The sequence below is a fragment of the Anomaloglossus baeobatrachus genome, chromosome 1 (genome assembly GCF_048569485.1).
Source record: "Anomaloglossus baeobatrachus isolate aAnoBae1 chromosome 1, aAnoBae1.hap1, whole genome shotgun sequence".
In the NCBI taxonomy this organism is placed as follows: domain Eukaryota; kingdom Metazoa; phylum Chordata; class Amphibia; order Anura; family Aromobatidae; genus Anomaloglossus; species Anomaloglossus baeobatrachus.
The window spans coordinates 34,465,841-34,537,929 of NC_134353.1; the positions used below are offsets into that span (position 1 = coordinate 34,465,841).

A 72,089-nucleotide genomic window follows, 5' to 3' on the forward strand; every position below is an offset into this window, starting at 1 on the left:
GATCCTTCCCATAGACAGGTAGGAGCCCTGTCTGCGAGCCAGATACGGCCATCAAAAGAGCCATATCTGGCTCGTGAGCCATAGGTTCCCGACCCCTGCCTTAGGGGTACCACATTCCCCCTCAGCAAATGGCAGCACTCCCGGGCTGCAAAGAAACAAAGTTGGTAACACCGCAATTTTTGTATGCAATAACAAGTTAACAATTGGCCCTTTATGGGAGGCAGCATCAAACATTCAAAACAGTTACCGTTTAGCAGTATCATCAATGCAATGCAACGTCAACATTTGCATATGAAAACAATTATTCTTGCTTGGCTGCTGATGGTGGTGGTGCCCCTAGCTCTGGGCACTCAAAGGACATCCTCAGGCAAAATGTCCAACCTTGTCGCAGCGTCGGCATATCGGCTGCTCATCAACATGATAACGATCAGGAACCTGGGGCAGCGGAGTCCTCCCACATTGCCGCCAGGGGAGGTCATCAGCACTAGTAGCCAGTTCAATGGTTGCAGGTTGCTGAGTCCCTTGCTTGGATTGCACCACTTTGGTCAAAGTAGCCATACCTTTAATCAGTTCCAGGATGTGGAGCCGCAGTCCATTGATGGGGTCTTCACCCACACTCTGTTCTTAGCTGGCACCATCCCCGGCTGCTGAAGTATTTCACTGCAAGGATCCGGTCTTTGAATTCTGCAACGCTAAAGTCAGGGTTTTGCATGGATACAATGCGCATCTGTGTACGATGGGACAGAAGCCCCTCGATGAACTGATCAGTCAGCAGGCAGTTCTCGTCTTTCACTTCCTCCGGTTCCACCTGCTAAACAGCTCTCAATTGCCTCCTGTAGGTTTAAAGCATAGTGCCGAATACTATCGTGCACCTTTTGCTTGCATCTATAAAATCGCATCTTCATCTCAGCTGTTGCACGGGTATCAAAGGTTTCCTTGAGTTTAGTCAAAATGTCCTTTACCGCTCTTTTATCAGTCTCCGGCCAGGACTTGACTTCTCGACAGGCTGCCCCGTCAGTTGACCGTTAAGGACGCTGGCTTTCTGGTCCTCTGTCATAGGGTAAACCCGGAATAAACTGTAACATTTTTCCTTGAAGTCAGCAAGGGTATATGCCTCCCCGGAATACTGGGGTAGCCACATTGCTCCTGGGAGATATGGCATGGTGAACAGCAATATGGGAGCTGGGGGTCACTGCTGCAGCTCCAGCAACAGGGACGGTTTGGTCTCTTTCCTCCCTGGACACGTCTCTGCAGGCACAGGGTTTCCTGCTGGTTTCCGGCAGCGGGGCTCTCCTTTCGCGTGCTTTTCAGGCTCGGCCCATGAAGGCACGCCCCCTCGTTTCTTGCTCTTTGCAAGTAATGGCAACTGTCCTTTTTTGGGAACAAAGTTTAACACAGTTCTGTAAGACGCACAATACCCATTTGTCAAGGGCACGTTATCCTGTTAGTGACACCAAATGTAGCACCATAAGGGGTCGGAGGCAAATACTCGTCACCGAGCCAGTGAGGATCAGGGGGATGTCACGGGTGCCCCTGCCTGGCTTCGTGACCCCGAGGTGTACACGGAGGGAGAGGGGGAATAAGGAAGATGGAGGATGGTGGAGGTTGATTTCGTGACACCACCTGCCAGGGAATTAGCCGCCACTGCTGTCGCTCTCCTCCGAGGGGCGGATGGTAATAGCAGCTTAGATGTTTCTGCTCCCCACAGGTGGAGAGGGCCCCGGGGAGGATGATGAGGGGAGTAGTAATGGCGGGTGCTGAGGCGCGGGGCGGCGGCACCAGGAATGACAAAATTGAAATGGTGCTCCTGCCATTCAGAGCAATACCGTTTGACCAAACAGAGGTTTTTGGCTACATGTGCAGTATCCCTGTGCTCATAAGAAATTGGATAACCAACTGTGGGGTCCACTTTTTGGTGTTTCTTCTTGAAAAAGTGAGAAATTTTGTGGTAAAGCAACATTTTTCTGAAAAAAAAATGAACATTTTCATTATGATGACTTAAGGTTATCAAATTCTGTGAAGTACCTGAGGGTTTAAAATGCTCATTATACCCCTGAATAAAATCCTTGAAGGGTCTAGTTTCCACAATGGGGTCAGTTATGGGGGAGCTCCACTGTTTAGGCACCTCAGGAGCTCTCCAAACGCGACATGGCGTCCGCTAATGATTCCAGCCAATTTTGCAGTCAAATGGCAATCCTTCCCTTCCGAGCCCTGCCATGCTCCCAAACAGTTGATTTTCACCACATATGAGGTATTGGCGAACTCAGGAGAAATTGCACAATAAATTTGGTGCATTTTTTCCTGTTACCCTTGTGAAAAAGAAAACTACCTGGTAGAAGTAACAATTTTGTGGTAAAAATTTTTTTTTTTCATTTTCAATGTTATAAAATTCTGTGAAGCCCCCAAGGGTTCAAAGTTCTCACTGAAAATCTAGATAAAATCTGTGAGGGGTCTAATTTACTAAATGGGGTCACTTGTGAGGGGGGGGTTCTGCTGTTTAGGTACCTTAGGGGCCCTACAAATGCGACATGGTACCCGCAATCTTTTTCAGCCAAATTTGCTTTCCAAAATTAACACTAGAACTACTGAGGTAGTCTTTTTAACTACTTTGCACTATGTATTTCTATATAGGTGTCACGAGTCCAGTAGTTCTAGTGTCAAAAAAATGCTCCCTCCGTTCCGAGCCCTCCCATTTGTCCAATTAGAGGTTTCTGATTACATGTGGGGTATCTCATAAGAAAGAGGGTAACAAACTCTGGGGGTTTACTTTTTGGCGTTACCTCTTGAGAAAGTGAGAAATTTGGTGCTAAAGCAACATTTTTGTGAAATAAAAAATGAAATTTTTCAATATGATGGCCTAATGCAGGGGTGGGGAACCTCCGGCCCGCGGGCCGTATGCGGCCCGCGATGACATTTACTGCAGTCCCCGGGCACATGCCAGGCTACCCCAGTGCTCGAGCTGCACTCGCGCTTTTGCCAGCCACCGGCCCTTTAAAATCCCAGTGCGTTATGGGTAGATGCTAGAATGTACGGGCTATTTCCTGATCCTGATTGTAGCCCGTACTAGAATGTACGGGCTCTTTTCGGGACCTGACTACAGCCCGTACATTCTAGACTGAACCTGGGACTGTACTTGAGTGCTGAGGGTTTACCTTGAGGGCGGGGTAAGCAGCGCGCTGTGCTCCAGTCACAGCAGAAGAGGTGCAGCAGATGCCTCCCTGCTGTACATGCCTCCCGGACCTGTGCTGTGTGACTCTTCCTCCCCTTGTACTGTGAGTATGCAACCCATCGCTGCCCCCCCATCCAGTGCTGTGTACCCCCTAGTATTGTGTGTACCCCCAAGTGCTGTGTACCCCCTCAGTGCTGTGTACCCCCTAGTACTGTGTGTAACCCCTCAATGCTGTGTAATCTGTGCAGCCTCCTAGTGCTGTCAATGCTGCCACTTAGTGCTCTTTGTGCTGCCACTTAGTGCTCTTTGTGCTGCCACCTAGAGCTCTGTGCTGCCACCTAGTGCTCTGTGCTGCCACCTAGTGCTCTGTGCTGCCACCTAGAGCTCCCTGTGCTGCCACCTAGTGCTGCCACCTAGTGCTCTCTGTGCTGCCACCTAGTGCTCTCTGTACTGCCACCTAGTGCTCTCTGTGCTGCCACCTAGTGCTCTCTGTGCTGCCACCTAGTGCTCTCTGTGCTGCCACCTAGTGCTCCCTGTGCTGCCACCTAGTGCTACCTGTGCTGCCACCTAGTGCTCTGTGCTGCCACCTAGAGCTCCCTGTGCTGCCACCTAGTACTGCCACCTAGTGCTCTCTGTGCTGCCACCTAGTGCTCTCTGTGCTGCCACCTAGTGCTCTCTGTGCTGCCACCTAGTGCTCTCTGTGCTGCCACCTAGTGCTCTCTGTGCTGCCACCTAGTGCTCTCTGTGCTGCCACCTAGTGCTCCCTGTGCTGCCACCTAGTGCTCCCTGTGCTGCCACCTAGTGCTCCCACCTAGTTCTCCCTGTGTTTCCACCTAGTGCTCCCTGTGTTTCCACCTAGTGCTCCCTGTGTTTCCACCTAGTGCTCCCTGTGTTTCCACCTAGTTCTCCCTGTGTTTCCACCTAGTGCTCCCTGTGTTTCCACCTAGTGCTCCCTGTGTTTCCACCTAGTGCTCCCTGTGTTTTCCACCTAGTGCTCCCTGTGTTTCCACCTAGTGCTCCCTGTGTTTTCCACCTAGTGCTCCCTGTGTTTCCACCTAGTGCTCCCTGTGTTTCCACCTAGTGCTCCCTGTGTTTCCACCTAGTGCTCCCTGTGTTTCCACCTAGTGCTCCCTGTGTTTCCACCTAGTGCTCCCTGTGTTTCCACCTAGTTCTCCCTGTGTTTCCACCTAGTGCTCCCTGTGTTTCCACCTAGTGCTCCCTGTGTTTCCACCTAGTGCTCCCTGTGTTTTCCACCTAGTGCTCCCTGTGTTTCCACCTAGTGCTCCCTGTGTTTCCACCTAGTGCTCCCTGTGTTTCCACCTAGTGCTCCCTGTGTTTCCACCTAGTGCTCCCTGTGTTTCCACCTAGTGCTCCCTGTGTTTCCACCTAGTGCTCCCTGTGTTTCCACCTAGTGCTCCCTGTGTTTCCACCTAGTGCTCCCTGTGTTTCCACCTAGTGCTCCCTGTGTTTCCACCTAGTGCTCCCTGTGTTTCCACCTAGTGCTCCCTGTGTTTCCACCTAGTGCTCCCTGTGTTTCCACCTAGTGCTCCCTGTGTTTCCACCTAGTGCTCCCTGTGTTTCCACCTAGTGCTCCCTGTGTTTCCACCTAGTGCTCCCTGTGTTTCCACCTAGTGCTCCCTGTGTTTCCACCTAGTGCTCCCTGTGTTTCCACCTAGTGCTCCCTGTGTTTCCACCTAGTGCTCCCTGTGTTTCCACCTAGTGCTCCCTGTGTTTCCACCTAGTGCTCCCTGTGTTTCCACCTAGTGCTCCCTGTGTTTCCACCTAGTGCTCCCTGTGTTTCCACCTAGTGCTCCCTGTGTTTCCACCTAGTGCTCCCTGTGTTTCCACCTAGTGCTCCCTGTGTTGCCACCTAGTGCTCCCTGTGCTGCCACCTAGTACTCTCTGCTGCCACCTAGTGCTCTCTGCTGCCACTTAGTGCTCTCTGCGCAGCCACCTAGTGCTCGCTGTGCTGCCACCTAGTGATCTCTGTGCTGCCAACTGGCGATCTCTGCGCTGCCAACTGGTGATCTCTGTGCTACCAGCTAGTGCGCTCTGTGCTGCCAGCTAGTGCTGTCCGTTGTGCCGCCTAGTGCTGTTCGTGCTGCCACCTAGTGAGTGCTGTCTGTGCCCGCCACTAGTGCTGTCCATGCTCAGCATCTCTTGTGATGTATACACCCCTCCTGTGATGTATACGCCTCAGTGTCTCCTGTGATGTATACGCCTCAGTGTCTCCTGTGATGTATAAGCCCCAGCCTCTCCTGTGATGTATAAGCCCCAGCCTCTCCTGTGATGTATAAGCCCCAGCCTCTCCTGTGATGTATAAGCCCCAGCCTCTCCTGTGATGTATAAGCCCCAGCCTCTCCTGTGATGTATATGCCTCAGACTCTCCTGTGATGTATATGCCTCAGTGTCTCCTGTGATGTATACGCCCCAGCCTCTCCTGTGATGTATATGCCTCAGCCTCTCCTGTGATGTATATGCCTCAGCCTCTCCTGTGATGTATATGCCTCAGCCTCTTCTGTGATGTATATGCCTCAGTGTCTCTTGTGATGTATATGCCTCAGTGTCTCTTGTGATGTATATGCCTCAGCCTCTCCTGTGATGTATATGCCTCAGTGTCTCCTGTGATGTATATGCCCCAGCCTCTCCTGTGATGTATATGCCTCAGTGTCTCTTTTGATGTATATGCCTTAGCCTCTCCTGTGATGTATACGCCCCAGCCTCTCCTGTGATGTATCTGCTTCAGTGTCTCCTGTGATGTATATGCCCCAACCTCTCCTGGGATGTATATGCCTCAGTGTCTCCTGTGATGTATATGCCCCAGCCTCTCCTGTGATGTATATGCCTCAGCCTCTTCTGTGATGTATATGCCTCAGTGTCTCTTGTGATGTATATGCCTCAGCCTCTCCTGTGATGTATATGCCTCAGTGTCTCTTGTGATGTATATGCCTCAGTGTCTCTTGTGATGTATATGCCTCAGCCTCTCCTGTGATGTATATGCCTCAGTGTCTCTTGTGATGTATATGCCTTAGCCTCTCCTGTGATGTATATGCCCCAGCCTCTCCTGTGATGTATATGCCTCAGTGTCTCTTGTGATGTATATGCCTCAGTGTCTCTTGTGATGTATATGCCTCAGTGTCTCTTGTGATGTATATGCCCCAGCCTCTCCTGGGATGTATATGCCTCAGTGTCTCCTGTGATGTATATGCCCCAGCCTCTCCTGTGATGTATATGCCCCAGCCTCTCCTGTGATGTATATGCCCCAGCCTCTCCTGTGATGTATATGCCCCAGCCTCTCCTGTGATGTATATGCCCCAGCCTCTCCTGTGATGTATATGCCCCAGCCTCTCCTGTGATGTATATGCCCCAGCCTCTCCTGTGATGTATATGCCTCAGTGTCTCTTGTGATGTATATGCCTCAGTGTCTCTTGTGATGTATATGCCTCAGCCTCTCCTGTGATGTATATGCCGCAGCCTCTCCTGGGATGTGTATGCCCCCAGCCTCTCCAGACCAAGACAAACCTGGAAAAGCATGTGTGAGAAAAAAAATGATCAATATCACCGAACATCACAGCCGCTCCGGCCACCACATTAGGGGTGAGTTAATTAATTGTCTGACCAAATATAGCCTGGTCGTTTTCAAGTTGATAATTTGGTGCGGCCCCCGAAGGTTGGTAGAAAATTCCAAATGGCCCCCGGCAGTAAAAAGGTCCCCCGCCCCTTGCCTAATGTTATCAAATTCTGTGAAGTACCTGTAGGTTCAAAATGCTCACTTTACCCCTGGATAAAATTTTTGAGGGGTCTTGTTTCCAAAATGGGGTCCCTTGTGGGGGGTTTCTGCTGTTAATTATCTTACGGACCCTGCAAATACAACATGGTGCCCGCAATCTATTTCAGCCAAATTTGCTTTCCAAAATTCAAATATTGCTTCTTCTGTTCTGAGCTCTTCCATTTGTCCAAACAGAGGTTTCTAACATGTGGGATATCAGCGTGCTCAGAAAAAATTGGGTAACAAATTTTGGGGTCCATATTGTTGTGTTATTTCCTCTAAAAGGGAATAAATTGGGGCTAGAGCAACATTTTTAGGTAAAATTATATATTTTTTAATTTTTTAATTCCACATCGCTTTAGCTCCTGTAGGGTTAATAAACTTCTTGAATGTGGTATTGAGCAGTGTGAGGGGTGCAGTTTTTAGAATGGTGTCCCTTCTGAGTATTTTCTGTCACCTCGGCTTCTCAAAGTCACTTCAAATGTGATGTGGTCCTTTAACCCCTTCACGACCATGGACGGATATATCTGTCATGGAGCGTGTCCCGTTAAGCCCCGCCCCCTGCCACGGGCAGGCGGTGTTGATTGGCACACACATCAGCTGTTTTCAACAGCTGACATGTGTGCCTACATGTTACGAGTGGAATTGCATTCCATCCGTAACATTTACCCCTTAAAGTCTGGCAGCGAGATGTAAATACGCGCGGTGAAGATTTCCACTTACCGCCGCCCCCACTGGAAGTCATGTGAGTGATCACGTGACTTTCGGTGTTTGCCATCGTAGCACAGGGTCATGTGATGACGCCTGCAGCTATGACATTTCACTTTCGTTTTCACCCGGCCCGGAGGCCAGGGAAGCAGGAAGTGACTGTATCTGCTGTTTACAGCTGTATAGCTGTGATCAGCAGATAGATAAGAGCGATCGGATTGCTGATCGCTATAGCCCCCTAGGGGGACTAGTAAAATAAAAAAAAAAGTAAAAAAAAGTTTTAAAAAATAAAAAAAAAACCTAAAAGTTCAAATCACCCCCCTTTCCCCCCATTGAAAATTAAAGGGTTAAAAAATTAATACATATACACATATTTGGTATCGCCGCGTTCAGAAATGCCCGATCTATCAAAATATAAAATCAATTAATCTGATTGGTAAACGGCGTAGTGGCAAACAAAATTCCAAACGCCAAAATTACGTTTTTTGGTCGCCGCAAGTTTTACGCAAAATTCAATAACAGGTGATCAAAATGTAGCATCTGCGCAAAATTGGTACCATTAGAAATGTCAGCTCAAGACGCAAAAAATAAGCCGTCACTGAGCCATAGATCCCAAAAAATGAGAACTCTACGGGTTTCAGAAAATGGCGCAAAACGTACGCCACTTTTATTGGACAAGCTTGTGAATTTTTTTTAACTCCTTAGATACAAGTAAACCTATACATGTTTGGTGTCTTCAATCTCGCACCGACCTCAGGCATCATACCCACACATCAGTTTTATCATATAGTGAAAACGGTGAATAAAATATCCCAAAAACTATTGTGCCATCACACTTTTTTTGCAGTTTTTCCACACTTGGAATTTTTTTGCTGTTTTCCCGTACACCATATGGTAAAACGTATGGTTTATTTTAAAAGTAGAACTTGTCCCGCAAAAAACAAGCCCTCAAGATTGACGGAAAAATAAAAAAGTTACGACTCTCGGAAGAAGGGGAGCAAAAAACAAAAACGCAAAAACGGAAAGTGCCCCGGGGCTGAAGGGGTTAAAAAATGGTTTTGTAAATTTTGTTGAAAAAATGGGAAATTGCTGATGAACTTTAAACCCTTCTAACTTCCAAACCCCAAAAAAATTTGTTTCAAAAATTGCGCTGATGAAAAGTAGACACGTGGGAAATATTTACTAACTACTTTGTGTGACATAACTACGTAGTTTAAGGGCATAAAAATTAAAAATTTGAAAATTGCCAAATATTTGATTTTTTCACAAAACAAAAGTAGAAAATATTGTCCTAAATTTACCACCAACATAAAGTACAATATGTCACGAAAAAATAATCTCAAAATCACCGGGATCTGCTGAGGTTTTCTAGAGTTATAAACTGTGAAAGTGACACTGGTGAGAATGGAAAAAAAATGGCCTGGGCATTAAGTACAAAACTGGCTTCGTCCTTAACCCCTTAACGACCGCGGGCAGTAATATTACGTCCTAGCGGTCATAATGTTACAGCCCGCGGTCATGATTTTCACAGTTGAGATGTGTACCTGCTAGGCACGAGCAGAATCGTTATCTGCTCGTGCCATTTAACCCCTGTAATGGCGCTGTCAATATGTGACAGCGCCATTATAATCACGATCGCGGTAAACTTTTACTTATGCCCGATACCGGAAGTCACGTGACGTGATCACGTGACTTCCGGTGGTTGTGATGGTAGCACAGGGTCATGTGATGACTCCTGTGCTAGACATGAACTACTTTCAGTTTCACTCGGCCCGGAGCCCAGTGAAGCAGAAAGTGACCGTATCTGCTGTTTACAGCTGTGTAGCTGTGATCAGCAGATAGGGCAGAGTGATCGGTTTGCTGATCGCTATGGCCCCCTAGGGTGACTAGTAGAATAACAAAAAAAAGTTTTAAAAACTTAAAAAAACCCTAAAAGTTCAAATTACCCGACTTTCACCACATTGAAAATTAAAGGGTTAAAAAAATAAAAAATATACACACATTTGGTAACGCCGCATTCAGAAACGCCCGATCTATCAAAATATAAAATCAATTAATCTTATCTGTAAACGGCGTAGCAGCAAAAAAATTCCAATCGCCAAAATGACTTTTTTTGTTGCCACAACTTTTGCGCAAAATGCAATAACAGGCGATCAAAACGTAGCATCTGCGCAAAAAGGGTACAGGTAAAAACGTCAGCTCGAAATGCAAAAAATAAGCAGTCACTGAGTCATAGATCCCGAAAAATGAGAATGCTAAGGGTCACGGAATATGGCGTAAAACGTGCGCCACTTTTTTCGGACAAACTTCCGATTTTTTTTTAACCCCTTATACAAAAGTAAACCTATACATGTTTGGCGTCTACGAACTCGCACCGACATGAGGCATTGCACCCACACATCAGTTTTACAATATAGTGAACAAAGTGAATAAAATATCTCAAAAACAATAGTGCTATCGCACTTCTTTTGCAATTTTTCTGCATTTGGAATTTTTTTGCCGTTTTCCAGTACACTATATGGTAAAACTTATGGTTTCATTTAAACGTACAGCTTGTTCCGCAAAAAATGAGCCCTCACATGACCATATTGACTGAAAAATAAAAAAGTTACGTCTCTCAGAAGAAGAATGGCGAAAAAAAACGGAAAGCGAAAAATCGGCCGGTCGTGAAGGGGTTAAATCAAAGACTGTGCTTTATGAATCGGTGATCTCCTTCTGTGCTTGAGTGATCATGTGATCCTGGACAGCCAAATCCATCAGCAGCGCAAATCGCTCTCACGACCCAAGTCCACACACCGAGGCAGGACCAAACCATCTTTCCTGTAGAGTGCCAGGGCCACTCTACATGATCTAGAGTTCCCCACTGAATTATACTCCAGAGCTGCACTCATTATTTTTATCCCGATGATAACACTGCCTGAGTTGTTGCTTTGGCAGATCAGCGCTATTATACAAATTCTAAACCAGACCCAAGGTTATTTTTTACATGTACAGTATATAACAAAAGTGAGTACACCCCTCAATATTTTTGTAAATATTTTATTGCAACTTTTCATAGGACAACACTAAATAACTTAACACACAGCCATTAATGTCTAAACCGCTGGCAACAAAAGTCAGTACACCCCTAAGTGAAAATGGCCAAATTATGCCCTTGGTGTGAATATTCTGTGTGGCCACCATTATTTTCCAGCACGACCTTAACTCTCTTGGGCCTGGAGGTCACTAGAGCTTCAGAGGAGCCGCTGGATCCTCTTCCATCCTCCATGACGACATCACGGAACTGGTGGATGTTAGACATCTTGCTCCCCACCACCTTCCATTTGAGAAGACCCCACAGGTGCTCAATAAGGTTTAGGTCTGGATACACTTGGCCAAACGAGCACCTTTACCAAGACAGTGGTGGTCTTGGAGGTGTTTGGGGTCATTATCATGTTGGAATATGAAGGGAGGGGATCCTGCTCCGCTTCAGTATGTCACAGGACATGTTGGCATTCATGGTTCCCTCAATAATCTCTAGCCCTACACAGCTGGCACCACTCATGCAGCTCTAAACCATGACCCTCCCCCACCATGCCTGACTGTAGGCAGGACAAACTTGTTTTTGTACTCCTCACCTGGTTGCCGCTACACATGCTGACAGCATCTGAAACAAATAAGTTAATCTTGGTCTCACCAGACCCCAGGATGGTTCCAGTAATCTATCTCCTTAATCTTTTCTTCAGCAAACTGTTTGTGGACTTACTTGTGCAGCATTTTTAGAAGAGGCTTCCTTTGGGGATGACAGTCATGTAGACCAATGTGATGCAGGGTGTTGCGTATGGTCTGAGCACTGACAGGCAGACCCACCACCCCTGTAACCTCTGCAGTGTGTAGGTGTATGGTCTGAGCACTGACAGGTGGACCCCATACCCCTGTAATATCTGCAGTGTTGGGCATATGGTCTGAGCCCTGACAGGCAGACCCTCCATCCCTGTAACCTCTGCAGAAATGCTGGCAGCACTCATACGTCTATTTTAAAAAGACGACCTCTGCATATGACACTGAGTACATGCACTCAGCTTCTGTGGTTGGCCATGGCGAGGCCAGTTCTAAGTATACCCTGTCTTGTTATACTGCTGTATGGTCTTGGCCACCGTGCTGCAGCTCAGTGTCAGGGTGCTGGCAATCTTCTTATAGCCTCAGCCATCTTTATGTAAAGCAACAATTCTTTTTTTCAGATCCTCAGAGAATTCTTTGCCATGAGAATCCATGTTGAACTTCCAGTGACCAGTATGAGAGAGTGTGTGAGAGATAACACCAAATGTAACACCCCTGCCCCCAATCACACCTGACACCTTGTAACACTAATGAGTCACATGTCGCCGGAGAGAGAAAATGGCTAATTGGGCAAAATTTGGCCATTTCCACTTAGGGTTGTACTCAGTTTTGTTGCCAGTGGTTTAGACATTACTGGCTGTGTACTGAGTTATTTAGAGGGCCCCGAATTTACACTGCTATACAAGCTGCACACTGACACTGTACATTGTATCACAGGATTAGATCTGCAACAGAAATGTGAGGGGTGTACTTACTTTTACAATATACTGTATATAACAGTATCCAGTATCTGTAATATTTCTTATATGGCAGCAGCATAGACTTTAGCCTTGTACTGTCTGTTTTTTCCTCAACGTCAGATCTGTATTTCGTTTGCGTTGCACTTTTTTTTGGGACGAGAGAATAAACTGTAGAAAGCACACAAGGGAAATTGCAGAAATAACTCACATGCTGCACAGGGACAAAATGTGACCCGACAGCTGCCCCAATTCACCATTAATATATTCATTACATGGGACTGCCTGACTTCTCACTGCTGTCCTGTATACAGTACAGCCTATTCTGTATAAAGAGACGTCTGTGGGTGGAATTAAAGGTAAGGTCAGATGCAGAAGAATAACTGCAGGGAATCAGAGCAATTGTCAATCTCAGCAGAGAGATAGATAGATAGATAGAGGGATAGATAGATAGATAGATAGATATATAGATAGATAGATAGATAAATGAGAGATAGATAGATAGATAGAGGGATAGATAGATAGATAGATAGATAAATGAGAGATAGAGGGATAGATGGATAATAGACAACTAGATAGATAGAAGGATGGATAAATAGAGGGATAGATAGATAGATAGAAGGATGGATAAATAGAGGGATAGATAGATAGATAGAAGGACGGATAAATAGAGGGATAGATAGATAGATAGATAGATAGATAGATAGTCTTCCAGTTTTGTATATCTTCCTGAAGGTCTTTTGCAGTCAAGCAGGGGCTCTGAGTCGCCTGTCTAGCAATCCTACCAGTAGTTCTCACAGAAATTTTCCTTGGTCTTCCAGTCCTTATCTTGACCTCCACTGTTCCTGCTAACAGCCATTTCTTAATTACATTTTGAACTGAGGAAGTGCAACCTCTTATAGCCTTCTCCTGCTTTGTGGGCCTCCACCATTTTCAATTTCAGAGTGCTAGGCAGCTGCTTAGAAGAACCCATGGCTGCTGTTTTTTGGCACAAGGTTAGAGGAGGATTTTATATAGTTGTAAAATTTGCATTACCTCATCTTAACTATGATAGTGAACAAGCAACAACCCTAACAGGCTAATTAAGGTTGAAACCTTGGTCAATGTTATCTGCAGACACAAATCTCCAAGGATGCACAAACTTTTCGGCCCATTTTCCTTTTTCTAATTTTTCAAATGTAAAAGATGGAAGTATTTATATATGTTTTTTTGCCTAAAATATACAGGAAATGTGTCATCTTTAACTTTATGCCTTTTAGAGATCATATCTAAGGATAAGCGTCAGTCACGTCCATGAGACCTACCTCAGTCACGTCCATGAGACCTACCTCAATCATGTCCATGAAACCCACCTCAGTGCTGTCCATGAGACCTACTTCAGTGCCGTCCATGAGACCTACCTCAGTGACGTACAATGAGACCTACCTCAGTGACATCCATGAGACCTACCTCAGTGACATCCATGAGACCTACCTCAGTGACTTCCATGAGATCTGCCTCAGTGATGTCTATGAGACCTACTTAAGTGACGTCCATGAGACCTACCTCAGTGACGTCCATGAGACCTACCTCAGTGTCGTCCATGAGACCTACCTCAGTGACGTCCATGAGACCTACCTCAGTGACGTCCAATGAGACCTCAGTAATGTCCATGAGGTCCACCTCACTGATGCCCATGAGACCTACTGGTACTAAGACATAGACCATTACATTGGGCAAACCACCTTACTCATCACCCATCCTTCATTCCTTCTCTCACTTCACATCATTTATAGTGATTTAGGTTTCGAGAAGTTAAAGATAATGTCCATACGGTTTCCTGTCTTCTACTTCTTTGAAGCTCACGGTAGTCGCATCACAAGATGAATAAACCCTGCTCTGAAGTAAAAAAAAGCATCAGGTAAGAGGTGATATCTTAATTAGTTGTCGGAGGTTCTGAGATGTGAGTCTCGGAGACAGCTCGTGCTCTCCTCTCAGGTTCTTCTTCGCACTAATGGCCATCAAACATGAAGGACACAGAGAGGTCAGAATGAATAAGGAAGGTTTGATATTGATCCTGAAGAAACACACTCCTACCCAGTGTCCTTACCAGTCCTAGTACCGGGGACCTCATTCTTTATACCTCACCTCATACTGGATGTGTCTCTCTGATATCTGCTGAGATCACTGAGAACTTCAGAGGGGCACAGTACAACCCTAATATAAAACCTAGGGAAGTGAGACGCCTCCACTTGTCAAAAATCTAGATTTTAATTGTTGCATCAGCCTTAACTATTATTTCCAAGTTTTCATAGCCTTGTTTTTAACTATTTTAAAAAACAACAACGAAGAACAGCTGCGTAAGCATTTCCGGTACGAGGCCATTATTTTCACCTTAAATTTTTTTGAGAAACTAAACTTCTTCATTTTTTTTGTCGATGGAGGGAAGTATAGTCTTGATTTTTCTTTTGCATACCGAACTACTGGTTTTGTTGACAGACGATTTGAATCTGCTATTGTTTAATTCACTTGACCCTAAGTTTTTAGAAACATGTCCAAAACTTTTGCGCAGTACTATAGTATATGTGATGTAATGCATTATGTGCATATGCTGGGCCAAATGTGTTGCAGATCTACAGATCTGTCAGTAAAGACAAATAGACCTGGGAGATTCAGATTCATCAGTTCCCTAGAATTTGGGAAATTCAACTTGATCCTTTACAATCCGGTTTCTGCTTCTCACTCTACTGAACCTGCCCTTACCAAAGTCTCTAATGACCTACTAGTAATGGAGCGGCATCTATCAGGCACCCCCTTTTACTAACCCGACAAGTGTAAAGTTCTAAAACAAACACAGGAAAAAAAAAAATACCGCATTTTTCGGATTATAAGACGCACCTTTCTTCCCAAAAATTAGGGAGGAAAATGAGGGTGCGTCTTAAAATCCTAACATAGCTTACCGGGAGGTGGAGAATTGGTGCTGTGCTGGCTGCGGTGGGTGCTGTCTGTACGGCCGGTTGTCTGTGCACGTGGGCGGTCGGCTTGGTGTTTGTCTGCGTGGGCGCTGTTTGGCTACCTGTGCAGGCTGTAGTGACTGCGGGCTGCGGTAGCTTTGTGGAGCAGGGCGGTGCGGCAGGTGTCCCTGATGCTCTGGTTTCAAATGATGGCGCCTAGAGTCGGCTTGTGTGCAGATGGAGCTCTCGGCTCAAGATCTCATCAGCGCATGCGCCGCCTCTGGCACATTGATCTACCAGCAGCGGTCTTAATGAAAATGGTACCCAGAGGTGACGCATGCACAGATGAGATCTTGGCTTGTCATTGAGCTGAGAGCGCAATATGTGAACGCGCTGCTCCAGGCACCATTTCTTTGAAGCCTGCTCCTCTGACAGAGCATCTCGGACACCTGCCGCAGTGGCCAGCACAGACCTCACCACTGCCAGCAGCATCACCCTACTCCAGCACCATCCCTGCCTCCTGTGACTCTGCTCCACCACTGCTGCCGCCCCCCTCCGGTAAGACACCATTGTAGTACAAGACGGACCCCATTTTTTTTTTACTTTTTATCTCTAAATTTGGGGTGCGTCTTATAAACTGGTGCGTCTTATAAAATGAAAAATACGGTTGTTTATTTGATTATAAACTCCCCCACACTATTCCTCGCTCACTAAATTATTAATTAAAAAAAATGAGGAAAATCTGATATAATCCAATAGTGTAATGTTCCACAATGTGGATCTATTCTCCAGGAGTTTTGTTCGGAAAAACTTTTGTTCTGAGAAACTTTATTGGCATCTGAACAACACCCAAACTCCAAACTCGGACACTGACTTTTTCAATCCTGGATGCCAGATGTTTAGTACAAACTGCAAACTTTACCGTTTAGGTCCCCTCATGCTTATCTAACACATATGCCCCCCAAAAGGATGATACAGATGTCTAGGTTTTGTAAGTAAAAAAATGTGACATGCCCCCCCGGGGCCGTAGGGCACTCCTTACCGGGCCGGTTCTGTCCTGGGTGGATGTCGCAACAACAAGGTCTGGTTCCGTGACCCCGGTGGTGTCATTTTAAATGGTGGTGGGGATTATTTACAGGGGATGATAGTTCATGACGCCACCTGTGGTACTCGGCCATTTATAGCCGACGCTGCGGGATGAGACCGCTGGTGCAGATGGTGACGCAACAGAGTTGGAATCGCTCTCCACAGGTAGAGCTGGGCCCCAGGGCTGTTGGGAGTAGTAGTCTTTACAGATGATGGAGGAAGTCTATGGTGTTGAGATGTAAAGGCGGGATGCAGGGCCGGAGGTGCAGGCAAATAACTGGGCAACACAGGGATGCAGTCTCAAGATTTTACTTACTGTTGAGAGTTCCAGGTTACCACGACTAGTCAGATACTGCCCCCAGAGTGGTGGGTCCTGCTGTGATGGTCTTCAGCCAGCCGACCCCCGGATAGTTCGGAGGCACAACTCGGTACACCCTTCTGTGTTCCTTCCCTGGTCATCTTCCTGCGCTGGCCTCTCCCGCCTGCCCCACGCCTACTCACACAGAGCCCCGAGCCAGTGTCTGCGGAACCTTTTTAGGGGTGGCTTTTCCACCTTGTCCTTTGGTCCTTTGTGGTCACCTTTTCACTGGATGTGTGTGGATGTGGCTTCAGTACTTGAAGAATCCTTAGTCTCCGGTTTACTAGTTGAGCCTGTTGGTTATTCCCCACTAGTCTAGGGACCAGTACCCCGTTGCGGTCAAGTTCCTCTACTCTGGTATGCTGGCTGTGGATCGAGGCCACTAGTGTATGGCGCACTTCCCGTGGACTCTAGGACGCCTTCTCTCCAATCCTGGGTCGAGCTGCTCAAGCTCCAGACCACAGGTTCTTTCTCCTCCGCTCCTACTTCCTGACTAACGTTCTACAGTGTGCTCCCACTAACTAAACCCAACCTCCAAGCTGGCCGACAGAACCACGGCCTGATGGAATGTCGCTAAATAAAGAGTGTCTATGTGCAATGACCTGTGACCTCTTCCTTACCCGGGAATGGGATACCACACCTCTGGCTGAGGTGCAGTTCCTCTGTGGCGACTGAAGCCTCAGGGGCGCCACAAATGCTTTTATATTCTTTGTTTTGTACTAAGCTATATCAAAAAGCAAAAATAAATAATTTACAAAAAGAAATCTGTCAGATTTTTCATTTTATTTCTTTTGTTCAGTTTTTCACTGTAGTTAGGAGATGTGGTTGTCATGGGGTATGTAACAGAAACAGGAACAGGGGCTCCTAGGCTGGCCCTCAGACTCGAGACCCTGCACCGTCCCTTATCTTGGAGGTAGGCTTGATGGAAGCCAGGTCTCAGCCCCCACCGTGACCCTGACTCCTGTCTGATCCCTAATCTTACTCCCCACTCTTGGGGCAGGCCGGAAACCAGTAACAAAACCCCACAGAAATGAACTGAAAAGGGAGGAAGAAAACTTATACACACAGCACTCAAAACACAAAGGAGAGACAATACGTGTACAGGGGAATAAAGAAAAAGGAAGCATAAACACAACAGGGGAATGCTCATATGACGCCCTGGCAAAACCAGGTAGTCACAGATAGGCCCCCGCATAACACCATCCCTCACCGAGGTTACATACAGCTGAAACCCTAGTCACCCCCCTCAGGGAAAGATAGGCACACCAGTGGGCGGGACCAGGCGGTAGGAAACGCACACCTAGGGATCTAGACATCCCGAGGCGGGAAACACAAGAGTCTAAGTTTAGAGTTCAAGTTAACAGGAGTGGAAGCTGGGGCTAAGTGTAGCTCCAGCCGGAGGAGAAGCTCAAGTTGAACAGTGCCAGGATTGGAGCCCTGGTGCCTTTGGCTAGGTGGTCTCCGTCAGCAGGAGACGGGAAGACGGCTCGGCAGATCCGAGGTGGACTGGGACAGGGTTGTAGCCCGCCGGTACTGACACCGGAGACCCGACCAGAAACCGTGCACAGAGGGGGTACTCGGACACTGAAGCCAGGACCGGAACCAACGGCCTAGCTAATTACCGATTGAGGGCAGGATTATAGGTCTTGTCCCAACCAAAGTCCCAAAAGCAGACAACCACCCACAGAGAGGGATAAGGCCACTGCCAGGGCCCATAGATCCCACGGGTCAGCGTCAGCGGGCACGGCTCCTTAGGCCCACAACCAGCCAGGAGCGGACTCCTGAGTTCCAGACCAGGCAGTCCACATCACACAGAACTAGTGCAGAGGAAAGGACAGCGACCACCAGCCTGGGTGGGGGACCTGACTGCAACCAGCCGCGGCGGGCGGCCACCAGCACCTTGGTTTACCAAAAGACTCGTGTGATTCATTTACTGTGAGTAACCAAACATCCCCTCGCACGTCCGGGTACACCGGCCCTTGCCATCGTTACACCCTGCACAGAGACACTGGGCCCCGGGGCAACCATCCCTACCCACGGAGGGGTTAACATCCAGCTGCCACTACATCTCCCCCGGGTGTCCCACAACAGCAGCGGTGCTGTCCCACTTCACCACACACCGTGGGTGGCGTCACAAACTTAATACGGCCAAGCCCGTACATCTACGTCCCCCTTTTATTCGGCGTGTCCGCGTGACCCTCGGGTCCGGAGGATCCCCTCGAGCCACAGACACACACAGCAGGTCCGGATCCGAGCAGCGACGGCTGCTGGCACGGGGGCGGCACACCCTGAAACCTGGCGTCACGAACAGTATTGTAACCCATTCAACTACCCGGTGGAAGTGCGCCTTGATTTGGACAGTCAGCAGTGATCTGTTGCAGAAATTTTGAAAGTCGCCATTTAAGCCGCCATTTTTGGGGGCGAAAAACAACAGCCCTGTGTCTTCTTCCCCGAGAAAGCGCGCGAAGACGAAGCCCCGCCCCCTGGGAACATGGCCGGAAGGAGGACCCTGAGGCCGAAAACGAAACTTACAAGCAGGATTAAGGAGTGCTGGCAAAAGACCAAGGGGGGGCGGGCGAAGAGTCTGTGGCATGTAACTAGCGCTACAAAGTGCAGGGACGCCAGGACTCTGCAGAAACCCGTTCCTGGACACCAACGTGGCAGGATGTGTCGGAAGATCCAGGCCCAAGCCCACTTCATACTGGCGAATTGGACGTCAGGCATGAAGGGCCTGGCTGCAGCTGTCCAGGCACGCGAAGTGGAGATGATCTCGGAGGAGCGGGTAAGCAGTGACCCACGACGCTATGTTCCCCAGGAACTGGCCGTCCCAGCTGAGGGACTCGGCCTGCTCCCGTCCGCCACACCGTCTCCCTCGTCGCCCGTATCCGCAGCCAATGCCCCAACCAACTCGCTGCCCCAGTCCGTGGCAGCGGAGCCCGTAACATCTACAGGGGAGGACCCAGCTAATGGGCCCTCAGGCCTTACCGTCACCATCACTCCAGCACCGCTGACGACATCCCATCCGGCCCCGAGTCTGGCCGCACCAGTGATGACGTCAGCTCCGGCAGTCCGCCCGGCCGCAAAGGTGATGACGTCAGCCCCGGCAGTCTGTGTGGCCGCAACGGAGGCAGCACCCGACCGGAAGTCTACCCAGTAAAAGTTAAAGTTTGCAAGTTTAATGTTTATGGACTGTCACCCCTGTTGAACGTCCTCATGTTCCCGGAGGAGGCCATCTGCACAGCAGCTGGGGGGGGGGCAGGGAAGTTAAAGAGTTAAATGACACAGTTCTCCGTTCTTGTTGAACGTCTTCATCCCTGCATGTTACAAGTGAAGAGGCCACCAGAGGTAAGAGCCCCTGGTGGAGGATGGAGCCCGACCCAGAGGAGCAGCCGTACCCGCAGCCGGGGGCAGTGAAGACGGGGTCTTTATGGACAGTGCCACCTGTGAATGATGGTGGAATTGGGGATCTGTGCTGTCCCGTAGTGGTCCTTGGGAAAGTTGCAAGAGGAGGCTGTTCCGGCAGCGGAGTTAAAAATGGTTGTCCCTGACCACCCTTCTCACTCCCGTGGCAGTCTCTGGAGAGGCTGATTGGAGGAAGGGCCTGCGGTAGAGTCGGCCAATGCCCAGTCACTAGCAAAATTGGTGGCTAACCTGCAGGCCAGGGGTCCTCGGACTTTGGGGCCCATGACAAAAAGATTGCCGGGTAAGGAACTTTTTACCCGGCCCATAAGGGCAACACACGGACCTAACTTGGACTTGGGCAAGGGGTGCCAACCTGTGTTTTAGAGGTGGCATCAGGGTCAGGTTGTTTTTGGTGGGTGTGGTGAGAAGGACCCGGTCTGTTCCTTCCCGGTTTTACATGTGCAACGTTTAAGTGAAGTGCCTCCTGTAAGGGAACAAAACAAATGTATTACTGTTATTATACTTGTTAAATGTTCCTTTTCTCTTTCCTAGTTGCAGTTAAATAAATGTTGGTGGTCGGACAGCCCGTGGACGGTCTCTATTAAACCAAGGGGGAATGTGACGCCCTGGCAAAACCAGGTAGTCACAGATAGGCCCCTGCATAACACCCTTCCCTCACCTAGGTAACATACAGCCGATTTGAAACCCTAGTCACCGCCCCCTTAGGGAAAGATAAGCACACCAGTGGGTGGGGCCAGGTGGTTGGGAACGCCCATCTAGGAGTCTAGACAGCCCGGGGTGGGAAAGAGAGCAGTTGGTGTTCAGAGTTCAAGTTGGGAGGAGTGGAAGCTGGGGCTAGGTGTAGCTCCAGCCGGAGGAGAAGCTCAAGTTGAATGGTACCAGGGTTGGAGCCCTGGTGCCTTTGGCTAGGTGGCAGACGGTGGTCTCCATCAGCAAGAGACGGGAAGACGGCTTGGCGGATCCGAGGTGGACCGGGTTACGGTTGTAGCCCGCCGGTACCGACACCGGAGACCCGACCGGAAACCGTGCACAGAGGGGACCTTGAAGCCAGGACCGGAACCGACGGCCTAGCTAATTAACCAATTGAGGGCAGGATTATAGGTCCTGTCCCAACCAAAGTCCCAAAAGCAGACAACCACCCACAGAGAGGGATAAGGCCACTGCCAAGGCACATAGATCCCACGGGTCAGCGTCAGGGGGCACGGCTCCTTAGGCCCACTACCAGCCGGGAGCGGACTCCTGAGTTCCAGACCAGGCAGTGCACCATACAAAAAGCAAGTGCAGAGGAAAAGGACAGTGACCACCATCCTGGGTGGGGGACCTGAATACAACCGGCCACGGCGGCCGGCCACCACCACCTTGGTTTACCAAAAGACTTGTGTGATTCATTTACTGTGATTAACCAAACATCCCCTCGCACGTCCGGGCGCACAAGCCCTTGCCATCGCTACACCCTGCACAGAGACACTGGGCCCTGGGGCAACCATCCCTACCCACGGAGGGGTTAACACCCAGCTGCCAGTACATCTCTCCCGGGTGTCCCACAACAGCAGCAGTGGTGTCCCACTTCACCACACACCGTGGGTGGTGTCACGAACTTAATACGGCCAAGTCCGTACATATACGTCCCCCTTTTATTCGGCGTGTCCGCGTGACCCCCGTGTCCTGAGAATCCACTCGAGCCACAGACACACACAGCAGGTCCGGATCCGAGCAGTGGCGGCTGCTGGCACAGGGGCGGCACACTCACACCACTCAAAATCGAACTACAGATCACCATAAACAGGATCACCACTAAGACTGGAATTGCTGAAGCTATCTTCGGCAATCTCTTAACAAACTCCCCAGCCTTAAATAGGGAGAGACCAGCTGTGGATGGTAATCTGCAGCCTGATTTTAACTTTTGTATGGCTGGGTGCAGTGAAACAACTCAGCCGACGCCCAGCAGCGCTGAGCATTTAAGTGAGACCAGGTTGCCTGTCGGACTCTGCAATGTGAACAGGGTCCGACGCCGTTGCTGTAATCCGCGTGCAGATCCAGACAGCGCATGACAGTGGTTATAGGAATAATATCGCTTCATAGGAAGTGAACTCTCAGCCTGAGCCGCTAGGACCAGGCAGACCCTCGCTGATCACGTGATCACCAGGTTCATTGCTGTCCCAATGCCGCAGCAATGAGGGGGCGATTTGTGATAATGGCTGTTCTTTTTCCTTTGTTGCTTTTCTTGTTACAATGCTGCATATGTGAAATTCATGTGTTATAAAGCCGTGCCCTTGGAGAGAAGCCGAGTGCCGAGTCGTGCTGCTCTCAACAGTCACAATAAAAAGCCTTGAGATGCCAAACGGAGACATTTCTATGTAAAGTGTCAGATATGCAGATGCCGTCCATCTCCGGAAACCGCTGCTCTGGAAGGAATGACGTGATTTACTGGTATCTTCTCTTCTTTTCTGAATACTGTATAAATATTCTTTAACCTACATAACTGTGTGTGAACAATGCACCGGCACATGCAAAGATAGAAAGATATAGGGCCCCATTTATTGCATTTGTGCTTTTCTTTTTATCAAGTTTTTGAAGCTTTTCGCCTCTTTTTCATTTGCACCTTGTTTCTTTTAAGTGCATTTTATATGATTTTGCTAATCTGCTGGGAGATGCATTTGCTATACGTGGCCTGGTTTTATATGTTCGTCATTGTGGGGATTTGGAGTATTTAGATGGTTTTCGCTGATCTTAAAAAGTCACAATTTTTTGTGTAAATGTGTTTTCTCCCTAGAGTGATTTTGTGCACTTCTGAATTTTTTTCCCTCGAATTCTGTGACGTTTTAGCCAATCGTGACTTTTAAGTTGCAAAAAACGTAAAGATACATTTTGTGCAAAATTAATGAACTAGATAAGTCATTTTGTATAATTTTGCACCAAAAAATATCAATGAATACCACAAGACAAAGGAAAAGTGTCTTGAAGAAAAAAAAACAGAAAGAATGAATTGGGCCCAAAGAAAAAAAATCGCATCACTCGCGGATTAATCCCATCCACCTGTCTCCTGGGGTCCTGCAATACAAATGTGATCATCCCTTACCTTTTGTTCTCCTAAAGATTGACAGGCTGATCAAAAGGCATGGATGGACCATTGGCAGGGGCATAACTGGAGTCTTTTGGGACCCCATGCAAATTTTAGAACTGACCACTACCTGCATGTTGATCTTCTGATGTATGGGCCCCTTGCAGTAATATTGTCCCTCATCCTGGGCCCCTTCCTGGTATAATATCCCCCTTCCTGGCCCCATTCCTGGTATAATGTCGCCTATCTTAAGCCACTTCCAGCAATAATGTACCTCATCTTGGTACAATGTCCCCTCTCGTGGCCACATCCTGTAATAATAATAACCCCAATCCTAGGCCTCTTTACAGTAAAATGTTCTCCATCCTGTACCCTTATTGTTATAATGGCCCCCATCCTGGGCCCCTTCCTGGTATAATCACCCCCATCCTGTATCCCTTCCAGTAATAGTGTCCCGCATCCCGAGCCCATTCCAGTAATAATGTGTCTCATTTTAAGCCCCTTCCAGTAATAATGTCCTCCTTCCTGGGCCCCTTCAAGTAATAATGTCCCTCAAACTGGTAACATGTCTCCCCTTCTGGGACCATCCTGTAATAATGTTCCCCTTGTGTAATGTCCACTATTCTACGCCCTTTCCATCAATATTTTCCCCTATCTTGAGCCCCTTTCAGTAAAAATGTCACCCATTCTTGGCCCCTTTGCAGTAATAATGTCCTCTGGCCTGGTCCCCTTATTATAAAATGTTGACCGATCCTGGGTCCCCTTCCTGGTATAATGTCTCCTATCCTGGGCCCCTTCCAATAATAATGTTCCACATGCTAGGCTCCATCCAGTAATAATGTTCCACATGCTGGGCCCCTTCCAGTAATAATGTTCCACGTGCTGGTCTCCTTCCAGTAATAATGTTCCACATGCTGGGTTCTGTCCAGTAATAATGTTCCACGTGCTGGGCTCCTTCCAGTAATAATGTTCCACGTGCTGGGCTCCTTCCAGTAATAATGTTCCGCATTCTAGGCCCTTTCCAGTAATAACGTTCCACATGCTGGGGCCCTTCCAGTGATAATGTTCCACATGCTAGGCCCCTTCCAGTAATCATGTTCTGCATCCTGGTGTAATGCTGACGATCCTGGGCCCCTTCAAGCAATTATTTTACCCATCTGTGGCCCCTTCCAGTAATAATTGCCCTCTCCTAGGTCTTTTTGCAATTATAATGTCCTCCTTATTGTTCACTATTCTGGGCCCCTTCCTGGTATAATGTCCCCAATTCTGAGCCCCTTGCAGTAATAATTTTTCCGCTACTGGGCTCCTCCTGGTATAATGTCCCCCATCCTAGGCCCTTTTGCAGTAATAATGTCATCTATCCTGGACCCATATTGTTATAATGTCCCTTATACTGGGCCCCTTCTTGGTATAATGACCCAAAACCTGGGCCCCTTACAGTAAAAGTGTCCTGCATCTTGGGAACATTTCAGTAATAATGTCCCTCATCTTGAGCCCCTTCCAGTGATAATGTCCCTCATCCTTGTACAATGTACCCCTCCTGGGCCCATCCTGTAATAATGTTCCCCTTTCTGACACTGTTCTCTAACACAATGGAAAAGAAAAAATGATTCTTCCCACCTTCTTCTGCTGTTCCCTCTTCTGTAGCTGCGGCAGAGGTCAGCAGATGATGTCGGTGTGTGTGCTTTGGGTGACACATGACATCACTGCTTGTGACTAGCACTCTGACATCAGCTGATTGTCGGGCGGCGTGTAGTGCATTGCAGGGACCTGGCGAGTCTCTGCACTGCAATACATTTTGGCTGAATTTGGGTCCTTGGACACACATCAAGCTGTAAATAGTTTCCAGTAACAGCGAGCCCTCCCGCATGGGACGAGTCTCGGTCGCACTCTCTGTTACTGTAGTCATTAAGTCGGAAAGTTTCTAAGTTTTTCAATTAAATAAGTCGTAACAACCCCACACAGCGCTGCAGCCAATCACTGAGTACAGTTGCTCTGCTGATGTAGATAGCACGTGCCAAAAATTCCTGCTATTATTTCCTGAAAACTCAAGACATTGTTTAGACCCGCTGTCTGAGTCCATTCCCACGCAGCGCCGGTCCATGACCGCACTTCGCTTTTACTTTGGCGCCATCAAAGTTTCCTGGCAAGTAATTCATCAATTGCAGCAGGCGCAAAGACTCTTCCTGCTAAAGGTCGCGCACATCTTTCTACGTCTTCCCCTCTGAACGCTCTGCAGGAGCCGATCACATGGACAGAATATAAAGTACAGGAGTCCGAGAGGAACAGTACATACAGTATTTCTAAGCCACAATAAAGTTCACTGCATACTCTGAATAAGCTGGAAAAAGACATAAAAATTAGGGATACGCGAGAGCTTAAATGGTGCTCGCTACTCGAGTCGAGCAATTTCTAATGCTTGGGAACTCGTCTCAAGTAACAAATATAATGGAAGTCAATGGGAAACGCAAGCATTTTTCCAGCAGACCCCACCTGGAGGTGTGAAATAGAGGGAAACAGCATGGGAAAGACGCCTGGACACATCTCTGACACATCTCTGACTACCAGGTTGTTGCTAAAAACAATGTTGTCAGAGTATTCTGGAAATATGCCTGTTTAGTCCTGTGGGTGAGTGGCTGCGTATTTCTGCTTGCATTCGAAGAACTGGGGTAGAAGCAGCTAAACGTTGCGCTGGGACAAGGAAGGGGATGTGGTTGCTGATTGTGTTTGTCAATGCACAACAACAGTTGCAGGGTGGGAGGTGTCAGAGTGGTAAAGGGGGTCATTCGTAGACACTGATTGTGGACCTAGGTGTTTGGCCCCCCCTCTAGTCGGGTGCTTGGATGACGTTGTTCTGTTTCTTCCTAGAAGTTGTGAATCCCAACTTCTCTAATTATCAGTCCCTTAGATAACTGTATGATTGTACTCACACTTCAAAAGCATCCACAGATAGTTTTAAACTCAGCCAAACGATGACTTGTAGGAAGACCAGGAGAAACGCTGGAGTTTTCTTCTAGAATCTTGTATTAAGTACAAAGTAAATGCAGGTGAAAAGGAATAATCTGTACAGGGTTGTAGACATGTGTCTTCAGCAATGGTTCCTCTCTAGACTAAACTGAGGAAATAAAGGAGGAGCATTCTATAAAGAAGCCAACTAAGGGAGGAACATAGGGACAAACTTTATACAGTCTAAATCTACCTAGTAACAATAAGGAATTTCCTAATAGGAGGAAAAATATGCAATGCAAGAATTATATACAACATGTTGTTCCGATTCATGGGACACAACAGACGTCCCTGAGCATACCGGTAGTGGTCTGACCACTAATGAGCTTGGTATGGTGTAGGTTGCAAATGAACATTTTCTTGTCATCTGAACTCTCTTTAAAAAATTGCCAGACTGAGGAACATCTAACAGTTGCAGTGGAATCTTGGAACTTGTGGCTGCACTGGGGAACAGTTGCCCACCTTCTTCCTCTGTCCATCCCACTACCTCTTCCTGTTTGTTGTGCTGTTACTTTTTTCAGAATTAATATAATCTACATTGACAAGTGTGGCGCCCCTGAGGCTTCAGTCGCCACAGAGTATTGCACCCAAATTTGGGTGTAATGCTAAACCCGCTTCCTGAGGCAATCAGTCCAGGTTTCACCACATTACCAACTCAAATACACACCAAGTTGCCCAGTTCCCACTGTGGACTGGGTTAGGGTCGGGTAATAAAGGGGTCGCTGACAGAGAGGCATTTTCAGGATCCGCAGTCCCACTAGGTTAGAATCTGGGAGGGGGGAAGTGCATCCAGCAGGGGGAGTCAGGAGCAAACACAAGTTAGAGAGTTCTCCAGCAGAAGAGCAGTGGAGCAGTCGTATCTACAGGTGCTCCAGTGGGAAGGAGGAGAAGTGCACAACGGTTACCGTGGGGAGAGTGATCTCTGCTCCCCATGGAACCGACGCCACACAGGGTGGCAGGACCCTAGGGAAGATCAAAATTCACGTTGGTTTTCCAGAATCTGCCTGGATGGGCACGGTTCCAAGTCTCCCTGACCACACAGTGCCCAACAGCACAGTGTCATATAGGATCCGGGGCCTTGCATCACGCCGGACCCCACATCGGAACCACGTCACCTGCATATAGGGACAAGAGTACAGCTCGTCAAACCCAGGGTCCCCTCGAAGGTTCAAGCCAGGGGATCCACAGACAGGCGTTACAAGGAGAAACCCACTGAACACCAAACCGGATTCATCTCTAAAGGGATTTGGGTTAGACGGAGCCCATCATAGCAAGTGACCGGTATTACCTGGGTGAGCGGCATTATGCAAAACTTAATAAACAGCCTGGAATCACAGCCATAGACTCTGACTCTTTATTACCCATACTGCCGCTCCCCGCCGCCATTACTACCCCTCTCATCATCCTCCCCGGAACCCACTCTACCTGTGGAGAGCGATACCATCTCTGGCTGCTACTACCATCTGCCCCGGAGGACAGCTACAGCAGCGGCAGTCCATTCCCTGGCCGCATACCACAGGTGGTGTCATGATAATCACCTCACTACTACCCCCATCATCATCTTCCCTGTCATTTTCCTGTACGCCTCGGGGAAATGGAGCCGGGCTAGGCCGCCCGTGACAAGCGACAGATGACAGCTCGGCGACGAGTAGGTTATCAACTTAAAACCTTTATTTTGCCCAAAACGTGATGATGATAATTAGAGAACAGCAATGACTGTAGCACATAGATTATAAGTAAATGTTCTGAAGGTAACAACAGTCACCAATCAGTAGGACGTGTACCGGCCGTCGCTGTGAATGACTTCAGCACATCAGCGGCCACAGGACATCACTAGTCCCACACACTGCTCTGGTGGGATTTTGGTCCACTCTTCTTCCAGTCTCTTCCACAGTTCTTTGACTGTTTTGGGTTTCTTGACCATATCTTTGTCACCTTGAAGGCATTGTCCTGCATGAAAATTGCTGGCAGATTGAGTGATGAACACAAGTAAGGAGCCACGTGTTGTGAAGAAGGTTCTGATCCACACTTGTATTCACTCCTCCATGTAGCTGTATGAGAGGTCCAACGCCTGCTGCGGAAAACATTCCCCAAACCATGACACTTCTCTACCACCTCTCACTGACTTTTTAGTATACTTTGGGTTCAGTCTTTCACCAGTTTGTCGACGAACATAATGTTTCCCATCAGATCCAAATAAATTAAACTTGCTTTCATCACTAAAATGAACTGTGAACACTTCTCTGTCCACACAACATGCTCTTTAGGAAAGGTGAGTCTAGCCTTTGATTATTTCTGCTAATGAGAGGTTTGGTCACTGCAGAGTGGGCTTTCATTACAAATGCTTTTAAATGTCATGTCTGTCATGATTCAAACCTGGTCTGCACTGCTGAGCCTTTTGTTGGTGTGCTATCTTTGGGTTCAGGTCATCGGAAGGGTTAATCTCACTCTGCCTCATTCCTGTGGTCGGGCTGCTATATCCTGGTGCTGCTCCTTTGGAACATCACCAGTAATAGTTCCTGCGTACAGCGTGTGTCGCGGGCGGAGGAGGGGACGCTGCGCTCTCCCACTGCTCGGGTCTGGCCGCCGCTGCTGCTGCGGCTGCTGCTGCTCAGTGGCTCGAGCGATGGGCCTGATCCCGGGGACTCGAGTGGCGCTCCTCGCCCGTGAGTGAAAAGGGGTGGTTTGGTTTTAGGGATATTGTCCGTGACGCCACCCACAGTTGTGGTGATTTTTGGTAAACCACCGCTGCTCTGTATGGGGATCCCGGGAGCGGTGACAGGGAGCAGCAGAGTTGTTAGTTCTCCCCTCCGTGGGTAGGGGTTGGTTGTCCCGGGGCCCAGTGATGGGGTGGAGGATGAGAGATGGCAGGCCAGATGCCGGGCCTGGTGAGGTGCAGGGTCGCGGGGGCAGCGCTGTGCCTCACGGCACGGTGGTACTCACTCAGCCTGAGACGGTAACACAGTTCTCGGTAAAACACATGGCTGGAAAGACGGTTCCCACGGACGGCTGCTGTTGCTTTTCCCCAGTAGTTAACGGTGACTGTCTCTTTCCCTGCACCTATGTTCAGTGTTGGTAGCGATGGATTCCCACCGTTAACCCGCTCCCCGACCTGGATATGGGCCGGAGGAGCCCCTCTTTGCCTGCAGGCGCTGGCCCTGAGAAACTGGTGCCTTGGTGGTGGCGGTGTCTCTCTCTTACGGTTAGACTGTTGCCTTCAATCGGGACTTAGATCACTGACGGATTTGGCAAATTCACGGCGACTCCTAGCCTTGACGGCATCCGAAAGGCCCCTGCCAATGGTGCTGGCTTCTCCTTGTGTACCGGTCCGGTACCGCCGGGTCACCACCCGTCCACGGTCCTTACGGCAACTCCGAAAGGCCACTCCTGCAGACGGTCACCGCCGTCTGCTAACCTTGCTGTCTTTGTCCGGGGCACACACCCGGACCAACTTCAGGCTCTCTAAAGCTGTCACTTTCCTCTTTCACTACTTTCCCTCCTTCCACTTTTAACTCCAAACTCTATCTGCCTGGTTTTCCCGCCTCCAGGACTGTGAACTCCTTGGTGGGTGGAGACCAACCGCCTGGCTCCACCCCCTGGTGTGGACATCAGCCCCTGGAGGAGGGCAACAAGGATTTCAGGTCTAGCTTAGATGTGCCTAACCGGGGTGTAGGGTGTGGTGATGTCATTACCTGTGACCCCTGGCTTGTCCAGGGTGTCACATTCCCCCTTAGCAAAATTCAGACCATCCGCGGGCTGCCCGTCCAACACCGGTTTTATTTTTCTCGAACTGAAAAAAAGATAAAAACACATACAAGTATAGTAACATCATCCCACATCGGGAGGTACTTTTCTTAAACGTTACGGTAACAGTTTCAAACGGTTTCGGCTTCCGCTCTCTCCCACCCAAGCAACCTGGCCCTGATGCTGCCCCTAAGCAACAGGCAGCACCCCTTGACCCCAGTACTGCACCAAGTTACCCGAGCGGGATCTGTCCTTTCCAGGGGACCCACGTCTGTGGGGAGCCCCTGGAATCCCCAGAGGGTAGCCACCGGTTCCGGTGGTGGCTGGGCCCCAGCCTGCTCCACTGCGGGCCCTCCCTCCAATCTGCCTCTCCGGAGGCGGTAACGGTGGAAGCTGCAACAACAACATTATTTACATCCCACTAGTTTGTGGTTGCCCTGCAAGTTCACGGGCTTGTCCGTAAGGAGTCCCTTACGTAACTTCAGACGGTCCCCTCGGGGACAACGGTGCCGGCAACAACCGGTTTCAAATCACAATAGCAGACAATCAGGTGAACTTCGGTTGATCACTCATTTTCAAAAACTTTTAAACTTTTAACTCATAATGTTCACCCCCCCCTCTATATAGTAGTTTCCCTGTACCTAAGTGGGGGTCTACCTAGGTTGGGGCGAGTGGACCTCCGGGGTCCAGTGTCAGTGGTGACAGGCAGCGGGGAAGAGGGAACAATCAGTCTCTCTTCCCTGTTATCGTGTGGGGCAGGCGGAGGCATAGGGGAGCTGGGCACAGGTTCATCCCTGGGCACTGGCACTGGCTCTGGCTCACGGTTGACCACCTCCATCATTTCTTCATCCATGGGTTGTGGGAATAGTATCACTGGAAGAATCACCGCGCCGTTCTGTGTAGGCCAGTCCGCTGGGAAGTCACCCATCACGGTGTGGATTGCCTCTTTTGCCTTCCCCGCTGGTGGAGGAACCGGAACTTCAGCTGTTGCCCTCAATGCTGGTGGGCACCTTTTCAGATGATCCCGGGAAACTGTGGCCAAAGTGCCCCCTTGGTCACGACTGATCTGGTAGGCTTTCCCTTCTTCCCATCCTGTGGGCTGTATGACGTATGGGGTTTGTTCCCATTGATCATCCAGCTTGTGGGTTCTCCTCTTCCGCTTCAGCACTACATCTCCAGGCTGGAAAGGGCCAGCAGACGCCTTCTGGTTGAAGCGCCTCTCCTGTTGTTCCCGACTCCGACTTAAGTTCTTCTCCACATATTCCTGAATCTGTCGGTACTGAACCCTCCGCCGGGTGTCCCATTCAGCCGTCGAGGGGAGTGTTTCTGGGGCTTCCAATCCCATTTCCAGGTCCACCGGCACTCAGCCGGGGCGAGCCCTCATCAGATATGCTGGGGTGCACTTCGTTGAGCTGGACGGGATATTGTTGTACATATCGACCAAGTCAGGCAGCTTCTCCGGTCACAGGTTCCGCTCTTCTAGCGGCAACGTCTTCAGGAGGCCAAGGACCAAATGGTTCATCTTTTCACACATGCCATTGGTTTGAGCATGGTAAGGCGTGGTCCGGATCTTCTTGCAGCCGTACAGCTGACAGAACTCATGGAACACCTCCGCTTCAAAGGCTGGGCCTTGGTCAGTAAGCACCTTCTCAGGGTATCCATGTGGTCGACAGAAGTAAGCTTGGAACGCTCTAGCAGCGGTACGGCCGGTTAGGTCTTTGACCGGGACAACCACCGTGAACCTTGAATAGTGATCCACTATGGTGAGAGCGTAAGTGTACCCACTTCGGCTGGGGGTGAGCTTCACATGGTCCAGGGCGACCAGCTCCAGCGGTTGATGTGTAACGATCGGGTGCAGGGGTGCCTTTTGGCTGGCCTCGTCCTTCCTTCTCAGCGTGCACGGGCCGCACTCTCGGCACCAGGCCTCCACAGACTCCCGCATCCCTCTCCAATAGAACCGCTCCCTCAACAGCATTTCCAATTTCTTCCATCCAAAGTGTCCGGCACCATCATGATACGCTTGTAGAATGGTGGGCACATTAGCTTGGGGAATCACCAACTGGCGGATTTTCTCATGAGTCTTTGGGTTAATCAGCTCACGGTACAACTTCCCTTGGTGTAGATACAGCCGGGTCCGTTCTTTCCACAGGCATTGGGCTTCAGCTGGGGCGGCAGGGTCTATTCCGGCAGCGCCTTGCTCCACTAGGGTCTTGACCAGGCGGACAGCGGGCGCCTGGTTTTGAGCTTCCTGCCACTCCTGACTGGGTAGCGGGTCCAGGTTCACCCGTTGTTGGTGAACATGGACCATCTCAGTTGGTGGCTGGTGAAATGCAGGCAACTCGATCTCTTCGAGGTCATCATCCTCGCACCCTTCTTCTGACAAGTGGGGCATCCGAGAGAGTGCATCAGCATTAACGTTGGCCCGACCGGCCCTGTATTTAATTGTGAAGTCGTAGTTGGCTAGCCTGGCCACCCACCGCTGTTCCAACGCACCCAACTTGGCCGTGTCCAGGTGAGTCAGCGGATTGTTATCCGTGAAAGCGGTGAATTTTGCTGCGGCCAAGTAATGGCGGAACCGCTCGGTGATAGCCCACACCAGCGCCAGGAGCTCCAGCTTGAAAGAGCTGTAATTTTCAGGGTTCCTTTCAGTCGGTCGGAGCTTTCGGCTAGCATAGGCAATCACTTTTTCCTTCCCATCCTGGACCTGGGACAAGACTGCCCCCAAGCCCACGTTGCTGGCATCGGTGTAGAGGATGGACGGGTGGCTGTAATCAGGGTACGCTAGGATCTCCTCCCCGGTCAAGGCCGCTTTCAGCTGGTGGAAGGATTCCTCATGCCTCTCTTCCCACACCAGTGGGGCTCCGAGGGGTCTACCACCCTTGGTCTGTCCTCCGAGGAGGTCTTGCATGGGGGCAGCCATCTTCGTGTATCCCTTGATGAAGCGACGGTAGTACCCTACCAGACCCAGAAACTGCCTTACTTCCCTCACTGTGGTTGGCCTCGGCCAGGCTTGGATGGCAGTGACCTTCTCGGGGTCGGGGGCGACACCTTCTGCTCCCACTACATGCCCCAGGTACTGCACTCTGGGTTTCAGCAGATGACACTTGGAGGGCTTCAACTTCATCCCGTACTTGGCAAGGGACGCGAACACCTCGGCTAGGTGTTCCAGATGGGCTTCATATGTCTGTGAATACACAATTACATCATCCAGGTACAACAGGACGGTCTCAAAATTCAGGTGCCCCAAGCAGCACTCCATCAGCCGTTGGAAGGTACCCGGGGCATTGCACAGCCCGAACGGCATACTGTTGAATTCACAGAGTCCCATAGGAGTGGTAAAGGCAGTTTTCTCTCGGTCTTCGGGCGCCACGGCCACCTGCCAGTACCCACTGGTGAGGTCAAGGGTGGAGAAGTAGTTTGCGGTTCTCAGCGCGGACAAGGACTCCTCGATATGGGGCAGAGGGTAGGCATCTTTATGTGTTATCTGGTTAATCTTCCGGTAATCCACGCACATCCGCATGGTGCCGTCTTTCTTCTTAACCAGCACCAACGGGGCGGCCCAGGGACTACAGCTGTCCCTGATAACCCCTGCCTCCCTCATATTCCTCAACATGTCCTTGGCGCACTGGTAGTGTCCAGGGGGAATGGGCCTGTACCTCTCTTTGATAGGGGGATGTTCACCGGTAGGGATATGGTGTTGGACCCCTTTAATCCGCCCAAAGTCTAGGGGATGTTTGCTAAAAACTTGCTCGTACTCCTGTACCACCCTGTATACTCCTTCTTTGTGATGTGCAGGGGTATCGTCAGTGCCCACGTGTAGCTGTTGGTGCCACTCGTCTAACTCTCCTTGGGGCGGGTGAGTGCTGACAGTAGGTGGTGAAACTGGAGGGGCTGCTTCATGGATGGTGTGGGGATCTAGGGTGAGCAACTTTGCAAGTGTGGCATACCGGGGAAGCCTGACTTCTTCCTCTCCACAGTTCAGCACCCTCACGGGCACTCTCCCCTTCTTTACATCTACCACCCCTCGGGCGGCCATTACTGTGGGCCAGTGCTCGGAGGGCATGGGCTCTATCATGGCAGGGTAGTCACGCCCCTGAGGCCCTACTGCTGCCCTACACCAAATCATCATCTCACTCCTAGGAGGCACAGTCAACGGGGCAACATCCATCACTCTCACTCCACCAATCTCCCCTCCCGTCGAGATTACATGCTGGCGGTACATCAAGGCTCGGATCTCACGCTGCACAGCTCTTTGTCGGCTCCCAGCACTATCTTTGGGTTATGATCACTGGGTTCATTCATGATCACAATCATACCCTGGTGTTGCAGTTCAGCTCGCCCCACAGTCATGGCCACTTGTTTTACCCCACTTGGGTCAGTGGGAGTCCATCAGCAGCAATCAGTGTTATACTAGTATCTGGGGGAGCCAGCTCGTCTGTCCCCCAATACCGTTGGTACAATGTATATGGTATGGTGGTTACCTGTGATCCAGTGTCCAAGAGAGCCATCACCGGTATGCCGTCCACAGCCACGGGAATGATGGGCTGGGCCCCAATATAGCGGTCCCGCCAGTCTGGGGGGCCACGGGGTTCTACTCAGGATTGGCCCGTGGCCCCAGGGGTTGCTCGTTTAATGGGCACTGTCGGAAGTAATGGCCCGGCTTGCTGCACCTGTAGCAGGTTGGAGGTCTGTTCCGCGAATTGTTAGCACTTCTCCGCTGCATCCAGGGAACATCCTCAGGGCTGTCAGCGAGCTGTATCTTTGCTGGAGGTTGGGATCTGGTCAGAGGTTGGAGTGCGGCGAGAATCTTGGCGAGGTCTCCATCCATGCGGCGGACCTGGGCAGCCAGTTCTTCCATCGTGCTGCTTGGAGCTGTAGGTACTGGAGAGGCTGGTGGGGCAGGGGCCACCACGACGGGGGTTGTCTCAACTGGCCACGGGGCTGGTTCCAAGACTTCCGAAGCTGGGGGTTGCAGAGCTTTAATGGCCCGTTCCTTTAACACAGCAAAGTCCACATCAGGGTGTTCTGGGGCCCACAGCCGGAGTTGTTTGCGATCCTCGGAGGACCTCATCCCCTGCACAAATTGCTCTACTAACATTTTATTGCTGTCCGCCTCATTGATGGTGTCCACCCGCTTCAGTGTGCGGAGGGCGGTTTGCAGACGTAAAGCGTAGTCCTGAATGCTGTCCACAGGCCGTTGCCGACATTGGTAAAACTGCATCCTCAGCTCGGCTTCGGTACGGGTCTCAAAAGCAGTCTGTAGTTTCTCAAAGATGATGGCTACAGAGAACCTGTCCCCCTCGGCCCAGGTCTCCGCCTCCTGCTCAGCCGCGCCGGTTAGCTGCCCTAGCACTACCGCTGCACGTTGCTTATCAGTCAGGGGGTACAATTCTAGGAGCGAGCTAAACTTCTTCCGGAAGACCTGAAACGCATCAGGCTTCCCGTTGTACTGCGGCAGCCAGGTAGCTCCGGGCACATAGGGTAAGGAGAACGGCATCACCTGAGCGAGAGCTGGGACCGCAGCACCCCCCGCCAGCATGGCCGGGACCTGGGCAGGCCCATTCCCATCCACGGGTGCCACTGCGGCTGCGACCGCCGCTCCTCCAGCAGCTCCGTCGGGCGCAGACATCTTGTTTCTGTCCCCCTTAGCCTCTTTCCGGCTACTCCTCTATCGGGGCGGGGTTTTGGCCTTCGCGCCTCCACTACTCGAGGAGACGCTCGAGCGGGAACTTTTCGCGCCAAAGATGGCGGCTTCTGAAATTTTCTGGCCGGACACCTCCGGCGGTAACAAGGCGCACCTCTACCAGTCGGCAGAGCGGTGAGATCCTGTTCGTGACGCCAAGTTGTCGCGGGCGGAGGAGGGGACGCTGCGCGCTCCCACTGCTCGGGTCCGGCCGCCGCTGCTGCTGCGGCTGCTGCTGCTTGGTGGCTCGAGCGATGGGCCGGATCCCGGGGACTCGAGCGGCGCTCCTCGCCCGTGAGTGAAAAGGGGTGGTTTGGTTTTAGGGATATTGTCCGTGACGCCACCTACGGTTGTGGTGATTTTTGGTACACCACCACTGCTCTGTATGGGGATCCCTGGAGCGGTGACAGGGAGCAGCAGAGTTGTTAGTTCTCCCCTCCGTGGGTAGGGGTTGGTTGTCCCGGGGCCCAGTGATGGGGTGGAGGATGAGAGATGGCAGGCCAGATGCGGGGCCTGGTGAGGTGCAGGGTCGCGGGGGCAGCGCTGTGCCTCACGGCACGGTGGTACTCACTCAGCCTGAGATGGTGACACAGTTCTCGGTAAAACACACGGCTGGAAAGACGGTTCCCACGGACGGCTGCTGTTGCTTTTCCCCAGTAGTTAACGGTGACTGTCTCTTTCCCTGCACCTATGTTCAGTGTTGGTAGCGATGGATTCCCACCAGTAACCCGCTCCCCGACTTGGATATGGGCCGGAGGAGCCCCTCTTTGCCCGCAGGCGCTGGCCCTGAGAAACTGGTGCCTTGGCGGTGGCGGTGTCTCTCTCATACGGTTGGACTGTTGCCTTCAATCGGGACTTAGTTGTTTGGATACCCGGAGGTCCCCTTCACTGACGGATTTGGCAAATTCACGGCAACTCCTAGCCTTGCCGGGATCCGAAAGGCCCCTGCCAATGGTGCTGGCTTCTCCTTGTGTACCGGTCCGGTACCGCCGGGCCACCACCCGTCCACGGTCCTTACGGCAACTCCGATAGACCACTCCTGCAGACGGTCACCGCCGTCTGCTAACCTTGCTGTCTTTGTCCGGGGCACACACCCGGACCAACTTCAGGCTCTCTAAAGCTGTCACTTTCCTCTTTCACTACTTTTAACTCCAAACTCTATCTGCCTGGTTTTCTCGCCTCCAGGACTGTGAACTCCTTGGTGGGTGGAGACCAACCGCCTGGCTCCACCCCCTGGTGTGGACATCAGCCCCTGGAGGAGGGCAACAAGGATTTCAAGTCTAGCTTAGATGTGCCTAACCGGGGTGTAGGGTGTGGTGATATCATTACCTGTGACCCCTGGCTTGTCCAGGGCGTCACACGTGCGTGCCTGGATTCGTGAGTTTTCTTTGATCTCTCCTGCTCCCTGCTTTCTTGTCCTGACTTGTGTCATCCTCCCTGTTCATCTGTTCCGTTCTGTGACACCCCGGTCCTGTCTATCGTTCTCCCAAGTCCTGTCAGTCCTCCCCCTGTCCCAACCTATTAATTCCTCTCCCTTGTACATTACGTAGATTTCCCAGTCTCTGACTTGTATTTTCTTCCTAGACTTTGGCTCCATCTTCTCCCAAGTCCTGTCAGTCCTCCCTCCCGGTCCTGACCTATAACTTACTCTCCCTTATACATTACGTAGATTTCCTGGTCTCTGATCTGTATTTTCATCCTAGTCTCCAGCTCCGTCTCTCCATCCTGCTGTTTACGTGATCTCTCAACTTCTGACTCCTGGCTATCACCTGACCACGTCCTACTTTCTGTGCTATATGGGGGCTGTATACTACATGAGGATGACTAATGCTATATGGGTCTGGATTGTGCAATATGGGGGCTGCTTAATGTATATGGGGGTTGCATAGTGCCATATGGGGGCTGCATAAAGAACTATGGAGGCTTCATAACACTATATAATAATAATAATAATAATATGGAGGAATATGGGGGCTGCATACTGCTATACCCCCAGAGTTGTATGTCCCCTCCACCCCAGTGCTGTATACCCCCCTCAGAGCTGTGTATACCCCCAGAGCTGCATGTCACCTTCCCACCTTAGAGCTGTTTGTCCCCCCACCCCAGAGCCACTGCCCCCTCTAGAGCTGTATGCCCCCCTCTGAAGCTGTATGGCCTCCATTGCTGTATATCCCTTTCCTCAGTAATATGTATGCCCCCCAGTAATGTGTATGCCCCCAGCCTCTCTTGTGATGTATATACAGCAGTGTTAATGTGTCGCCCGGGGATAAGGGGTACTCAGATCCGGGCCACGGGGTCACTTCTGTGGGTATCACGGTGGCGTGACCCGGTCTGTGATCCCAGGCTCCACAGTAAGAAGGGGATTAGGTAAGGGAGATTGTCCGTGACGCCACCCGTGGTGTGCGGTGAGGTAACGGAGCACCGCCGCTGCAGGTAAATGGATCCTGGGGATGGTGGTGGGCAGCAAGGTGGTGATTTCCCTCCACGGGTAGGGTGTTGGTGTTCCAGGACCCCGGTGAGGTGGTGCAGGGAGGAGATGGAGACCGTCTGAGAGCTGTGCGCCCGGTTGGACTGGGGGATGTTGTTACTCACAGTTCGCTTTTCAAGGAAATTCACACAGAGTCAGGAATTAACCAGAAATTGCCGGTGTCTGCAGCCTTCGGTGCGGAGGGTTTTTGGGGTCCCACACACAGTACAGCAGGATCCTGGTCTTGTTTTGCAGCCAGACGCTTCTTTCTCCTTCCTCAGTCGGGAACGGGGAGCCCACTCCCCCTGCAGTGATCCGGGTCACCCCTGGATGCCGGCGGGCCACTACCCTGCCCCGGCCACCTCGGGCCCCTTCCTCACACTTCCCTTCCTTATAGCAGCCAGGAGCTATCTCTCCTGGTCTGCTCTCCTCACACTCCAAACTCACTCTGCCCCAGCCCCTCCCCTCCTGCCCTGTTTAGCTCTTACACTGGGGGGGGGGGGTCTGTCCTGCTGCACTGGTGTGGGATCAGGTTACCAAGGAGGAGAATGGCCTGCACTTTGCTGGATGTCTGCAGGCTCTGTGACACCCTGGTTTTGCCAGGGCGTCACATTAATGTTCTCTATGTGCGACCATGTCTGTTAATGATGGCCACCAATCAGCGTGACACAGACACATGCCCAGGAGGAGCTGGATGGAGACAAGCGGGGAGGTGAATGAGGCTGTTGCCGGCTTCCCAATATTAGAAATATCTCTAATCTCTAATGCATGTACTGTATGATGTGTATCTATGTATGTCAGTGTATGTGACTGTGTATAGAATTTTGTCTATTAATATGTGTTTTTGTGAATTTCCCTTTAAATATGTATGTGTACATATGCCTGTATGTGTATGTATCTGTGCATGTCTATGTGTGGATGGGGCCCACTGAGACTCTTTCGCCCAGGGCCCACAAAAACCTGGAGCCGGCCCTGCTTCCAGGGATCTGAAAGTGTTCTCTAATTTTCATCACTGTCTTTTACATTTATCTCATTTTACATTTTTATTATCTGCTTTACAATAAATTTAATTTATGAAATAAGCGGAAAATCCTGCGAGTTTCCTCATGTTAGGATACAATCACATAGGACGACACAACGACCGCAACATTTAGGAAATTGTGTGTTGGTCTCTAATTTTGATCTCCGGTGTGTATGTGGTTTTATACACTAGTGCACCCGTCTGATCATTTTGTGTCCTGACCCTCTGCACCCGAAATCTTCCAGAAAAGCTACTGGAGAGGCTTCAGAATATTTTCAAATATTTCTGAGAATTCCGAAGGTCTCCTTTTTTTCTGGTGAAGGCACTATGTGTAATTATTGGGGATGTTAATGGGCTGCTCACCGCTGACTGGAAAAGAGTCAATTACTAGAGATGAGTGAATAAATTCTAAACTAATAATGTTGCCCAAAAAATTTAGATTCCAACAAGTCTGAATTTTGGAGCATCAATTTGTATGATTCCAACTAAATGATCATTTGGTTGATTCATAGGACCAAAAGGGGGTTTAAAGCCACAATAAAGTCCTACTAATCTCCAACTGGTCTTTCACTGGTGCTCTGATTGACCCTCTTTGGCCTCCTTCTTCTTCCACATCTTCTTAAAAGACCCCATGGACCATAATTATCATCAGTGATGTGCATCATTCCAATATGACCAATTCGGGCCATGTGAGTTGTTACGAACCGGCGCCGCCATAGCCGCAAGCAGCCTGCTGCGGTTCCTGTTGCGCCCAGGCGTCGGCTGCCGTTCTTGGCCGTGCATCGGGTGGTCCAGTTGGCTGTTCCTTCCACCACGTCTAAGTGTGGAGAGGCGGCTAGTGCGCATGCGTGCGCCGATTTACCCCAGCCAGAGTTTAAGCCCGGTGTTTTGCCTAGTGAGCATGCTCAGCCTGTTTGTGTTATGTCTGAGACTAAGTCCTCAGTTCAGGCTACTGAGCATGCTCAAACTGATAGTCTGCTTTCTAAGCCTGTGGCTCAGGCTACTGAGCATGTTCAGACACTTAGTGCATCAGAGGCTAGGTCCGGTAAGGACCTCACTGAGCATGTCCGTGAGGTGGCAGGCCCTGATAGGGCAGAGGGTGTCAGGTGTCCTGATGACGTGGCAACTCCGGACTGGCTCGTAGAGGCCCGCCCCTATGATCTGGCACCTCAGTATTGGTCGTCAGACGATGACTGGAGAAGTGTTTGGGGCGTGGCTGCCATGAGGTCATCAATGACGTGGCGGTTCCGGATAGGTCGCATGTGACGTCACTGATGACATGGCACTCTGCTATTGGACCTTGGTGGTTCCACCCTGGGTTTGGGGCGGACCCAGGTTATAAAAGGGGCTGGAGACAACATGGAGGTGCGCAGTCTTCACTTTTGCTCAGTCAGAGCACACCTCCATGTTAGAGTTTCATTGCGGCATAAGCCTATGTTGGGAAGCGGTAGGTAGGGTTAGGCGAACGGTGCCTGTCACGCCAAGATTCGTGGCTCGGCACATCAGGATCAGGCGTCGTGCTTCCCTCCTGCCGTTCCAGTCTTGCTATAGCAGCCCAGTGGCGTTAACTGGGCTGTGGCTGCTGTGCTTCCTGTCCGATTGTGCCCCCCTACGCACACGGACAATGCACCTGCTGCGCCACATGTCTGATTGTGCCCCCTACGCACACGGACAACGCACCTGCTGCGCCACCTGTCCGGTTGTGTACCCTACGCGCACGGACAGCGTACTCCAGGACCCCTGTGGAGTTAACAGGGTGTTCCTTATTTTTCTCGGCTTCCCGGTCAACGCTACTGGTGTACCCATCTGGCCTGACGTGTCCTACACGCACGTGGTCAGTCGAGAGGTTGCCAGAAACGCTAATCGGAGGACCGCTCGGCCTGACGTGTCCTACACACGTGGCCGACAGGGCGCTTTCGTGGCGGTCTTCCGGTCAACGCTACCTGGTTACCACCCGGCCTGACGTGTTTCCTGCACACGTGGTTGGTGTAGCGCTAGGTGCACCAAAACGCTAATCGGGTTGTCGTCCGGTCTGACGTGTCCCAACACACGTGACCGGTTCCCAGAGTTCCTGGGTTATCTCAGAGCCATCCAGCTCTATAGTCTCCGCCTAACCCTCAGGTGCCAGCAGCTCCTTTGTCATCTGGAGCACGGTGGGCCCCGACTGGCGATTAGGATATATACCCCCTGGTCCTAATCTGCCGGTCCCCCCGTAACATGAGTGGTGGTGTCCCCCGGGAAATCTGGCAACAAAAGGAGAAGAGAACAAGAGGAGCTCTTGGAAGACCAGTGGACCACACGGCAGCAGGACAACGATAAGGAGATCCAAGGAGAATCTAAGACTTATTATTTTTTAACCCCTTCTGACAGGCTCAATTTAATTTCGTGAAAATGTTTGCAATTCTACCAATTACTTATGGGATCCTCAGTGGCGGGTGTACCAGTTTTTGGAAGTTGTCTCCTATGTTGCCGTGAGGGTGGGTGTAATGGCATAAACCGGCGCATTGACGTGTGACTCTCTCTTCGTTTCTAAATTCTTGACTTTGATGCCTTTGTCTTGTCCGCAGCCACCTTGGTGAACATCTTGTTTTGCAGTTTCTACTAATGATTTTCCTGTTCTCGCCCCTCAGAGAATCCGCTCAAGTGTTTTCTTTAGAATATAAATGTCGCCCGGACAATCAGCAAATCAACATTGACTCATCGGAGCCGTCATAAAGAAATGCAATTAGCATATAGATGACATTATTCTATAGTGTATCACCGCTAATCCCTCCAATGATTTCGTGTCCTTTTTCTAAAATTATTCATTGTCAACCATGTTTTGGAAATTTCATGAATTCCAATGGTTTTTCTTGCTAAGTCCCCGAAGAGCGAATCCTTGGGTTGGTCCCCAGCCACCGATACATCAGAAGATTGTCCTCACTGCCGTTATTTCTTAGTGCTGTCACTGATATAGAAAATATAATCAGGAAAAATATTGTAAACTTTCATAAAGTTGTTAAAAGTTTAGTTTAGCCGTAACGTCACATGAATGGCTGCCATCACATTGCCCAAACACGTTACGCCTTAGCTTTGACCACAGTCAAAAGTGATAGATATAGTATTGAACACGTCACCAATTTCTAAGAAAACAAATTTCTGAAGGTGCTATTGACATGAATTGCTCACCAGATGTCAGTAACAACCCATCCAATCTACACAGGCAAAGAAATCATACCATAGATGACCAGAAATTATGTGTAATAATGAGATATGACACAGGGACACAGTATTGAACACATAGTAACACAGATTGAAAAAAGCCCCCGGTCCATCTAGCTTAACCTTCCTCCACCAATTATACATTTTGTCACTAAATCATTTGTAACTGATAATGTTGTGTACTGAGGAAATCATCCAGCCCTGAAATAAAAGCTGTTATAGTATCTGCCATTACTACCTCTTGTGGTCGGCATTCCACAGTCTGACTGCTCTAACTGTAAAGAACCCTTTCCTATTTAGGTGTCGGAATCGCTTTTCTTCCACTCGCAGTGAGTGCCCCCTGGTCCTTAGTACTGTCTTTGGAAGAAATAAGTCATGTGCCAGTCCTTTATATTGACCACACATGTATATATACATATAAATGAGATCTCCTCAGAGATGTCTTTGTTCTAAGCCCATCTTTTCCCACCTCTCATGATACGGGCGGCCTCCATTCCTCTCATCATATGTGAGGCCTCCATTCCTTGTAGTAGACCTAGTTGTCGCCTTTGAACTGACTCTAATTTCTTAATATCCTTTTTAAAATGTGGAGCCCAAAACTGGATCCCGTATTCCAGATGTGGCCATTCAAGTGATTTATAAAGGGGTAACAATACGTTGGGATCACGGGATCTAATCTCTCTTTTTATACACCCTAGAATCTTGTTTGCTTTAGCAGCTGCTGCTTGACATTGAGTGCTGCTGCTCAGCTTATTTGTAATGAGAATACCCAAGTCCTTCTCCTGTTCTGTAGTCCCGAGTTTACTTCCATTTAATGTATATGCAGTTATAGGATTATTCCATCCTAGGTGCATTACTTTACATTTATCAACATTAAATCTCATTTGCCAAGTGTCTGCCCATTCTGACATCTTAGGCTGGTTTCACACTACGTCTTTTTAACATCCGTTGAAAACGTTATTTTAGCGGAAGTACGGATCCAGTGCAAATGCGCTTTCATTTCAATGCATTTGCAATGGACTCGCGTTAACATCCGTTCACCTGCGTTTGCGTGCGTTATAGTGAGGATCCAGTGACTTGCAGTTTTTTAACATGTTTCAAAAACGCTACTTGTAGCGTTTTTGAGCTCCGTCCAAATACTGCAAATTGCTGGATCCTGACTATAACGCACGCAAACGCAGGTGAACGCTGGCGTGCTGATAGACAGGATCCTGCTTTTGTACTGAGCATGCCCAGAAACTACTGAGCATGCCCAGAACCAGTCTCGCGTGATCTGTCTATCTCTCTACTCCCTCCCTCACCCTCTCTCTCTCTATCTCTGTCTTTCCCCCTTCCTCCCCTCCCTCTCTCTCCCACCTGAGAGCTGCGGACACTCGGAACCAAGGTAAATATCGCGTAACCACTTCTCTTAGTTACCCGATGTTTACGTTGGTTACGCGTGGAGGCAGCCCTGCTCCTAGCAGCTGCAGACACTCGTAACCAAGGTAAATATCGGGTATCCAAGGCCGATGTTTACCTTGGTTACCAGCGTCTGCAGCTGTCAGAAGCCTCCTCCCAGTCTAGTTCCCCTCACTCCCGATCACATGACTCCAATGCCCGCCCCTAAACATCCAGTGCAGGATCCTGCAAAATAACATATGCGTTTGCATACGTTATTTGCTGTAAAAGCAGGATCCGTACTTCCGCTGAAAAAACGTTTTCAGCGGATGTTAAAAAGACGTAGTGTGAAACCAGCCTTATCCAGATCATTTTATAGTATTGTACTATCAAAGTCAGTTTTTAATATCCTACATAGTTTGGTGTCATCAGCAAAGACTGACACTGTACTATCAATCCCATACACAAGGTCATTAATAAAGAGATTAAAAAGAATTGGTCCTAGCACAGATCCCTGCGGCACCCCACTGCTGACTATAGCCCATTTAGAGAATGTACCATTTATGACTACTCTTTGTTTCCTATCTTTTAGCCAATTCCTTACCCAGTTGCATATAGTTTCCCCTAGTCCTTGCCTCTGGAGCTTCAGTATAAGGCTATTATGTGGTACAGTATCAAATGCCTTTACAAAGGCCAAATAAATCACATCAGCTGCATTACCAATATCCAGGTTTGCACTTACCCCCTCATAGAACCTGCAACATGCTGATTACACACGACTTATCTCTCATGAAACCATGATGGTTGTCAGTTATTATGTTTTTATTTGCAATATATTTCTGCAAGTTGTTTCTTATAATACCCTCAAAAACTTTGTACACTACTGACATCAGACTTACCAATGGTATGAACGCGTGTGCCACTCTTATAGCGTGACACTACCATTCTATGATTCTATTAGTATGTTTTGCAACAATAAGAATAAGGTTGTGAAGGTCTTGAGACAGCTCACAGGTTTTACCCATCATGAGATGTTTCTTGTGTGGCACCTTGGTAATGAAACCTTTTAATAGGCCATCAGTTGAACCAGCTGATATTATTTTTCACTAAGTGGCAGGATTGCTTTCTAATTACTGATACATTTCTTTCTACACCTTTCTTTCTTCATGTGTTCAATTCTTTTTCTATGGGTAATTTCTTATTATTACACATATACTGATGAGCAAAGAAAATTTATTGCAGTAACACCATTAGATATACACACATGTTTGACATTGGTGTTTGAATCTTTCTAAGTACCGGTATCGGCGTGGTGCGCGTGCGTGCTTGCAGTGACGTTCTCCTGGCTTCCCGGCTATGTCTTGGGGGCGGCGGCGTCCTCCCGGTCATGTGACGTCCGCGTGACTGGGGGGGCGGTGCTGGTCTCCTGACGCGGCTGGGGGTGGGTGGTTCTGTTACTGTGAACGCCTGCGCATGATCGTGGATTACCGGTATTGGTGGTGCTGCTGGGTAATCCGAGGATATGTGTATCGGAATAGCTTTAAATATTGGTGGCGGCGATGTGCGTGTGCGCGTTGGTAGTGGCGTCCCCCGGCTCCCTGGTTGTGTCTTGGGGGCGGCGCCGTCCTCCCGGTCATGTGATTACCGCATGATCGGATGGGCGGTGCTGTCTCCTGACGTGGCCGGGAGTGGGGTGTTCTGTCGCTATGGACGCTCATACGTCATCCCTGGTCACCGTCTGATGATTGGCTCCGGGTTGCTTTTTATATCACGACATTTCCCTTGTATGGCACCACCCCTGACGCAGGCATCTGCCGAAACTGACGTCCGTCGGGTGGGGGGCTCCGGTGAGTGTATTATGATGTTCATGGTGGATTATTTACATACATTGGTATGGGTATTTTGACCTGTTTGGCCGCCGGTTGGTGGGGTGTTTCTGTGGAATCCATAGACATTGATATGTGTGTTATACCCCATGGTAGGGGATTTAATATGGAGGTTATTACCATTGTCTGATGCATTCCCCGGACACTCTCCGCCACCAGTGGTACTATTAGCACTGTCAGCATTATTATGATGAATTGACACCACCGTTGTATGCCCTCTCTATATGCCTATCCCTATGCCATGCACTTGCACCAATAAAAATATATATTTAATTGCATTGGATGTCTGATCGCCTTTCTTTTCTTTTTGTTTGTTGTTGTATGCTATGCGATTTATCCAAGGTCCTTATATACGCAGGCACCATTAACACAATATACATTGAGTATAAATTGGTAATATCATGATGGTGGAGTGTATGTTAAAAAGTTTATTTATTACCATTGTTGCTGTGTTTTGCACAGGTTTCTTTCCCTTTTTGACGGCCATGGACTATCGGGCTAAGGAGCAGACCTGGCTCGGTCAAATTGAGCAGGTGTTTGGTACGGAGGAAATAGGCATATCACCTGATAGTGATCTAAAAATAGATGATCTTTTTAAAAATATGCAGCGGCTTCTTGTGAAACGCACCAAACTGTGGTGGAATAGAGCCTTTTTAAATAAATATCTTTCCAAAGATCTCATACCAAGAGGTTTGCGTGTCCGGGTGATCCCTACATTTCCCGTGATGGATGAAGAGTTTGTTAAAGCATGGGAGGAAGCATGTGGCAGTTGTTCGAAAATATTCCTGAAATTATTGATAGGGTTAAATTCCAGCACAATTATTGAGCTGGATAAAGAATTGGATGATATCCAGGCAAAATTTAAGTTGGAATGTCCAAGTGACAAATTATCTCCCTATGAGAGTCAATTAGAAAAAACCTTGGACTCAGTTGTTAAGAAAATCCAAGAGACACAGTCGAATAAATTTAACCGTGATATACGGGATTATCAACAGAAATCGATTTATTTTTAGCGAAAACCACTGATAGATAACCCTGGTACATCTTTAACTTCGGGTTCTTCAATAAGTGACATCTGATTCGAACTTATCTTCATTATCCATGAGATCTGGACGGAGGGTCTATAGAGAACCTGGACCCCACGTTTCTAGGAATCGGAACTATAAGCTATTTGACCGTCCACGTGGGAGTAATAACAAGGTAATAAACCTAAGTAACCATCAGTTGTCCTCTGAGGATCTTGCTCTGCTGGAGAGGGGGTTAACCTTTTCTCCAGCATCTAAATTTGATCGATTTACTGTTATTAAAGATCTCAATGTATTTGCCCGTTCCATGATTTTCAGGAGACACTTTTATGATGCTAATATTGATATCCTCTTCCCTACAGAAGAGGAACAAATAGCACTTCGAGAACTGGAAGAACTTGCGATTGAGCATGATTCCACAGAAGGAGGTAAGATCCCTCCTTCTATTCGTCCTAAATCCAAGAAATTCCCCCCGCTTTCTTCTTGCACAAGTGTGGATTTATTTGTCCAGGTAGTAAGCAATGAACTGGAAAAAATTCCTACTTCTATCGTTAATGACAATTTGTCAAGGCGTGAACGTGCAAGGTTAATGGAGCTGCGGTCTCTTCCCGACATAGTGCTGAAGCCCGCGGACAAAGGCGGCAATATTGTTATTTGGCCAAAGACAATGTACGAAAGGGAAGTATTCAAGCAACTCAATGATGGTACTTGCTATAGAAAAATAACTTTCAATCCCTTAAAGACATTTTCTGGCCAATTGAGAAAGATCATAGATATTGCTGTCACTAATAATGTTATCACTAAAGATCTGGCTTCAGCACTGTGGGTGGCAGAGCCCGTGGCTCCCACCTTGTACCTACTGCCTAAAGTTCATAAAAATATGCTAAATCCACCGGGTAGACCTATTGTGTCAGGTAGGGGCAATTTCTTGGAACACATCAATAAATGGATCGAGTCAATTCTGCATCCATTTGTGGAGGGATTACCCTCCTTTATTAAGGATACAGGTGACTTCCTGAGAAAAATGGACGGATTATACATTGAAGAGGACACATGGATGGTTACAGGAGACGTTGAGTCTCTATATACGAGCATTCGCCATGTGGACGGTCTTGCAGCAGCTTACTTTTTTCTGAGTACCTCCAATTTACCCACAGCCTTCATCTCATTAGTTATGGAACTCTTGGAGTTCTCCTTAACTCATAATTATTTTGTGTTCAAGGGGTCCTTCTATCTACAGCTCCAGGGAACAGCGATGGGGGCATCTTTTGCCCCCTCCTATGCCAACCTGTTCTTGGGGCTGTTGGAGAGGGACCTCTCCCTGCCGGATCTTGAGTCGTCGATGGGCCGCGTCCTTTTATGGGCGCGGTACATCGACGACATTTACTTGATCTGGCAGGGCACTGAGTGTTTATTGGAAAAATTCATGTCAACACTCAATAACAATGATAAGAACATTAAGATTACGTACCAACATAATATGAGTTCTGTGGACTTTTTGGATGTCTCAGTCAAAAGGGATGGACAGAATATGTTACAAACTGACATATTCAGGAAAGCCACCTCCTCCAACATGCTGCTGCACGCGTCTTCGGCACATCCCCAATACATGATTAACTCGGTTCCGACGGGACAGTTCCTGCGATTACGCAGGGTCTGTTCCGTCGGTTCAGAGTTTGAACATCGTGCTGAAGAACTAAAAGCCAGATTTCTAGAACGGGGATATAGTAATCGGGCCATTAAGCGGGCCTATAACAGGGCAAAACATGCGTCTAGGGATACCCTGCTCTATACTCCTAAGAAATCTCCAGGTCTGGAACCTTTACGTTTGTTACCAACTATCACTCTAGATTTCCTCAAATGAGGAAATGTTTAGAGAAAGCATGGCCGATCCTAATGACGGATCCAATTCTATCTCGAGTTCTACCACAGAGACCACTTATCTCAATACGTAGATCTAGGAACTTACGAGATATTTTGGTATCCAGTCATTATGAGGTGGCAGATACAATTCCATCTTTTTTAAATACGAATAAGCGTAAAGGTGGTTCCAGACCCTGCGGGCAGTGTGTGGCATGCACAAATATGGAACGATGTGATAGTTTCATGAATTCAGCAGGGACAATGACTTATCAAATAAAGAAATCTATCACTTGCACTACTAGTGCAGTGATTTATTATGCTGTATGCCCCTGCCCCAAAATATATGTGGGGTTAACTACACGCCCTCTAAAGCTTCGGGTCAGGGAACATGTCAATGGAATCAATGCCGCCATTGATGAAGCAGATGTCTCGTGTTTAAAAACACTACCGAGACATTTTAAGCTGTGTCATCAATGCAATGGGGCATTGCTGAAATTTCACGGCATTGATTCCATTGAAACTAATATTCGGGGTCGGAGAGTTGGCACTGATTTGGCACGCCTTGAAGCCAGATGGATCTGGACATTAAAAACCTTACATCCTCTTGGTCTAAATGAGAATATTGGTTTTGCTGCGTTTTTATGATCACCTGCTATGCAATACTAATGTTGCTGATTTTAATCACTCTTATTTTTATATTTTGTATAGTTGTCTTTCCCGATGAAGCCACACCATGATTGGTGACTGATGGAAACTACTTCACATGCCTTAGGATTAATCTCATGATTTAGCTATGTGTACATACTGTGCCTATCTATTTTGATTAAAATTGTTAATATAGTGATTACCCCATGTTATATATAGGTAAATTCTGTCATTGTTCTTCAACATCTTTGATTGTGTATAGTGATAGGATGTTCTATCTGTGTTGTCAATACTGAAAAATATGGATATAAGTTATTTTGTGTTGTTGATATATGACTTGAATTGGGGATAGAATACAATCATCAGGGTGGTGACATGTACGCATGCGCGTCCGGTGGTGGCGTGGCCCCCGCATCTTTCGCCGTGTCTTCGGGGGTGGTGTCGTCCTCCCGATCATGTGATGCATGTTCGGGGGGGCGATATCCAACTCTTGACGCGGTGGGGGATGGGGGGCTTGGTTGCTGTGGGCGCGCATGCGTCGCAAATTGTCACCATCTTTGATTATGGGCATAGGTTGAGGCCGGTCCATTATATTTTATGAGATGTAATAACTAGGCCAATAATTGAGTATGGGTAGGCTCATATGTTATGTGCACATTGGGCTCATATTGATATTATTAAAATCCTGCACTGTGTTATGCACTGGAGATCTATGTGAATGTCACATATGTGTATTTCTGGGGCAATAACCCCTTTTGCTCCCCTTGGGTTGGTGGTGGGGGGGTTTTTTGCTGCCAGGGAAATTGATGTACTATATGTGGAAACTAAGTTGATTATTTTTTCTCTACTGTTACAGTGCAGGACAATATAATGATACATATTTATGTGAAAATTTATTGCAGTAACACCATTAGATATACACACATGTTTGACATTGGTGTTTGAATCTTTCTAAGTACCGGTATCGGCGTGGTGCGCGTGCGTGCTTGCAGTGACGTTCTCCTGGCTTCCCGGCTATGTCTTGGGGCGGCGGCGTCCTCCCGGTCATGTGACGTCCGCGTGACTGGGGGGGCGGTGCTGGTCTCCTGACGCGGCTGGGGGTGGGTGGTTCTGTTACTGTGAACGCCCGCGCATGATCGTGGATTACCGGTATTGGTGGTGCTGCTGGGTAATCCGAGGATATGTGTATCGGAATAGCTTTAAATATTGGTGGCGGCGATGTGCGTGTGCGCGTTGGTAGTGGCGTCCCCCGGCTCCCTGGTTGTGTCTTGGGGGCGGCGCCGTCCTCCCGGTCATGTGATTACCGCATGATCGGATGGGCGGTGCTGTCTCCTGACGTGGCCGGGAGTGGGGTGTTCTGTCGCTATGGATGCTCATACGTCATCCCTGGTCACCGTCTGATGATTGGCTCCGGGTTGCTTTTTATATCACGACATTTCCCTTGTATGGCACCACCCCTGACGCAGGCATCCGCCGAAACTGACGTCCGTCGGGTGGGGGGCTCCGGTGAGTGTATTATGATGTTCATGGTGGATTATTTACATACACTGGTATGGGTATTTTGACCTGTTTGGCCGCCGGTTGGTGGGGTGTTTCTGTGGAATCCATAGACATTGATATGTGTGTTATACCCCATGGTAGGGGATTTAATATGGAGGTTATTACCATTGTCTGATGCATTCCCCGGACACTCTCCGCCACCAGTGGTACTATTAGCACTGTCAGCATTATTATGATGAATTGACACCACCGTTGTATGCCCTCTCTATATGCCTATCCCTATGCCATGCACTTGCACCAATAAAAATATATATTTAATTGCATTGGATGTCTGATCGCCTTTCTTTTCTTTTTGTTTGTTGTTGTATGCTATGCGATTTATCCAAGGTCCTTATATACGCAGGCACCATTAACACAATATACATTGAGTATAAATTGGTAATATCATGATGGTGGAGTGTATGTTAAAAAGTTTATTTATTATGATGAGCAAAAGGGTAACAATGTTTTGAACATTTGACTTTCAGGCTTCATATCTCACCGTCAACTATAGTTTGGAACATAAAACTGCATTCACTTTATAGACAATCATCTTAGCTATCTCATACATAAATTTGACTTGTAACTATATAGCATATGATTAGTTATGTGGTTTCTTGTAATATCACTGAATTGTTACTTTATTTACTCTTAAAAAATCTAAATATAATTTTTAATTATTTTGTTAGTATTTTGGCTTTTGGCTTTTGGCCACCTTTGGCTTTCAGCATTGCCTGAATATTTCTTGTATGCTCTCAATCAGATTTAAGCATGTCTTGACTGAAATCTGATCCCAGGTCTCTTCTAAGCATTCCCAATATTGGTGCATACTGGTCGCATCGTTTGGGTATGGATACAGCTTTTTCTTTAACTCTACCCACAAGTGTTCAATTGGGTTGAGGTCTGTGGACTGTGACAACCCATCCAGCACCTCTACTTCATTACACCATTGTTTTCTCATTCTCATCGTATGCTTCAGGTTGTTGTACTGCTGGACACTATGTCGTCCTTTTCATACCCATAGTACTCTAGTTACATAGTTACACAGGTTGAAAAAAGACCTAGGTCTATCTAGCTCACCATTAAGTTAATGGAGTAACTTGTCTATTAGGACACTCACATACAGCTCAGCATTGAGACCACCATCCATCCTGGTCAACTTTCCAATGCCTTTGGCTGTAAACACGCCCATATCATCAGGCTTCCTCCACTGAACTCAACAGTTCCTTCAATTTCTTGATCCGTTCGCCCCTTCATTTGCCCCCCATCAGAGCCTTCTATTGACTTTCAGCTAATCGCTCCAAATCAGTCACTTACAATTTTCTGCTGCCCACGTTTCATACTTTTTTGTAAACTGGAGCCAATGCTGTTTTTGGCGATATCGAAGTTGAGGCATCTTCACCTTTTTTCGGGTCACCATTCCAGATTTGTGTAATGTGTGTCGCTCTGTACTTCCTTGGACGTCTGTGATCTCCCTATTATGAATCATACGAGCCGCCGGATTTGTCATACCAGAACTGATAGACCTTGTGATGAGCTAACTGCCTGGACGTCACCTCTTGGCTTTTAAGTAGATGGACAGACTTAATTTCATATTCTTTTAATTGTCATGGCTTCACATGGGGCAGTTGTGACGACATGGACTCTCATGGGTTAAAGTTTCTTAAAATTCAGCCAGACAGGATGATAGATTGTTTATAGATGGGGGATAAGTCCCTCATTGTTTTTACAAGACTCTTGTTGACTCATGTAATTGTGTTGGCCACTGAAAGCCAGACGTATTGTTTCTCCAGACTCTTCCAGTAATCATTTTATTGTAGTTGTGTATTGCTAATGTGATTACCTTAGTAGCCATTATCTAGTCTATGCATTCCAGACTACATGTATACCCTCAGTCTTTCTGTAGACATCATTTGGATGAACATTGTCCATGCAGCTTGAGATTCATCCAATGGGAGAGGCGATCTTGTCCAACCAATCGATGAGGACGCAGTGTATCCAAGTGGAAGGCTGTGGCTATAAAAGGGATTTCTTTAAGCCACCAGGTGGATGAAGGTTGATGGATGCTGATGGATCCAGTCTAAGCTCTTAGGAGCTGACTAGAGGATCAGGATACCTTATGGCTTCAATCTAGGGACTCCGGTTCCGGTTGGAGATCATATCCACAGTCTAGGGATTTCGACTCCGGCTGCCAGGATTGTATCATCATACCAGGACTACCTAAGGAGGACACTCAGGTTGGGACAGTTCAGTCACCTGGCTACAGACTTTGCAGACCTCACACAGCTTCCTACATCTGGCATTATTCCTTTCTCGGTGGGTGCCCGCCAAAAGTGGGGTGCTGCTGGATTGGAGTTAATAGCCCTGGAACCTCTGAGGCATGGACATTCTAAATCCCTGGTGAGCCAGCGGAAGGGTGTGACTCTGTTGCCTGTTACATTTGTGTTTTGCTGGTTATGTGTTATGTGCCGTTAATTGTTTGGGGATCCAATAAAGTCTAATTATTGTGGTTCCCTCACCCTGTGTTGTCTGAGTAGTGTTCCGCCCACGGTTAAGGAGGCCGGCGTTCAGTTGGGATGAGGTCTGAGCCACGCTGTCTTTCTAAAGGCGGCGGGTTTTAGCAGACGAGAGCACCCACTGAGCCCTGTGTCTCCACAGCAGTTTGGCAATTTTCTTGGCCAAGAGTCTGCTATTGATGAGCTGGATGATGCTGTTTCTCTTGTCTTTGGAAATCTTCATGGCTGCTCCTCAATGTGAACCAGTGACCTTTCACTTGGGAATCAACCCAATAACAGACTGTTGCCGTTATCATCACCATGAGTCTAAGAAACCAATTGGGCATTTGGGTATACCTAGTTTTCTTGTTTTCACGAGTCTTGAACTAAAACTTCAAGAAATTCTATTTCGAAAGAAGCAAGTATCAGCCCTTCATGCTATTGGCTGTAAGCTTCTGTACTGTTTCCATATTGGTAAGGTCACATTTATTTTCTAAGGTCTGCAAAACTCAGTCAGCCCAGATATCTAAGCCTACTGGGCTTACAGTTTTGTTAATCTGCAGTTATGCACATAAAATTTAAGAGTTGTAGCAAATGAAGAGACCATGGTTCTTAAGCCACAACCATAAAACACTGCAAAATGATCAGTTCACCTTAATCTTCATGGTTCTTCAAAGCCCAGAGGATGCCCAAGCATCTGAACCAAATAGGCTTTGTCTAACTTTTGCAGGTTCTGTACCTAAAATCTCTTACTAATGAAAGGTCAATGATATAGATAAGCAAACACATTTGCAGAACTTTGGTCCAGCGGCTACCTCAGTACTCTGCATTCACTGGACGGCAGTACCGTAAAACTCTTCGTACCTCTGTCATGTGTTTCAGGCTGGCTAATGAAAAGAGAAGCTTTGGATACCAGCAGTTTGGAGGTGGTTCGTAAGGCTCCTGTTCAGCAGCCACTGATCGTCCTGAAAGTCAATTGACTCATCTCTAGACTGTGAGCCTTCTTAAGTAGAGATGAACGGACGCATTGAAGTTTGGGTTTAGACGAAATTTAGATAAAGTTCTCTTCTGGACCCGGACTTGACCGAAACTCCATTGAAAGTCACTGATTTGGGCAGTTCGGATCTCTACCTACATGCAGTCAGCCATAAAAAGAGCACTTCAGGGGGATTGAGGGTATTTTTCTTTTTTTTTCTTTGGACACACTACATTCGATAACGCTATTTTGTTTGTTTTTTTTACAGAAATCTTTATTGATGCAAAAGAATAACAACAAGGTGCTAGAAAGCACAAACAGAAAGCTATCACCATGTGCTACATCTAGATTTTAACCCCCAATCAAACACTGCAAGTGGCTCCCACTTGGTCGAGCTCTGGGTGCACCCAAGCACAGTGATGCTCGCTCAAGTGGTTAGCATATGTAAAGGACATTGATTTTTTTTTTTCTAAATGCCGTGTTAGGGACTGTGACGGGGTCCTTCTCCGATATCACACAATCAACAGAGCGAGAAATGACTGAACAATCCAAAGAACCTTAATTCCAAGAAAAATCAGACTGTCGATCAAATAATCCACCACACAGAGGGTAAAATAGTCCAGGAACACGGATACAGTCCAGTAAGGGATAAATGTCCAATTCTCTCTGGGGAGCCTCAGCTTCTCCCACAGAGGATAAATCAGTCACAATCCTCCAGTATTCCTTTTCCAGGGAAATCAGGGTTTCTCACAGTCTCTCTACGGTGTCAGCTTCTCCCTCAGAGGATCAATCTTACTCCTTCTCTCGTGTCTTTTTCAGCCAGAATGAATAATCTCCCAGGTAAGCAAACTGTTTGGTGGATCCCAGGCCCCTTTCCCCCAGACTTAGGGACAAAAGCCCGGCAGGGGGTGATTCACCTAACTTAACAGGACAATGTATACAGAATGGACAAAACACCACGCCTAAAATACGAACCTACACAAAATTATACACAACCCCCCATATTCCACCACCACAGGGATGAACTCCGAACTTCACTCTTCGGGTTTGCTCATCTCTATTCTTAGGCCATGGGCAATGCGGTATTATCCTAATGCCTCAATGGGCAATCCACCATAGCCACCATAGAACCTTATATGCCAGTGCATCTGCCCAGTTTGTCTGGTTTTTATGTTGAATATGAATAGTCTGATATTTCAACAAAAATGGAGCTAACAATTTGAGCGTTAGGAAGACAATATCAGTTGCTTCTTACTTAACTCAATAACAGCTCTGCTTGGGAAATGGCTAAATGGCAACTAAATACTCACTTTGGAAGTTGAATTGTGCCTTTCATGCCTACGAATATCAGTATTTGCATTGAATGCTAGAAGCATCGTAAAAAAATTCAAATCTTATGGATATAGGGACTTTTTAATTTTGATTCTTAGAGCTTACCGGAACACAATGTTCTCTTATCTTCTCGATTGATGTGCCTCTCACCCTTCTTTTAAATGAAGCCTGAGGGACTTTATAAATCCTGGAAATATCCGATGCTTTGTTCAGGATGAGATCAGCACCTCAATTTATTGGTTTGACTAGTACATCAGAAAGAAATTGTCCTTCAGACCATCCTTTAATAGATAGATCATTTCATCTGCTCATTCATGGGAGAGCTTGTAAGAAGCAATTTCAGCCGTACTTCATTCATTTGAGCAGCGTACTGAAGGAACTGGAACGAAATGATATTTTAGTTTGAAGGGAGAAGTTTCTGAAATGGTTTTGAAGAGTTAATAATCATATAAAGAAAGTAAAAAAAAATCGAGAAAACTTTTATAGAAGCCCCATAGCTGGACAAGATGGTGATCGGAGACAGAAGTGTACAATTGCCCTAAAAATATTACGATGAGGATATGGGGTATTCTTAGGGATTTATTTAGAGGAACAGCCGGTGATATTTGGCAAAGAGATGGGCTTGTACTTTGAAATTCCTTTTGACATAGGGTCGAGTGAGGGATTATAATGAAGGATCAGGTGTCACGACTGTCACTGCCGTCTCCCTGTTTTTGGGGACTAGTGGCAACTTGTGGACTGGAGCCCCTTATTTCTATCTGGGACTCTGCATTTATATATGGTTTCATTTGTTTTGGTACAGATATAGTTAATCCCAGTTTTTCTGCCGGCAGCTCTCCTGCAGTTAAGATCAGCTGCACCTGCTCTGTAGCCAAACCCCCATGAATTTAAATAGCCAGGTCTCCCAGCAAGCTTTGCTGACTATAAACCCATTTGTGTACTGGCCCCCTTTGGTGAAGGAGCTGCTGAGGATTTCTCCTGAAGTTGGATCTTCTTCATTTTTTTGTTTTATCCCCCTATTTGTCTCACTTATCCTCTTGTTGTATTAGTGTAGTGGTGAGCCTAGTAAGCCACACCGCCCCACTCCTCAGCTAGGATTATAGTAGGGATTTTTTTAGGGCTTCAGGTGACAGGTGCGGAGCCTGTATAGGGTCTGACGAGGAGTGCAGGGTACAGTGCCAGGTAAGTGCAGGAGGTGGTGTCCATCTACCCTCTCATTAGCGCCAGGGCCCACCATTGTTATTGTGTTCCTGGTGTTTCCCCTTGTTTGTGGTGTTATTGTTGGGTTTTATTTGTTGGTCTGAATGTGCTGGCCACGCATGTAGCGTGACATCAGGTGTGGCTCACAAAGCAAAAAAACACTTAGACATATAGTTCACTAGAGAATGGTGTAATTTCTCTAGGAGGCCTCTAAAACTCAACTAAGGAGCTCAACATGAACTCTTAAAGGGGGTATTCAATCAACCGTAATCCACAGTAGAGGTGATAGATGTATTATCGATGATGGTCCAACTGCTGGGATCCACACCAATCTCAATGGGTGCATGACTAATCACTCCATGATCACTCACTGTGCAAGTGCACAACCACTGCAATAATGTGCATACAGGTCTGGATCTGACATGTGCACTACCATTCGCATAGTCCTATAGAAGTGGATTGAGTACTGGTTCTATCATGCACCCCACCACTCCATTCGCATGGGGCACAGAATCCATATTCTTAGGATTGGTGGTTTCCCAGTATATGGACCCTCAATGATCATACATTTATCAATTATCCTGTACACCGGTTTCATAGTTTTAAAGGTTGAAGTCCATAAGTCCATCAAGTTAAACTCACAGCCTAATATGTTAATCCAGAGGTTGGCAAAAAACCATGGGGCAGACAGTACACTTCATGTTAGGGGGAAAATCCCATATACAGCAATTAGACTAGTTCCCTGGATCAACACCTCCATCACAGAATCTCTTTTAATGGATCCTATTATTTTATTAGCCTTAGCAGCAGCTGCCTGACACTGGTCAGTAAAGTTGAGTTTGCCATTCACCCATACACCCAAGTCTTTTTCAGGGACAGTTTTACCCAGGTTTTACAATTAAGTACATAAATATGCATTTTATTTCCTCTACCCAAGTGCATGACTGTGGGATAACAGAAAACTGGGGACCCTACGCTGACCCTCAAGCTAGGGGACCCTAAGCTAGCCCTAATCTCAGGGATACTCCTGATGGTGGAGATGTCTGAGTCTCCTCCCTGGCCCTGCTCCTGACCAGTCCTGAACTGATACCCCATCCCCCAGGGTGGGACGGGACAGGAGTGAGATGAAACCCACAGATAAAGACAGACAAGGGAAACCAAAACTCTGTCACACAGCACACACACAGGTATAAGACAATAAGAGGTTAGGAAGAAAACAAGAGCAGGAAGGAAGCAACAAGAAAACGGGGGTAAACTCTATAACCGCTCCAAGCAAAAAGCAACACCTTCACCAGAAAGTCTGGGACACCAAAGCTTACAGACCAACACAGAATAAACTATATCTGGCATGGGTAGAAGATTTCATCCAGCATAAATAGGAGGGGAGCAGATGTGATTGGCTTTCCCACCACATGTGTTCAAAGGAGCCTAACAAGTAAACTAGGAGAGATTAACTCCCTATAGCCATCCTATGAATCAGCACACAGCAGGTCAACACCCATGTCTGCATGTGTTGATCCCAGACACCAGAGAAGCTATCTGGTAAGGTGTCAAAATCCGCACTGGGAAAAGAGCCCGCCGCCATTACAGTCTGCAAAGTTTGTACAAAACTCCGTTTGACAATGACCTTACATTTACCCATATTAAACTTCAACTGCCATTTCTCAGCCTAAGCCTGCAGGTTATATAAATCCTTTTTAGAATATTAAATTATCCTCCCCTGAATTTGTTACCTTGCAGAGTTTAGTATCATCTACAGATATTGAGATTCTACTATCTATGCCCATTACAAGGTCATCAATAAATATGTTAAAAAGAAGATGGCCCAATACTGACCTTAACTGTGACTCAGCGTGTGTTCCATTAATAACCACCCTTAGTTTCCTATCAGTGAAACAGTTCTTAACCCAATTGCACATATTTTCCTCTATTCCCATTAATCTCATTTTATGTATCAACCTTTCGTGTGGCACTGTACCAAATGCATTTCAGAAATCCATCTAGACAACATCCACTGCATTTCCCTGATCCAGACTGGAAGGTGATACATTTATTTGGGAGGACAATCCCTTTCAGCTTTCAATACACAAAGTAAAAGTCATCCAAATGGTTGATTTTGACCAGATCAGATGACCAGCATTCGTCCATCTGATGTGCAAATAATTTTTTATGTCAATGGCCAACTTAACCTGAAAAATTATATGCACATATGAAAACGATGAGATATAAGTTATTATAAATTAGTAATATACAAAAAATGATGTAAAGTTGCAACAAAAAATTGCAAGTAATAAATATAACAAGTGATCTCCTTGTAGCCAGTTAATGGAAGTGATGTCATGTTATACATCAATAAATCAGCCAAGCCTACAATAACGCCACTTGTCATAAATGTGGGTCATAAATTCTTAGCGAGGGTATAGTATGATTTCCATAGAGAGATTCCTGAGGGATTGCTCAATTAACCTGCAGGTCCTCTTTTCCTAGGACTTTTCAATCAAGGTGGATCTCTAAGGATTTAGTTGGTAAGAACTGGAAGAAGTAGGAGAGAAGTGAAGGAAAGTTACTCATGAAGTCAAGAGAAGAGGTGGTCAACACTGAAACATGGTTAGGTATGTATTTCCTTCCGAGAAACATCGTGACCCTATGAATGGCCTCATTCACTATTATAAGGGCTATCCATGGAAATGTGAAACAAAAAGTGATGTGTGAATCAGGCTCTTCTCACATTGAAGCACGGGCCTTCACTGGTGGCTACAGCTCCTGTGCCATCTACATCTGATTCTTGGGTAACTGGTCTTGCCACCTTTCACTTCAACGAAGACCCTTGGTTCGTGAGTTGTTGTTTGCCAATCTGTTGATTTACTCCATGCTGTGTCATAGAGTTTTGGTTTCTCCTGTTTGTCTTTCTCTATTGAAAGTTTTTGAGCCCCAATTCCCTGTTATCCTCTGCCACCCCATGACAATTTTGCACATTTGACTTCCAAGCTCCATATCTCACCCTCCACTGCAGCTTTGAGTGTGAGACAACCTTCATTTATAGACAATCATCTTTCCTACCTCATACATAAATGTGAGTTGCAGCTATTTACCATATCTGCAAGTCACTAGTTATGAATACCGAGCACCCGAGCATGGCAGTGCCCGCTCATCACTAGTTAGGAGTACCGAGCACCCGAGCATGGTAGTGCCCACTCATCACTAGTTAGGAGTAACGAGTGTTATGGTCCGGAACCATGGAAGACCACCATAAATCACTGGTAAAAGGTGACAAGAGCATTGGCAACTAATCTGGCCGCCATCCCCTTACTAACCATCAACACTAGAAGTAGCCGAGGGGTGAACTAACATCCTGTGCACCGTGAACCCAGCCGGAGAACTAGCTATCCTAAAGGAAGGAAAGATGAATAACTCTCTGACTCAGAAAATAGATAAAGAATAGCAAGCCCCCCACATTCAAAGACTGCGGTGATATAGGAAAACACAATACACAGATAGATGATAGGATTAGCAAAAGGTGAGGCCCTACTGACTAAATAGGACAGGATAGGAAGGGGCCTGATGGTGGCCAGAGAAAAACCCTGCAAAAGTCCAAATACCTGATAGTACAAAAAAGCCCTCAGATCACTAGATCTGAACTCCGTCCTATACTAGGCGCTCTTGTCATACCAATGAACAGAAAGCAGGAATCATTACAAATTCAAGAAGCAACAAACACATGGACTAATAGGAGCAATACTCCAAACATAGCTGCAGGGAGCTTTCTAGCTGAGCAACTGAGAGGGAAGATCCCTGCATGCAAATAAACTGAAAACAACCACAGCAAATGACAAACTCAGATAAGAGCAAAAAGAACCAAGCAACAAATAAAGAGCAAAGCACTTATCTGGGGTAGATGTGGTCTGGAGCAGGATGAAGCAGGCTGGTGAACAAAGAACAACTGACATCCGGCATAGCCTGCTATCAGATCAGGGTTTAAATAGGCAGAGAGTTAGCAATGGAAACGCCCATAGCTCAACACACCTGGTCTCTGACTGAGCACCCGAGCATGGTAGTTCTCGTTCATCACCAGTTACAAGTATTGAGCACCCGAGCATGAGCAAATTTCTTCAAAAAAGAACTTCAAATGCTCCAATTGCCCTGAAAATACGTGTGCAATATTCAGATGGCTCCTATTAAACATTATTCAAGCTCTTTATCGGAATCACAGCCTTAGGGCGGCTTTGCACACTATGACATCGCAGGTGCGATGTCGGTGGGGTCAAATCGAAAGTGACGCACATCCGGCGTCACTTGCGATGTCGTAGTGTGTAAATCCTAGATGATACGATGAACGAGTGCAAAAGCGTCGTTATCGTATCATCGGTGCAGGCTCCGACATTTCCATAATGCCGGTGCCGCGACAGGTACGATGTACAGTTAGGTCCAGAAATATTTGGACAGTGACACAATTTTGGCGAGTTGGGCTCTGCATGCCACCACATTGGATTTGAAATGAAACCTCTACAACAGAATTCAAGTGCAGATTGTAACGTTTAATTTGAAGGTTTGAACAAAAATATCTGATAGAAATTGTAGGAATTGTACACATTTCTTTACAAACACTCCACATTTTAGGAGGTCAAAAGTAATTGGACAAATAAACCAAGCCCAAACAAAATATTTTTATTTTCAATATTTTGTTGCGAATCCTTTGGAGGCAATCACTGCCTTAAGTCTGGAACCCATGGACATCACCAAACGCTGGGTTTCCTCCTTCTTAATGCTTTGCCAGGCCTTTACAGCCGCAGCCTTCAGGTCTTGCTTGTTTGTGGGTCTTTCCGTCTTAAGTCTGGATTTGAGCAAGTGAAATGCATGCTCAATTGGGTTAAGATCTGTTGATTGACTTGGCCATTGCAGAATGTTCCACTTTTTTGCACTCATGAACTCCTGGGTAGCTTTGGCTGTATGCTTGGGGTCATTGTCCATCTGTACTATGAAGCGCCGTCCGATCAACTTTGCGGCATTTGGCTGAATCTGGGCTGAAAGTATATCCCGGTACACTTCAGAATTCATCCGGCTACTCTTGTCTGCTGTTATGTCATCAATAAACACAAGTGACCCAGTGCCATTGAAAGCCATGCATGCCCATGCCATCACGTTGCCTCCACCATGTTTTACAGAGGATGTGGTGTGCCTTGGATCATGTGCCGTTCCCTTTCTTCTACAAACTTTTTTCTTCCCATCATTCTGGTACAGGTTGATCTTTGTCTCATCTGTCCATAGAATACTTTTCCAGAACTGAGCTGGCTTCATGAGGTGTTTTTCAGCAAATTTAACTCTGGCCTGTCTATTTTTGGAATTGATGAATGGTTTGCATCTAGAAGTGAACCCTTTGTATTTACTTTCATGGAGTCTTCTCTTTACTGTTGACTTAGAGACAGATACACCTACTTCACTGAGAGTGTTCTGGACTTCAGTTGATGTTGTGAACGGGTTCTTCTTCACCAAAGAAAGTATGCGGTGATCATCCACCACTGTTGTCATCCGTGGACGCCAAGGCCTTTTTGAGTTCCCAAGCTCACCAGTCAATTCCTTTTTTCTCAGAATGTACCCGACTGTTGATTTTGCTACTCCAAGCATGTCTGCTATCTCTCTGATGGATTTTTTCTTTTTTTTCAGCCTCAGGATGTTCTGCTTCACCTCAATTGAGAGTTCCTTAGACCGTATGTTGTCTGGTCACAGCAACAGCTTCCAAATGCAAAACCACACACCTGTAATCAACCCCAGACCTTTTAACTACTTCATTGATTACAGGTTAACGAGGGAGACGCCTTCAGAGTTAATTGCAGCCCGTAGAGTCCCTTGTCCAATTACTTTTGGTCCCTTTAAAAAGAGGAGGCTATGCATTACACAGCTATGATTCCTAAACCCTTTCTCCGATTTGGATGTGAAAACTCTCATATTGCAGCTGGGAGTGTGCACTTTCAGCCCATATTATATATATAATTGTATTTCTGAACATGTTTTTGTAAACAGCTAAAATAACAAAACTTGTGTCACTGTCCAAATATTTCTGGATCTAACTGTAGTTCCTCGTTCCTGTGGCAGCACACATCGCTGTGTGTGAAGCCGCAGGAACGAGGTACATCTCTTTACCTGCCGCCGGCGGCTATACGGAAGGAAGGAGGGGGGCGGGATGTTTACATCTTGCTCATCTCCGCCCCTCCGCCGCCATTGGCCGCCTGCCGTGTGACGTCGCTATGATGCCGCACGACCCGCCCCCTTAGGAAGGAGGCGGGTCACCGGCCACAGCGACGGTCGCAGGGCAGGTGAGTGCATGTGAAGCTGGCGTAGCGATAATTATCGCTACGGCAGCTATCACAAGATATCGTACCTGCGACAGGGGCGGGGACTATCGCGTGCGACATCGGAGCATCGGCTTGCGATGTCGCAACGTGCAAAGCCCGCCTTAGTGTCACGCTAGGAACGGGGAAGTACCAAGCGAAAGGGAAGGGAATGGCAACCCTTTGTCTAGGGAAGGGGGAAATGGTGACCCCTGACCAAACCTACTGCTAGTCTCTGGCTTCCCTCACCGCCCTAGATAGTTTTCGTACCTATGCGCCGAGAAGGATACCTGAGCCTGGTTGATCCTAAAATAGGCCCTGGGTAGGAAACAGATGGGATGAGAGCTTAGTCATATAAAGAAGATACAGGTATCATTAACAGGGGGAAAGTAAGCAAATAACTTATCTGAAGATGCTTCAGGGAGAGGAACTGTAACAATAACAATGTTTCTCCAGATGAATACAAGCTGTCTGCTTGCACTGAAGACTTGTTAAGGGTATTAGACCTATCACCAGCATAGAGTAAGAAGGAGTGAGAGTATTTACAGACACAAAGGGAAGTGATGAAGATTAACAGCTGAAAAGGTGAGGAACTATGCAGGGTCCTAAAGAGTAAGGGATAAACCCTAAGCAGGGAAAAAGGGAAAGTCAGAGAGCAGCTTGTGTAGCCAAATGCTACAGCCTGAAAACTACAGGACTGTATGTCATGCGTAACACTTAGGAACAATAGTCTATGGCCAAACTGTGAATCGTGACGTCATCATACTATGGTATCAAGATTTACTATGAAATGGAAACTGCATTCCCTGCCTTAGCTTTTAAAGAGGCTATGATATTCCTTCCTGATTGGCTGTGTTATACAGTATGATGTAATAAGTATAATGCATTATGGGGAAAGCCCACCCACTCATGTGACCCTTCGGTGGCTGATGGAATCTCCTGTAATGTGTAAAATGCCATTTTAGTCAATTCACGCAAATTGTTCAAATTTGCCGGGTTTAGTGAAGTCCAACATGAATTTGATGTGCATCAAATTGACTCGCTCATCTCTACGGATGGGCAAAATATGGTATATTAAATATAATAGTTATATCAAGTCAATTTCAATGGGGAACGAAAAAAAAATCCATATTCAGTGGAAAACCACCAATAAAATAGAGTGACATCATAAGAACCCAAAAACTTTGCAGAACTTGGTATCCGCTCTTCACTTCGTGGACTTTTTATACAGCAAACTAAACAAAAAGCCGGTTGATACATCGAGTCTGACAGCTCAGTACTTTAGGTACCGCACGGTGAATTATTTACCAGAGCTCTGCGTCCACTTTATTCTTTATAGGAAATCTTATTAATTTCTCATTGCGGTATTCTATATTGTACGAGGTTTTAAGTTATGCAGCAAACTGTCATACCAGATGTCAACCTAAATCACTGTAGAGGGAATATTCAGGACACCGGCGGGGGAATAAAACCCACCAGAAAAGACAATCCCATCAACCGAATAAGGCCTTGATCATTCCCTTATGTACTGACGCATTTCGGAGCCTCATCGGATAAGTGATTACTACCAAAGACTTGATATTTTATGTTTGTGCAATGGTGGGAATAAGTGAATTGACGAACCCTGGGTGTAATTAAGCCACGGAGGGGCGAGTGATAACCGTGCGGTGAACCTGTCTTACTTCTCACCGCTTTACAGGATTTTGGCAGATAGATTTACGGTAATATAACAGACATTAAAATCAATCCTTGTTAAGAGGTTTAGGACTCTAAAGTAAAGAGCTTAAAAGAGGCATCCCCCTTCTAAAGGAAGGACGGAGGATTACGGATAATGGATCACGCAGTTTCAATGAATTTAGGGCAATTCTATTGTACATGTTTAAAGTTCTTCCATTAAAGGAAAAAAAAAAATCCGATTTTTATTTTTTGTGAATCGCGTCTGAAGATTAGGAAAATAGAAGGAAATTAAAATCACCAAATTTTTCATTCATATTTTTGCATAAAAATGGACACGATAGCACTTGTAATTTGACATTTGCTAATCCTGACTAAGAGTATATTCTGGAGAGTGTAAAGGCGGCGTTACATGCGCCGATATATCGTTCGATCGCATGAGCGATCGTACCCGCCCCCGTCTTTTGTCACGGGCAATTTAATGCCTGTGTCGCACAAAGTCGTTAAACCCCCGTCACACGTACTTACCTCCCTAACGACCTCGTTGTGGGCGGCGAACATCCTCTTCCTGAAGGGGGAGGGACGTTCGGAGGCACAGCGACGTCACACAGCGGCCGCCCAATAGAAGCGGAGGGGCGGAGATGAGCGGGACGTAACATCCCGCCCACCTCCTTCCTTCCTCATTGCCAGCGGGACACAGGTAAGCTGCAGTTCGTCGTTTCCGAGGTGTCACACGTAGCGATGTGTGCTGCCATGGGAACGACGAACAACCGGCGCGCAGAAGGAGGAACGATTTTATGAAAATGAGCGACGTGTCAACAAGCAACGATAAGGTGAGTATTTTTGCTCGTTAACAGTCGCTCATAGCTGTCACACGCTACGATATGTCAAACAATGCCGGATGTGCGTCACGGAATCCGTGACCCCGACGACATATCGCCCGATATATCGTAGCGTGTGACACCGCCCTAAGCTCATCCCCGGCATCTGAGGAAGCACGAACGTATCACGGCGTCTCGGGCGTCACAATAGCTTGGGCGAATCAGAAACACTTGGTGATGTGGGATCAGATGATGTTTTTACTATTTTTTTGTGAATCCAACAGGGTGTTTTCTTACTATGCCAATGCACTTTGGGCAAAATTTGGCAAAATGTCGCACACTGTCTGCTGAATTTGACGCAGGCTCGAAATGCGGGCTTAAAACCATGTGCGGAGTGGAAGAAACACCGGCAGGAGGTCACGGGATTTTTGGACAGAGGCAAAGACAAGTTTATTATAGGTAAAATAAAAGATTTTCCAATATCTAGAGATTTCAGAAATAAAATATTTGTAATTAGGGATGAGTGGACTTGTGGAACTTCGGTTTGGGGGGATCATCTGGACTTTAAATAAAGATTGGTTTGGGACCCGTATTTAACCTGGACCCCAACGGAAGTCACTAATTGGGCAATTTGAGTTTCCGCCCACATGCAGCAGTAAAGATGAGCAGACCCGTTGAACTTCGGTTTGGGGGTTTCATTCGCACTTAAAGGGAACCTGTTACCAGTTTTATGGGCTATGAGCTGCGGCCACCACCAGTGGGTTCTTATATACAGCATTGTAACATGCTGTATATAACAATCCAGGCCGCTGTGTAGAAAGTAAAAATAATGTTATAATACTCACCTAACGGTCGGTCTCCGTTCTCCGGTACCAGCGCCTCCTCTTTCGCCCATTGTCCTCCTTCTTCTGAAGTTGGTGCATGATGCGTCCTACATCATCCACACGCGCCGGCATTGAGGTCCTGCGCAAATGCACTACAATACTTTGATCTGCCCTGCTCAGGGCAGATCAAAGTGCGCCTGCGCAGGACCTCAATGCCGTCTAGTGTGGATGACATAGAACGCGTCATGCACCCAGGCTTCAGAAGAAGGAGGACAAAGATGGCCGAAAGAGGCGGCGTTGCATCCGGAGAACGGAGACACCCATCCGACCAGTCTGCACCGCACCGACCGTTTAGGTGAGTATTATAAAGTCATTTTTACGCTCTACACAGCGGCCTGGGCTCTGATACACAGTATTCTAGAATTCTAGAATGTTGTATATAAGAGCCCACTGGTGGTGGCCGCAACTTATAGTCACCAAGTCTGGTGACAGATTCCCTTTAAGATAAAATTTGGTTTTGGACCTGGACTTGACCTGAACCCCAATGGAAGTTACTAATTGGGCAGTTCGGGTTTCCACCCATATGCAGAAGTAAAGATTAGCGGACTCGTTGAAGTTCGGTTTTGCGAGTTCATCCGGGCTTAAGATAAATTTCGGTTAGGGACCCGGACTTGACCTGAACACAATGGAAGTCACTAATTCAGTAGTTTGAGTCTTCGCCTACATGCAGCCAGCCATAAGCATATCACTTCCGGGAGCGGGTGGACGAGGTCTTTCCGTTTTTTTTTTGTTTTTTTTATTGTTGCACACTACATCCGATCACTCTATTGTTGACCCCAGTGTGAGACAATCAAACACTGCAAGCGGCTTACACTTGGCTGACCACTGAGCATACCCAAGCACAGTGATGCTCATGCAACTGGTCAGCATACGTAAAGCACCCAAACTCGGGGGGGGGGGTTTGGAAAGTCTGTGTTTGGTACGAACACCGAACCTTGGGTTCGCTCATCTCTATTTGTAATATCTAACAAAATAAAGCATGAATTAACCCAATTGGTAAATTCTGTAATAATAAGAAAAAAAATGGAAACCCCTGAATTGCGATTATTTTGGCCTCCGCAATGTGTAGAAAAATTCAATTAAAGGCGTACAAACGAGGTTTGGATTTCTATCCAAAAATGAAATCCATAAAAAACAAAAATAAGCGTAATTTTTTTTTTCTTAAAGAAATTTTTAACAAATAATTTTTACCACTTAAATTTAAAAAAGCAAAAACGAGCCATGCATATCGGAATTCTAGTAATTGTTCTCACCTGGAGAATAATATTACCAGGTATTTATTGCACAATGAACTCCGTAAAAAGAAAATACAAACATACAATGGTGGAATTGAGCATTTTTTTTGCAGTTTCACTGAACTTTTTCTCGACTTTGCAGAACATCATGTGATAAAAATGATAAAGTCATTCAAAAGTACAAGTACAAGTGCAAAAAACAAAACCGCCTATGTTTATGTTGATGAAAAATAAAAAAGTAATGGCTTTAGGAAGGAAGAGAGGAAAAAGCAATACAGCAAAAATGGAAAATTGCCTGGTTGGGAAAAGGGTTAAAAAAATGTTTAAAGTCTTAAAAAAAATAGTTACACAAAAAAAATTGTAATTCCAGTTTTCCAAATTTCCTTTTCACCTTAATTTATAATAAAAAAAAAAAAATAGCAAACAACAACTCTCCTGAGCCACATCCACATTTGAGCCCAAATCATGGTGTACCGCCCGGGGCTTGGCCGCCTGCCGAGCCGCTCGGATCCGTGCTCGTCGGTGGATGGCTCGAGCTCCTCACGGACCCAGGGGTCACGTCGCTCTGAAAGGGAGTTGCTGGCGCTACGCGAGGGGTGGTGTTCGGTGGAGAGGTCCATGGCCGGGGCCGCGGTTGTTTGGGGGTTAAGTTCGTAACGCCACCCACAAGTTGTGGTGAATGGATGGACACCACCGCTGTCGTTGACTTGGCTCCCGGAGACGGTGTTGCGCAGCTTGGTGTTGACCCCCTTCGTGGGTAGGGGGATGATGGTCCCGGGGGCCCGAGGGAGGTGCTGAGGCAGGGGAATGGATGATGCTGCTGGCGTGTCGGTGCGGTGCACGGCCCGAAGACACTGTTGTACTCACTATTACAAACAGGCTGGAGTCTCTGATAAACCAAACAAGATGGTGGACGGTGCCCGCAGCCGGCTGCGCTTTTCCCCCTTTTCAGGTTGGTGGTTTTTCTCCTGCACGTCACTTTTGTAGAAATGATGACTCCTATGCCTGAGCAACGGTAATCCGCTCCCCAGCCTGATGTATGCCAGTAGAGCCCGTGTGCCCGCAGACGCTGGCCCGTGGGGTCTCGATGCCTGGGTGGTGGTTTTCTACCCCTATCGTTGGGCTGTTGCCTTCAGTTGTGGCTTGTGTGGGATAGGTCCTAAAGTCCAGTCCTCAATCAGTTGATTCAACTCGGTCCAGTTGTTTCTGGGCCTCGTACTGGGTCTGAGTACCCCTCCTGGTGCTCCGGTTACCAATCGGTTCCTCGGTTCGGTACCGGCGGGCCACTACCCGATCCCGGTCTCTTACGGTTCCACCGCCTGTAATCCTCGCACCTGCAGGCGGCCACCACCATCTGCCTCCTTGCCAGAGGTGACTGGGCTCCAACCCAGACACCTGGTGTTAGACTGTGGCAGACCTGGACACAGGTCTGCACTTGAACTCCACTCCACTTCATTGCCACAACTAATCTCTCCCGTTTTTCTGCCTCAGGGCCTGTGAACTCCTCCGTGGGTGTGGCCAACCACCTGGCTCCGCCACCTGGTGTGAACATCAAACCCTGAGGGAGGTGACAAGGTTTCGTAGGTTGGCTGCTGTCACCTTATTAAGGGGGGGTGGTGTTTGTGTAAGGGCCTACCACCAAGGATCATCCTTTTCTACACAAGATGTTAATAAATAGGTGCCACTGTAGCACCCCACGGGACATGCAGGGGTACTCATCACCGGGCCAGTGGTATTTTTCGGTTGCTGTGACAGGCCTGACCCGGGTCTGTGGCCCTGTCTGCTACATCAAAGAGGGTGCAAGGTGACGGGTAGTAGGGAATGGGGGTTTGCTTTGCAGCGACACCTGTGGTGTGCGGCCAAGGATAAGCCGCCGCTGTGAGATGTTGCTCTCCTCGGGGCTGATGTTGCCACAGCTCAGATAGTCCAGCTCCCCACAGGTTGAGTGAGCCCCAGGGAGAACAGTGGCGATGAGGGGAAGGGTCGTTGGCGCCGAAGTGCGGGGCGGCGGCGGTAGCAATAAGAGGCTGAGGCAGCGGTTGCGGTTCCAGGTCTTTTACTCACAGTTCGTGTGCTGCGGCCACAGAGTACCGGTCATTACCGTGATGGGCCCCAGCTGATCCTGCATGAATCAGAGGTCACCACCGGCGTTGTGAAGTGTGTGAGACCTTCCTCCATTGCCCTCTGTAGTGTGCATCCTCATTGCGTGAAGCTACTTGTGGACCCCAGTGTCCTTGGCTTTACTTGCCGTCCTGTACGCAGGCAGCGCAAAACTTGTTATGGATCTGACAGTGGCCGTGGTTCCTGCCTCTATATGCTGCTGTGCCCTGGGATCTCTGTGGTGGCAATGGGACGTAAAATCCCCCTTCCCTGGCATCTTCTGGTGGCGCAAAGTGGAGTGTACACCACCCTTGGATTCTGCACCCTAACTGCGCCAGTCCCGAAGGGGCTGTTGGGGTTAATCTTCCGGCTACCGAGTTGCTCCTCTGTCTCACAGCTCCACCCGGTTGTCTCCTACTTCTCTCTTGTCTGCCTGGTACCCGGTCGGCCCCTTTCAGCATCCTCTCAGAGGCCTTGCTCTTTTCTGTATCAAGCTGTTCTCTCTGCTGTGTCCCAAACTGTTCTGAGGTCAAACTGTATGTGCTTGCTCACTTCCCCAGGCAGCCCCCTCCTTCCTGATGACACACCAGTGCTGGGGAAAACCTGTTGCTATTGGGCCAACCTGCAGTCTGGCGGGAAATCACCTAAGTGTATTGTGTAACTGCAGACTCATTGTTTTGTGTAAGCTAGAAAACACCAGTGGTTAACCTCTTCTTACCCAGGATGAGTATTACACTTTAAGTCAGATGCAATACCCTGTGGCAACAGAGCCTCAGGGGCGCCACCCCACCTCCTAGTAAATGTAGACCATTCATTCTAGTGAGAAGGATCCTGAAGAAGGTCCTTTCCCACCTCATAAATTCCCATAGTCCTCATGACTAGTAATTTTTTACGATAGTACTGATGAATAAGTTGATGTTAGGATTGGTGGTTCTGTGCTTCCACCCTGGAGTGGATCCGGTCCGCTGTTTCACTACTCCATTATCCTGCTGGCCCAGAAAGAGTACACCATCAGCCCCCCCACCCCCAAGTTACCAGGAAGAGGTCTGTTAAAGCTCAGCCCCCAGAGCACACGCACCGGGAGCTGTGTATAGTGGAGTGATGGGGTGTGTGGAGAAGCGGGGTGGCGTATCTTCTATGGATTTTATTGCCAATGGAAAATGAGACACTATATTTCCAGGTTTAGAGGCAACGCAGGACGCTACTGCAACTAGTTCTAGGCTTTGGTGGAACTGTGTCCATTCTGCTGTGCAGACTTTTTGAGAGTGATTGGGAGGTATTCAATGCCTGATTGTTTCCTCCACCATTAGGGGCCCTTTGCACACTACGACATCGCAGGTGCGATGTCGGTGGGGTCAAATTGAAAGTGACGCACATCCGGCATCGCATGCGACATCGTAGCGTGTAAAGCATTTTTGATATGATTAACGAGCACAAAAGCGTTGTAATCGTATCATCGGTGTAGCGTTGGTCATTTCCATGAATTGGGAAAGACCGATGTTACGATGTTGTTCTTCGTTCCTGCGGCAGCATACATCGCTGTGTGAGAAGTCGCACGAGCAAGGAACATCTCCAACCTGCGTCCCAGCCGGCTATGCGGAAGGAAGGAGGTGGGCGGGATGTTTACGTACCGCTCATCTCCGCCCCTCCGCTTCTATTGGCCGCCTGCCGTGTGACGTCGCTATGATGCCGCACGACCCGCCCCCTTAGGAAGGAGGCGGTTCGCCGGCTAGAGCGACGTCGCAGGGCAGGTGAGTGCATGTGAAGCTGCCGTAGCGATAACGTTCGCTACGGCAGCTATCACCATAATATCGCAGCTGCGATGGGGGCGGGGACTATCGCGCTCGGCATCGCAGCATCGGCTTGCGATGTCGTAGTGTGCAAAGGGCCCCTTTCAACAATTTTCCCAGTCCAGGTCAATCCTGATTATTTCACTTCCTGGGTGGTCGTCAGAGGTGCCAGTAGTGTTTGTCTCTTTTCACTTGGGTTTGGTCCGTTGCTCCCTGTTTTTTTCCTTTCCCTTTGGTTGACTATGCTCCTTGTACTTTTCTGAGATACACTTACATTTTACAGCATCAAAGTGGGGGTCCCCATTGACTTATATGATGTTTGGAGTCCGGGGTCAAGTTAGGGCCCTGAACCAAACATTCAACTAAGATAGGGCTAAACCTGGCGAACTCGAATTTCTACGGGTTCCTTTATCCCTAGTCAGGAGTAGAGATGAGCGAACCGGCCGTGGTTCGGCTCGAGTTCGGTTCGTCGAACGGAGGTCTCGTTCGAGTTCAGTTCGGCGAACGTTCGACGAACCGAACTCGAACCAATAGGAAATAATGGGAGGCAATCACAAACACATAAAAACACATTATAAATGTACACATACAGTTAATAAACATTGCCATAACACTTACCGGTGCCCGCGATCCGTCCTGCACTCTGTCTCCTGCCGCTATTCCATCCGATGATCGCTGAATCCTCCCGGTGACCAGCACTGCCAGCAGTGATGCGGGACCTATCGTGACGTCAAAA

The 72,089-nt window shown here is 47.9% G+C and overlaps 1 long non-coding RNA gene across 2 annotated transcripts; it reads left to right on the forward strand.

The window, feature by feature from the left end:
• The first annotated feature begins 3,137 nt into the window (after positions 1 to 3,137).
• Positions 3,138 to 49,401, forward strand: LOC142274461 (uncharacterized). 2 transcript variants are annotated; one of them, XR_012738859.1, is made up of 4 exons: positions 3,138 to 3,272; positions 6,618 to 6,766; positions 46,836 to 46,901; positions 49,045 to 49,401. It is a non-coding gene; the product is annotated as an uncharacterized LOC142274461 (long non-coding RNA). The 2 variants fall into 2 exon arrangements; XR_012738809.1 differs by having other exon boundaries at positions 6,644 to 6,766.
• Positions 49,402 to 72,089: the final 22,688 nt, after the last annotated feature.